Source organism: Pan paniscus, chromosome 3, assembly GCF_029289425.2.
Source record: "Pan paniscus chromosome 3, NHGRI_mPanPan1-v2.0_pri, whole genome shotgun sequence".
NCBI classification, from domain to species: Eukaryota; Metazoa; Chordata; class Mammalia; order Primates; family Hominidae; genus Pan; species Pan paniscus.
The window spans coordinates 133,727,344-133,799,432 of NC_073252.2; the positions used below are offsets into that span (position 1 = coordinate 133,727,344).

At 33.1% G+C, this 72,089-nt stretch overlaps 1 long non-coding RNA gene across 1 annotated transcript; it reads right to left on the reverse strand.

Annotated features, from left to right (window-relative positions):
• Positions 1 to 15,050: 15,050 nt before the first annotated feature.
• Positions 15,051 to 35,852, reverse strand: LOC130541458 (uncharacterized). Its single transcript, XR_008955522.2, has 4 exons — positions 35,730 to 35,852; positions 33,171 to 33,266; positions 15,904 to 15,973; positions 15,051 to 15,250 (listed from the first exon to the last, which is right to left on the reverse strand). It is a non-coding gene; the product is annotated as an uncharacterized LOC130541458 (long non-coding RNA).
• Positions 35,853 to 72,089: the final 36,237 nt, after the last annotated feature.

Here is a 72,089-nt window from a genome sequence, read left to right on the forward strand (position 1 = left end):
TTTTGCATGTATAAATTTGGTTTAAGGGAAAACACAAGAACTCTTTTGAGTCCTTAGAACTGGGTCCTCTCTTATTTTTCCATTATATTTTTCAGCAAATAACAAAATGTTTCTTAGTTTAAGTCAATCTAATTAATGTATTTAAACTAAATTCAAATATCTATTATATTGGATAAGAATATTGACATTGTTTTCCGTTCTCAATTTTAAACTTTTAAGTAAAATGGGTAACTTGCATTTTTTGACATTGCTTTAAATATGCCAAAAGTGATACTGAGAGACAGTATTAGAATATAAATGTTATATAAGAAAAATTGATTTGGAGAAATACGTTGTAATGGAATATTTGTTTTTCTAAGAAAAAGAAGTGGCACTGAAATTAGAACTATAGAGTAATTCTACTTTCTTCTTCTTTCTTTCTAGCATAGATTAATTCTGGTTTTATTAAACTTATCTTTGACAGTTGATTTCTATATGTTTATGTCCAGTTAATGAGTAGACAGAAGATTTCTATTTTGAGTTAGAGCACTGATATTTATACAATTTGGTGATTCTTCTAACCATAATTTATTTATAAAACAGAAGTGAATTTTTTTTCTAACATTATATTTTAAGGGATTCGGAAAAAAATCAATTCATTTAATATTGGCTAATATATTTTCCATATATTATAAAAATAATGCTATGATATTTCCTTTAAATTGCATGAAAAATATAACATATATTTTCCATTACTATATTTATTCATGAAAACATTAATAAAATGACTGGGATGTAATAGAAAAGAAAATGGGTTTGTCTTTGTCTTTAGGTATTTTCTAGATCTAATGAATTTAGTGGTGTGTGCAAGTTTCTGAAATCTCTTGGTCCATTTCTCTTCCTACATAATGGGAGTAGAATTTATATCTTCCATCATGAATTATATATGATGAAACATTAAAAGACATGAGGCAATTGTTGGCACATATTAAACATTGAATCATTGTTAATAACAATACTGGTTGTTAATGGTGCTGTTATACTGCTATCCCTTCTATTTTTTCAACAAAAATGTGCTCTGGACTGGATATAACTGAAATTAATTGATTAAACTGAATTAGTTCAGAATTATGATAAGAGTATATCACAGTTTCTCTGGGTCTCTGTTTCCCTGTGATAAAAGTTGCAAACACATCTTATTCAGAATATTGTGAGAAAGTGCTTAGCATGATGACCTGAAAACCTCAGCACACAGAGAGAAACTCACACATATCAGATGTTTACTTTTTTTATGTTTTAGGAAATTAATGGTCCAAGATTAGAGGAAAAATCTGTCCTTAAGGCTCTTTTATTCTAAGGTTGTTGAATGAGGGTTTGTTGGGGGAAGAAATTCTATACACACACATACACATACACAGACAGCCCCCCACACACAATGCAAAAAAAATTAAAATTATTATTAAAATTGATACTAAATCTTTAGTATCAATTATGTGTAATGTAGAAGATGAAAGGGAAAGAGTGTGTTTGGTCATTATACCATCAGATTAGCAAATTTGATGTTCCCAATATGCCTCTTTCTCTAGATAAGTTCTAGATATTCAGAAATCTTTGGGAAGACATTCAGAGGACTTTGGGAAGTTCTCTGTTATTTTCCCTTTGAATAAAAATGTTGTACCCATTTATCTTTCTCTACTTCTTCTTTAAGGCCAATAACTCTTAGAGTTGCCCTTTTGATGCTATTTTCTACATACTGTAAGCATGCTTCATTGTTTTTTATTATTTTGTTTCCTCTGACTGTGTGTTTTCAGCTAGTCTGTCTGCAAGATTACTAATTCTTTCTTCTGCTTGATCCCTTCTGCTATTAAAGGACTCAGACACTTTCAGTGTGCCAATTGCATTTTTCAACTCCAGAGTTTCTGCTTGATTTGTTTTTAATTATTTCAATCTCTTTGTTAAATTTATCTGATAGAATTCCAGATTTCTTCTCTCTGTTATCTTGAATTTCTTTGAGTTCTCTCAACACAGCTCTTTGGAATTCTCTTTCTCAAAGGTCACGTATTTCTATTTGTCCAGGATTGGTCTCTGGTGCCTTACTTAGTTCATTTGGTGAGGTCATATTTTCCTGGATGGTGTTGGTGCTACTAGAGGTTCTCTGGAGTCTTAGCACTGGAGAGTTAGGTATTTAATGTAGTCTTAACTGTCTTGACTTATTTGTAGTCATCCTTCTTGGAGAGGCTTTCTGGATATTTGAAAAGACTTGTGTGTTGTGATCTAAGCTGTAGCTACTTTAGGGTGCACCCCAAGCCAAGTAATCCTGCAGTTCTTACGGACTTGTAGAGGTACTACCTTGATGGTCTTGGATAAGACCTGAGAGAGGCTGGGCACGGTGGCTCATGCCTGTAATCCTAGCATTTCGGGGGACCAAATCGGGCAGATCACGAGGTCAGGAGATCGAGACAATCCTGGCTAACATGGTGAAACCACGTATCTACCAAAAATACAAAAATAAAATAAAATAAAATAGCCAGGCATGGTGGCGGGCGCCTGCAGTCCCAGCTACTTGGGAGGCTGAGGCGGAAGAATGAGGTGAACCCGGGAGGCGGAGCTTTCAGTGAGCCGAGATTCTGCCACTGCACTCCATCCTGGGTGACAGAGCAAGACTCCGAAGGAAAAAAAAAAAAAATTAGACCTACGTGGCAGAGACTCTTACTTTCTCCCAAACAAGAGAGTCTCTCTCTCTCTCTCTCTCTGTTCTGAGCCACCTAAAGCTGGGGGATAGGGTGACACTAGCGCCCTTGTGGCCACCACCACTATGACCGCGCTGGGTCAGACCTGAAGTCAGTACAGCACTGGGTCTCATCTAAATCCTGCTGTAACCACTCCCTGGTTACTGCCTAGGTTTGCTGAAGGTCCTGGGGCTCTACAGTCAGAAAGGGCAAAGCCAGCCATCCCTATGTCTTTCCTTTCAGGATGGTGAGGTCCCCCAGCCCCCAGGTGCCCCAGGTGGGTCCAGAAGTTCTGTCTAGGAGTCAGGGACTACAGTCAAAAACTTTGGAAGTCTACCTGGTGTTCTATTTTATTTCAGCTGAGCTGGCACTAGAAACAAAAGATGCAGTCCTTCCCACTCTTTCCTCTGCTTTCCAGAGGCAGAGGAGCCTCACTTTGTACCCACTGCAACCTCAGGCCATGAGGAGTTCTGCCAGAATACCACCAATGTTTCTTAAAGGCCCCAAAACTCTTAAGTCAATTTGTTGTGAAGCTGCCAGGCCTGGGCTCATCCTTCAGGGCAGTGGGCTCCCCTCTGGCCCAGGGCAGGTCCAGAAATGCCATTCAAGAGTCATGTCCTGGAATCGGAGCCCCCAAGAGCTCACTTGGTGCCTTACCATTCTGTGATCATATGGATACCTAAGGCGCACGACAAAGTCTTCTTTGCTTTTTCTCTATTTTTCTCAAGCAAAATGAGTTTTGCCCCTTAGCCACCACAGTTAGTAATGTGCTGAGTCTCACTTGAAGTCAGCAAGTTTCATAGGCTCATCCAAGGCCCTTGATGTAATTCCTGCATATCGCCGGTGGTTATTCAGGGCCCAAGGGCTCTTCAGTTAGCAGGTGATAAATGCTGCCAGGGCTGAGTCCTTTCCTTCAAGGCAGTAGGTTCCCTTCTGGCCCAGGGTGTGTCTAGAAATGTCATCTTGGAGCTAGGGCCTCAAGATGCTGACGGGTACCCTATCCTGCTATGGCTGAGCTGGCATCCAAGATGCAAGACAAAGTCCTCGCCACAATTCACTGTCCTCTCCACTCTTCCCTGTCCTCTCCTCAGGTGTAAGGAAGGGGTCTCTTTTAGAGATGCAAGCTATGCAGCCTGGAATCAGGGGAGGGGTGGCTGCCCCAGCTGGTGCCTCAGTGTGTCACGAGCATCCCCCCTCCCCGCCCCCACTGCCACCAATTCCACTGTCCCTGGGCCTAGTTCAGCACTAGGACTTGCCTAACAGTTGCAGTCCTTATGACCTAGACCGCCTTTCAAGTTTACTTGGAGGCACAGAGTGCTGTAGCCCTCACTGGTGAGACACATTTTATTTTTTTTAAAGTGCCTCACAAACTTGTTTGTTTAGGAGTGCTTACCCATTTATATTGTCATAGTATTTTGAGTTTAAATTTAATTATCGTGGATTGTTCTAGGTGTACACTTGTTTCTTTCTTTTTGAAATCTTTGTTTCATTCAGACTATGCCCAAGATTCTAGAAATCAGATTGTTACTTCTTTGAAGTCTCTAATATAAGAATAGTTCCTGCGTTTAAGATAATCAGTGTGTTTACAGTCATCCCTCTTTACAATTCTTTTCCTTGGGTATCTAAATGTTCTGGAAAACAATGACAGACTTTCTTTCTGCCTAGTTTAATAGAAATACACAATTAGATTCCTACTTTCAGTTCAACATAGCCAGTGTAACTTAGAATCAGGGACAGAAAAGTGAAATAATTCAATATTGTTTGCTTTCATCCCGGGGCCTATCATTTTCTGAAGTTGTTCTGAGGGTATAATTTCAGTCACAGTCTCTGTCGTTAGTGATCTTTTTACTATGGATTTTCCTTGTCTATACTGTCTGGTGACATTATGAACATTTTAATAAAAATGTAGAAAGAGGCATATTGGGAACATCAAATTTGCTAACCTGATGGTATAATGACCAAACACACTCTTTCCCTTTCATCTTCTACATTACACATAATTGATACTAAAGATTTTTTTAATGAAATAAATCAGTAACAAAGTTATTTTCTTTCTTTAAAAAATTTAAACCCTTATATTCTCATGAGAGCAAAGGCCTACCTTAGTTTTTAATATTAAGATTCTATTTAAGATTTAATCAGATATTCTTTTCTTATACAATTTTTCATGATGTAAATCTAAGAAGGATGCTTCTAAGCCCCAATCCACTCACAAGAAATGCATTCATCTCAAATGAACAAAGATATCATACAAATGTAAAAGACTGTGTATAAAAAAGGAAAGTGTCAAAAATATACATTATAAAGGGGAGACGATTTTAAATTTCACTAAAATACTAATTCTTTGCCAATTTTATTCTTCAGTCAAATGATTTATAATTAATTTACTGTAACACAGTGCTTCATAATCAATATTTAATACATTATTATAGCAGTACAGCAACTTTTCCAAACAATTAAAGATATATTATTTATAAGTAATTTGAAAATGTATGTATATTTTTAAAATATTAAATTGAGAAATAAAACAACAATATACTTGCTTGCATGATTTTGATTATTATAATTACCTCAGTCTGAAAAATTTCTGTCTCTTGTCTTCTCTTTTAGATATGACTTGGCCAAAAAGAAAACTTGCAACTAGCGTTTTTGAATCACAGGTAGTGCAATGTGGAGGATAGGGACATAGCCTACAGAGTAATGCTGCATGTGTGTATAGTTGACCTCTGTCTCTTCTTATCTGTGAGATTTTTGAGTTACTTTAACTCTCTGTGCCTCAGTTGCCTCAACACAGAATGGTTAAAAATACCCCCTACACTGGGACGACCCTACAAAGATTAAATATCCCAATATATGTAAAGTCCTTACAAATCATGCGGCTTCTTATCTAGGACTCACAATTTTTTAAATGGCCAACATGAACATGGGGCAATTGCATTTTACATTTGTTTCATGTAATATGAACTTATTTAATTCATGTTGGTATAGCAAGGGCAAATTCATCAGGGTATGTAGCCTATAGAACCAAATGGATTAAAAAAAAAAAAAAACTCACACCCAAAGTCTTGTTTTCTGAGTTGATATGCCTAAAAAATAAACTTAAATTATACTTTCTTTTATATTTTTGCCAAAGAAACAGAAATGCTTTGTAATTCTGTGGTGAGTTGAACTCTGGGAGTAAAAATGGGAGATGACCATGAAGAAAGGGAATCTCTATGTTTGAAATATCTAATTTCCAATGAATCTCCAAGCACAATGTTTGATTTCATGTAGAGAATGCGTACACTATGGCTATGTTGAAAAATGTTTACAGAATTAAAATGTTATGAATTCTAAATTTGATGTAAAATGTAGTATCTGTTACTCACCCAAATCATGCATGTTATGGGGAAGAAGTCTGCCTCCAGAGAAGGTTATTTAGTCGGCTTCTTTCTTGTTCTTGCTAACTGCAGCTAATTTTTTCTTTTTTTTTATTATAGTATAAGTTCTAGGGTACATGTGCACAACGTGCAGGTTTGTTACATATGTATACATGTGCCATGTTGGTGTGCTGCACCCATTAACTCGTCATTTACATTAGGTTTAATTAAAGCTTCTGACCATTCCTTGGTTGGCCTGTAGGAAGAAGAATAGGAACTGAGCCAGTTAATTCCTTCCTAGCTGATACTGTCACAAACTGGTGGCACAGCTCTAGTATCAGTACTTGCTGGACTTAGGGAGTATTTCAATTTGTCTCTCGTAGACATGTTTCTGCTGCACAAGCTATTCCACATTGCTGGCATTATTGATCTACTCTTTTTTGATGGAGATAAATGCATCTCTATTTTTGCTGGTCACTCATTAAGTCACCAGCCTGTAGAATCCAGACATACCTCAGCTTCTACCTATTATGATTTGTTCACATTGAGAAGGCTTTATTGGAGAGGTTCTAATATATACTACAATGAATATTTTTGTGTGTTATCACCTACAGCTGTTACATGGGAAAAGCTTCCCATCTTTGCTCTGAATGAAAAGGTACGTACCTCCTAAAGTACAACCCTATTTTGTTCATCTCTTATGATTTTGATTATTATCCATGACTTAGACACACATTTACTTTATCCTACAAGCCTCAATGTATAAGTATTGAGCTTTCAAGTGACTGCTTTCAGAACCTTCCCTTTAGTGTTGAGTATGTATCTTGACAGTGAGAAAGGTAAAATTTCACAGTACTGCTATAGCCAAAAAATTATTCAAATCCTCCCTTCATATACACTCAGTCTATATTATATTATAAAAATAATATTATAAAATTATTATTATTTATTATAAAATAATATTATTTTATTATTTTATAAATTATAAAATAATAAAATATATTTTAAAAATATATTTTTTAAATATATTATAAAAATAATTCAAGATTTTCAGAATAATATGAGAAGTCATCACTTTCTGTCATTTCTGCAATATCCTTATGGCCACACAAGTCAGCCCTCATAATTATGGTGGGAACTTCACAAGGCCCCTGAATACCCGGAAGCAGAAATCACTTGGGGCTGTTTCAGCAGCCGGCCAGCACAGTGTGTCCTCTGGCCACCAATGCTTCCTGTTACCCCTACATGCAAAATACACTCACCCTCCTCCTAGGCCGTGAAATGTGTCATCTTATTAAAATTATCATATCTTATTATCCAAATTAAGTTTTATGAGCAACTTCTCAAGTAGTTTCTCTCATTCTAGGTTCCGTGAGTTAAAGAAACAATTTATCTGTCTCCTATTTACATACACACAGCTAACACAGTGAGGTGGTTCTAGGGTACTGCTACACACATTCCTTTCCAAAGAAGGGTGGCTGTTGGGAAGAACACAAAAATCACCGTTTCTCAGTATTTTTGAAATTATGACAGGCCAATTGAAAATTTTCTTCTTTAAGACTCAGTCATACACTTACCATGGACTGATTCTCCATGATTCTTGTCTCTGCCCTCTGGATTTATGAATTCTTTATTGCAAATACCTCAGCTGAGCATAGCTTACAGCCCACTCAGAAAGTGACTTTGTTTTTACTCTCTTTGTCTCTTTTAGTGAAAACTGGAACAGTTTATGCAAATATAATTATCTTAAAAATGTGTTCATTTATTCCTATTGAACTCTTAAAAAATTAAATTGTATGTTTTTAAAATGCATTCTGAGAACAAACTTCTACAACTTTTGTGTTTTACAAATATCTTCTTCAACTGCATGGCTTGCCTTTGAAATCACGTATATGTATTAATTATATATTTATTTATTTACATACATAATATGCTCAATAATATATTTTATTATATTAATTATATATACACATTTACATATGTGAAATGCATATATTAATCATAATATATATGTGTTTTACTTACTTTTCTTCAATTTTTAATCATGAATAATAATTTTTAAGTTCTATTTACTAAATTTTAATCAGAGGTCAAGCTGATATTTTCTTATATACTCCACAGAGCTTATTTTATTACATAGTGCTTTTAGAACTAAAATGTATTACAGGTCAGTGGTCTTTTTTCCGCATATGCACGCCAGCTCCATAAACAGGACATGTTCCTTGAAGATTACTCTCACCAGGCAAGTCTCAGCAGAGAAAGTGGTGGGAGGGTAATCCTGAAGATTCTACATTCAGCTAGCTTTCAGCAAGTGATTGAGATCCCAATACCTCTATTTTCTATGAATTACTCTTCTGAGGGCCCCCTCACCTGTCTGCCTGTGAGTAGCCTTTACAATATGTTTCCAAAAACCTTACAAAGTCTATGTCAGCGACTCTCAACTTGCAGCTCTCAACTCTTTATCCCCAGTCGTTGCGTAAAGTTTGGGGATAAGAGCTGGAGAGCTACCATTGTGGAAAAACGGCAATTGCAGTAGGAATAAATTCCATTTTCTGTTTACTAATCCCTGAGGGTCTTCTTTAGAACTGGATACACATCATCTATTGGTGGCAGCTGTGGGTCCTGATCTCCATGGCAGAAGTTTGCTAAGCCTCAATTACATGAGTGAAAATGAAGATCTCCCTTGTCCCTGAAGGTTTGTTTATCTGTTGAGTTTTAGATCAGAATACTATGTGATGGCACATATTGAATTCTAATGTATTATCTTTATTGTTTATGTTGAATAATAAATTAATAAAGAAAATATTTTCAGGAAAATAATGCATTGAACTTTTGAAAAAAAAAATTATCTCAAACTGCAAAATTACCTGACACTACTTTCCAACAAAATGAATGATCTACTAAAGTGTAGAATCTGTGATATAGAACTAATCTTCTAAGTGGGTGGGTAGGTAAAAAGAAAAGAATAATTTCTACCAGTATGGCTCTTATTAATGTTTCAGCACTACACACTAAGTTGAAAATTTATTCTTTATTACGTAGAGTCTTCTATTCAAAATCATTCAGTGAATCTTTCAGTTATTAATCGCACATGGGATTTGTTTTTGTGCTATGATAACTCCTCTGGAAATGAAGTTATAACACAGGCTATGTGAAAATTTACAAGGTGCTAATGAGCTTTCTTCAAGCACTACAAATTATTTAAGTAACTTAATGCTGTTGTTATTTTTACAGTGTCAGAGGAGTTTTCACACTAATGTGAAGCAGCCACACAATTTATTTCTCTGTTTTCATACTTCCAAGTATAAATTGAAAACATAAGCATAATGTCAAACAGAATGGCATTAATTTATTTCTTTCAAATGTTTGTATGTTAAAAAGTATTTTTATTCCAGTGAAATATAATACATAATGATATAATTGATTTTCATCTTTAACAGTCTGAAATGTTTAGTACAGTATTGAGGCAGGGAATGTATAATAGAATGTTGATATATTTTAATAAAATATTTAATTTCTATTCATTTCAGTTGGATGCACTATATTATAATTTGATCCAGGTGTATGTTTACACTAAAACCTCTCAGTGATAACTGTGCTCATTCCATCACACTTGAAGGTCAATTTGATTCTTGTCTAATATGGGATGTAAACACTGGATAAGCATAATTCTCTATTATTTTAAGGAACCTCAGAAATGGAAAGCTAAGTCTAATTTGCAGTGGTATGCAGGGCTAAGGATTCTAGAGAAAGACAGAAAATTCCAAAGGATAAGCGAAAGTTGAGTTTTGAGCTCATGTGGGTTTAGCACTAGCTTTGAGCTCTTGAGGAGATTCACTTGTATGGTTGTAAACTTAACAGCTGAGAAAATTGGAAGGGGTGGAAAGGTGGACAAGATTTTTAAGGTCTCATTTAGTAAAGATGTCACCCAGTAGAAATTTTAAAACCTAGACACACTTACTTTCTATTTCTTTAGTTACCTATGGTCAACAGCAGTCCAAAAATATTAAATGGAAAGTTCCAGAAGTAAACAATTCACAAGTTTTATGTTGCACTCCATTCTAAGTACTGTGATGAAATCTCACACTGTCTCACTCATCCCTCCAGGAATGTCAGTCCTCCCTTTCTCTATCATAATCTCAGTGTATTTTCTACCTACCTGTTAGTCACTCAGTTATTAGATCAACTGACATGGTATTGCAGTGTTTATGTTCAAGTAACTCTTATTTTACTTAATAATGTCCTAAAAGTGTATGCATAGTGGTGCTGACAATTCAGATATACCAAAGACAAGCCATAAAAGATTTCCTTTAAGTAAAATGGGTCATATCCCAAGGTTGCTATGATACACAGTAAGAATAATTCTTCTGTTTGTGAAATTGTGAAGAAGAAGAAATAAATTTGTGTTAGTTTTGCTGATTCACCTCAAACTGCAATAGTTATGGCCAAAGTGTATAATAAATTCCTAGTTAAAAACAAAAGGCATGGAAGGAGTGGAAGACATGAAAACAAACATATTACTATTGACAACAATTATGTTCGGTACTATCTGTGGTTTAAGGCATCCTCAGGGGGTCACAAAATTTATCCCTTTTGGATAAGGGAGGGCTACTGTAAAAAAAATAATAATTAGTTTAACACTGATCTTTTCAATGACGTACTTTCTGAAGTGATTTTCTACCTATGTGGCAATATATTTAACCCTTCTGAGAACAAGACTTAAGATCTGCCAGATTCAGGATTTAACTCCAGGTTCAATGCTTACTAACTGCAGGGCCCTGAAAAATTTACTCACAATCTCTAAAATTTAATTTTTTCCCCTTTGAGATGGGAAAAATAATAATGCATATTTCATCAGGTGGTTTTCAAGTTTTAAATGAGTTTAGCTGAGTGCCTGATACAGATTTCAGTTTCACTGAATTTTAATAGTTTATTACTTTTGCTAAATGATATGAATGACCTAAACCAGAATATAATATCATGTGATATAATAATAAGAATTACATAAGATGATAGAAATCATTTATTGAGATTATAATATATGCTTATATAATTAACTCAGTCCTTTAGGTGAGTTTAATCATTTCAATAACTCTAGATAGAGATAATTAAGAGGCTGAGTAACTGGAATAAAGTCTTAAAATTAGGGAAAAATATTGTAAATCTAACCTCTAGTTAATGCGTTGAAGAGTTTTGATCCTTAAAAGTTGTCAGTGTTATCTAACATGCTTATTATTAACAAGAACATGTGCTAAGTCCTACCTTTAATTATCATTTTTAAGTCTTTAAACTACAGCTTCTTTATTTATAAGTAATGTGCATCCAGACCAGGTTTGGAGATGTTGAGCACACTAATTGGCTTCTTATTTTGTTTCGTTTTGTTTTTGTTTCTTCTGAGATGGGGTTTTGCTCTTGTTGCCCAGGCTGGAGTGCAGTGGTGCGATCTTGGCTCGTTGCAACCTCCACCTCCCGGATTCAAGCGATTCTCCTGCCTCAGCCTGCCAGGTAACTGGGATTACAGGAGCCCGCCACCACACCTGGCAATTATTTTCTTTTCTCTCTTTTTTTTTTTTTTTTTTTTTGTAGAGACAGGGTTTCATTATGTTGGCCAGGCTGGTCTGGAACTCCCGACCTCAGATGATCCACCCACCTCAGCCTCCCAAAGTTTTGGGATTACAGGCGTGAGCCAATGCACCTGGCCAGATTCTTATTTTAAATCACGTTGGCAAGCATATGTGCCTTGTGCATTTCAGTTAGGGGTTTGGAAATACACCACAGAGCAACACTTTGCCTTGATATCACTGCTCTGTAAACAGATGGTAAATTCCTTACTGATTTCAATGAAGTGTATTTTTTTTCCCAGAAACTTTGAAAATACTAAACATCCAGAAATTGTAGCCACATATACATGTAATGTTATGAAGAGAGCTATTGCAGGATCTGGTCAGCAGCCCGCAATGCAACGGGGCTGTCTCTTCGTTCCCAGGTAGATCGGCAGGTTGAAAAATAAGACACACAGAAGATAGTGAAAGCTGGGTCCAGGAGGGTCACCACCTTCTGGTCCCATGGTGCCAACAATGCACTGGATATACCAGCATTTATTATTAAGTTTAGTGAGGTTGGGGGTAGGTTAGTGAGGGATTTAGGGTCATTTGATTATGAGGTGAGATGGTCACGTGGGGATGAAGTAATTCTTTAACATAACATTTGTATGTAGAAGTACAGTACATTTGTATGTAAAAATACAATATACAGAGATAAGAATTTCCAATATAGTGTGTGCGTCAGTAATTTCTAACAGAGCCTTAAAACAGAAAAACAATCTTTCCATAACCTGTGATTAGCAAGATATTAATCAGCAGTAACAGTTGCAACAAAAGCTGGTGACAAACAATCCATGGAAACAGGACGTGAAGCTAGACAACCGGCTAGACCAGAAATTCTCAGAAGGGAGTATGCCTTAACCCTAAAGAGGCCTAGAAGAGCCGCAGCAAGATGAGGGCGTTTATAGCCCTATCTTATCCATATGGACAGGCGCCCCCATGCGTCCGTTTATAGGCTCTCCACGTGGGTCGCGTTCCATTCCCAGAGCTATGAACATCTGCTTTTCTGGGATAGGAATCTTGGTGATGTGAAACCTCCCTGACTGCACGTCCATTCATAGGGTCTCTGCAGGGGGAAGCACATCACACACTGTGGGCTCGTTCTGGCAGTCCAACCTGGCATTGTCTTTACACAGTCCTGCATGCAATTTTGTATTTACAATAATCAGGAGCATTTTATCTTTTATTCTATAGCGATAGTTTCAGGGGGTCTCCCTACAGAGTGCAAAATAAATTTTTGATAATATAGGAAGTTTAACTTAGGTAGTTCCTGGACTGATGGATTTATTTTCTCTATGGTTTTCACACTGAATATATAATTGCTTCCTCCATTAGGCTAGGTTTCAATAAAGACACCTCTAATTTATAGTGTACCTTTTAATTGACTTAGTTAACTCTGATTATATAACTGCAAATTGGCCGATGTAAAATTTATTTAAATGGTGTTTCTCAAATTTCAAAATAGAAGCATTTCTGTTTCCTTCAACCATACAATTTAAAATCAAGAAAACATGCAAATGTTAAATTGGGAGGTTGGAGTTTGCCAGTATATTTATTTGATTTTAACAAAAAATATAGCTTTGCATATAAAGTGCATGCATTTCAATTCAATAATGACATAAGTAGGAATAACAGAGATGATTAAAAATGCTACCTCAATTCCATATTCTAAGTATATCTTTATACCTCCAATTAGCTCTATGCTTTTTTATTTCCCATCATCTTTAGTGATAAATGACCATAAAATTTTCACACCATAAAGGAGTTTCAAAATTATAGTTTCAAGTGTTTCTTGCATAGCTTCAAAATATAAAAACCAGAAAATTGAATACAATTTTCCAAACTGCTATGGGTAATGGAAAAAGAAATCCCACCCTGATTTCATTAAGATTAAATGCTGTTTCCACCATACAATAAATTGTCTTTACAATTTGCCAACTAAGTAAAAAAAAATTCTATTATATTCTAATATTAAAGCCACCTCATATGCTATTGTCTTCACAGGGACAATAAAACAATGACATTCTATTTTGTGTTTCTGTTTACTGAAGATAATTGTGTTAAAACAATAGGTAATGATGGATATTTTAGAAGGAGATATAAATCAAACACACAGAGAACTTAATGTGGAAGTATGTATGTTTACATGCACACACTTATCTACATATAGTCATTAAACACTTGGATTTGCAAGGACTACCCAAATAAACATATGTGCCCTTGAAAAAATCATAAGAGGCTGTGAAATAAGCTTTCGTGTAAGAATCAAGTCTATATACTACGCTAGTGCTTATTTAAGATCCATTAATGTGACATCTTAGTTGAAGATCATTTTGTTGTGGAAAAAGATTTCTATTGCGGTCAGAGCCCACGATAGAAGGAAAAAAAAAATACTCAATACTGCAGGGGTTGCAGTTCCTTCTCAAATTCTACCTTATAATGTTCATGATATATTCTTATCTTCATGCACTATGATGTATAGTGTTGCCATTGACTTATAAATTATATCGCCAGACATTTTGGAGAAAGCTTAAATTTATTTTGAACTATTTCAGGAATATAAAATGAATAAAGTATACAAAAAATTCTCCGTCTCCACTATTAACAAATAAAGCTTAAAACAGAGTTGAATCATTCCTACAAACTTTTACTGACTGTATTCTTCTTCCACACAGAGATATTTACATTTCTGAATTTATATTTATTACCCCTTTACATTCTTTATATTTTACTTCATATGTATGCACTCTGAAACATTGTGACTAAACTAGAACTATGTATATGAATATAAATTAATTTTAAAAACATAATTTTTATGAAATATTAAAAGAAATAAGTTGGTGAAAAACTAAGTAGCATATATAACAACCATTACATGAAGTTTTATTCAGTTTTATGTCTACCTATAAACATTGTGTAATTCTCTATGTCTCTAAGTTTCTTCTACATATAGTTTGCTAAACAATACATAAGATTTTCTTAACAAATCTTGACCCCACCAACTTCCACTCACTAGTAGAGTCTTATCAACTTGATTCTATAACCGAGGGACCGTGATCAATCTACCTAATTACTATATTCATTATATCAGATCCCTTGGAAGCAACTAATACTTTCTTTCTGTCTCCTGACATCTGATGTTGCCACGTAACATCTAACAGCTTTATTTATCAAGACATACCTTAGTTCTGAGGGTCTGTTTTTTTTTTTTTTTTCAGTGTCATCATTCATATAAACCATTCATTCTTTTTTTTTAAACTGCTGATATTTTATCACTGTATCACTATCTGGCAGAAACATAGAAGGTCTTTTAAAACTTCATATCACATTACACTGATATAAAATATAGCATATAGAATAATAACTGCTCATCAATAGCATTTGACGTCAGGATCTATTTTAATTAAGACTCACATTTTCTGATACATGTGAAACAAACATACTTCTCTGTTAAATGGACTGCTTAATACTTTTACACAAAGATCTTCATAAAGTGTGAGAGACCATTTAAGTATAATAATAATCTGGGTTGCTGCCATTTTTCTTCCTCTTTTTATCCCAAAAGGCAATCTGTGCAATCCTGTATTATAGAAGGACATAGAGCATAGAGAGAAAAAAAATTAAATTAATTACATATTCTAAGCAAGATTAGAAAGCAGTAATAACCCAAAGAGAAAGATAAAATACCACTGAATAGTGGAATTCTAAAAACCGTAAAGACATTTCCCATTAGAATTAAATTACATAAAAAACAAAGTTACCCCTAGCCCTTATCAAAAGTTCCTGTGTCTTGTGAGAGCAGAAACAATCACATCAGACACATATATTGAGAAAATGTAATGAAGAGCAATGAAACTTAATTGAAGTGCTTTTGGCCATTAGGGTCAGGCCTTCAGTGGATTAGAGGCACATACTATTAGGCACTTCTCTTGCTGTTTCCATTTAATGTCAGTTTAATGTAGGTGCACGCACTGGTCTTCTGCTCCAATTAAATTAGTCGAAGTTATATTTTGAAATGTTCCAATACAGAGTTAACCTTGGGGAAATATACTAATAATATTAGAAGATGATATATTTTAAGAAATATTTTACTAAAAGAAATAATTGCATTATATTAACAATCTGTTATTTCACTGGAATAAATTATATTGGCTTTCAACATGTCTACATTTAAATATTTCATCTGCCTTATTCATCCTGAAGTTACACACACACACACTCAACAAATATCACCTGTTTGTACCTGTATAATGAAGGTTAGATCTTTTCTTCTTTTCTTCAAATATTTTTTCTGTTCTTTGACCTGAAATAAGATTTATTCTCTTGTGAATTTATCTAGTCATTCCAGTTGTAGCAGTTGCCTATTTGAATAGATAGTTTGAGGTCAGAACTTCACACCAGGAGAGCCTCAGAGGACAATGTTTTCTTTCACTGTGTCTCTCCACTGGGACATGACTGTCACCCTCATAAGTAATAAATAAACAAATACCAGATATTGCTAAAATTGTGAATTGAGATATGTAAATAATCAAGTAGAGATTAAATAGCAGAATAAATGTGATGCATATAAATAAATATGTTATTGATTTTCTTCCAAAGATAAAATTGACAAAAGTTATAAAATTAATAGGTGAAATAAAAAGTGGTGAATTATTGGCCTTCTTTCTAATATGTGATTGTAGAAAATCACATAGATATTTAATAATTCCTATTGTTTTCAAATAACTCTGGACATTTATTAACACTCGTATCTTTAAGACTCCCCACACACTCACATATAGAGCAATAGTGCTTTGCTATCAACTCTGAGAAGTTTGAGGTAACTTATGAAGAGCAAATTTCATGAGTTACCAAAAACAACAAAATAAGATGAAGGAATTGATGTTATTCTTCAGATGCCTTAGCCTTTACCCTTGCTGTTCATTTTTATCAAAATCCAGATGTCAAAAACTTTAGTACTCTGCAAGAGAAACTCATAGTTGAAGATGATCTTGACAGACTGTAACATGTGCGTAATATGACTTGTTTATGGTTTAAAAGAATAAATATATAGACTTACTAATACAGGCTAATTGATATTACAAAACACATGAGAAAGCAAAGTCCCTGTGATTTAGAATTAATGAAAATACTATTTATGGATAGTTAGGTTGATTCCCTGTCTTTGGTATTATAAATAGTGCTGCAATGAATATACAGGTGCATGTGTTCTAAAATAGAATAATTTATATTCTACTGGGTATATACCCAGTAACGGGATTGCTGGGTTGAATGCTATTTCTGTCTTTAGGTGTGTGAGGAATTGTCACACTCTATTGTGAGAGCTAAATGATGAGAGCACATGGATACATAGAGGGGAACAACATGCACTGGGGCGGTTCGGAAGGTGGAGGTGGGAGGATGGAGAGGATCAGGAAAAATAACTAATGGGTACTAGGCTTGATAACTGGGTGATTAAATAATCTGTACAACAAAATCATATGAGACAAATTTTCCTACATAACAAACCTGCACTTATACCCTCAACTTAAAGTAAAAGTTAAAATAAATAAGAATAAAATACAAAAAACAATAATGAAAATAATATAGAGATTCCCTAGGAGCTCTAGTTACAGATACAGCACATACAACTCTGTATGTAATTTAAACAAAATAAGAATACAATCACAAAATTCACCACTTGACAAGGACTATTAGGTATAAAAAGACAAATATTAATTTTAATTAAGAACTAAATTTCTAGAAAAATACACTTATTATAGTTTAATATTTTATTTTCAAAGAAATAATTATTATACTGAATGATAAACCTAAAGACACTGGAAATGTTCACCCCAAAAGAAAATGTATAAAGGAGATAGTACAGATAATATTAGGCAACAATGAAATTGGAAAAATAGCATAACATAGGGAAAACAATAAATGCAGTTTGTTCTTTGAAAAAAAATAAGAGAGAAAAATCTCTGGCCAGATTGATCATGAAAAAAACAGGCTCACATAAAAATAATACTAGTAATGATAAAGCAAAGATAACTGCATTTAAAAATGAGAGTACTGTATTATAGTAATAACTTGAGGATTTTGATGAAATACCAGAATTCCTAGAAAAAATAGAACTTGCATCTGAATCACAAAACATCTGAATATCCCTATAAAATTGGAATAATTAAAATATTTCTTATGAAACTACAAGAAAAACACCAGGCCCAGTGATTGCCAACATAAAGGTCTATAAGGCATTCCTAGAGTATATCATTCTAATGATATCCAAATATTTTAAAGTAATATACAAAGGAATATCTTCTATCTCATTCAGTGAAGCCATATCACCTACGTACCAAAAGATGACAGGAATATTATCAGATAGGTATAGTGAATTTCTTCATCAACAAAGCTCCCAATATTTTCCATAAACTATTAATGTCCAACTCTAGCAGTATATTAAATGGTAATTCAACATGAAAAGTTGATTTATCCTGGGAACTGGCAACGGGAGGTGAACAAGCAAAATCTATTAAAAAAATTATTCAGTACATTAACAGAGTGAAGACAATAAAGAGAATACAAGATAGATGGATTCAGAATAAGTATTCTTCAAGTCTGACATGTCTTCATAATATAAAAACCATCTTAAAAAACTAGAAAACAAAGATAATGTCTTTGTCACGCTAAGGATTACCTGCAAATATCTTATTGCATATCATCAATCAATGAGGAAATGTTGGGAAAATTCTTTTAAAATAAGGAATAACACAGGGATCTCCGCAATCAAAGCTTATCTTTCACATTGTCCTGATAATTCTAATAAGCACACTAAAACATACAAAATAAGTTAATTCTATAAAGATTGAAAAAAGTAATAAAAACACATTATTTCCCAAGATATCATGACGGGCTGTCATAGAGAAGCCCCCCCCAAAAAAAATTGCAGGTGCATTATTAGGAAAAATTGACGAGGTATATAGCTATAAAATTCATAAAAAGAAAATAAATTGTGCTTCTATACATGTACTTCCCATCTGTTTCTCAACAGCCAATGATGTGTGTAGCATATAAAAATTACCTTGTCTGTCAAAGATAACTTTTGCCATCTTTATAAGTCTTGCTGTTATATGTCATTGGCCTAATGAACTATATTTTTTTAGATTTTACTAATTGCATGTCACAAAGGGTATTTTGTTTACTTATTTTTAATGATTCCACTTTAAAATTTCATGTGTATTGTAAAAGAATAACTGAAGAGCAGAAGTAAATTTTTGTTATGTTTAGAAACATAAAACATCTTATTAATCATGCTTTAGAAATAACCTATTTATTATTAATGTGTTTATTTTGATTTTATCCCAAATCCTATCATCCTTCTTTTGGCTTGACAAGGATTTAGCCTTGTCATTTACAGTTGGGACAGTTTAGTTTTGAGGATATGCACATTTCACACAAGTCTGAGCTGAAGGAAAATATCCTCAAGCACTTCTGAGAATAAATATTCTGCGTGGTAGATAAATTCATTGTCCAATGGTGTTCATACTCTCTAGTCAGTTTTCAGGTACGTACGTGTGATAGGAAGTTACATATAAAGCCACAAGCTATCTCAGAGGGTTAACACCACATTACAATGGGCATTCTACAACACACAATATATGAACGTAACCCTGAGATGAGCAAAAAATATAAAGAGTCCATGGCTCAGTAGTTTCTGGGGCATACTGCAGCTTTTGCTGAGTAAGGTGTACAGTTCCTACCTGCAGGACTTTGGGAACTTATAGATATGCATGCTATCTTTGGCTGTAGGATGATGGTACGTAGTATAAATTAAGATAATATTAAAGCCATGTAGTGAGCCAACAGAGCACATACAGGAAGGCTGCCAAATATGGAGTCAATAATAAGATAAGAGGATGTGTGCAGTAGCTCATGCCTGTAATCCCAGCACTTTGGGAGGGCAAGGCGGGTGGATCACCTGAGGTCAGGAGTTCCAGACCAGCCTGGCCAACATGGTGAAACCCTGTCTCTACTAAAAATAGAAAAATTAGCCAGGCGTGGTGTCATGCACTTGTAATCCCTGCTACTTAGGAGGCTGAAACAGGAGACTCGCTTGAACCCAGGAGGCAGAAGTTGCAGTGAGCCGAGATGGCACCACTGCACTATAGCTGGGGCAACAGAGCAAGACTCCATCTCAATAAATGAATAGATCAATCAATCAATCAATCAATAAAACAAGATATGAGGCACAGTTCTGAGACATACTGGTATTGTGCATTTTATTCATAAGAAGGAATGAATGCAAGTCAAATTCATTTAAAAGAATAGATTCATCACTTGAGCCACATCATTTTCTAGGTTCAACTGAACTGAGAAAAAAAGGTAGAAGAGTTATTAAGATTTTTCACTCAGTTAGAATTAGATAATCAGAAATGAATTAGTATCGAATGTAAAAAGTTGAGACCGAAAATAAATTGCTTCAGTCATTATCTAAACTAGGGAAAATACATATTTTATAATACCTACTGGTGAGGTTTGTGTTACTCAGGCTATGGAAAGAAAGGGAATAGAGAGGCCAGACTAATGACATAGGTTCTTTTCATATTATTTAAAAAACAATCCCATTTGATATTAGTTTATAGATAGCTATCAGCTCCATCCACTAAAGATGTTTGTAAGAAATAAAAGTAAAATAATAATATCATGAACTCAGAAAAAATAGAGCAGAAGTAGATACATCCTTATCATACAACCATTGAATGTTAAATGTACTCCTTTTAAAACTTCCTATATGGAATGATTTTTGATATTGTACCTATTTCCTATTAGTCTACACTATTAGCTTTTTACATAAAGGGGCTGTTAGAAAACAAGCGTAGAAACAAAGATCAATTTATAATAAGATTTTGAAACTACCCAAAGACCTTTTATTATTTTATTTTATTTTATTTTATTTTATTTTATTTTATTTATTTTTTGAGACAGAGTCTTGCTCTGTCACCCAGGCTGGAGTGCAGTGGCATGATCTTGGCTCACTGCAGCCTCCACCTCAGGGGTTCAAGCGATTCTCCTGCCTCAGCCTCCTAAGACCTTTTATTTTTAACAATGTAGAAGAATAGAAGAGAGGGGCTGCTGTTTTAAATGCCATAAATCACTTTGGGGATTTTATAATGTCTGTGGGAAATGAATTCAATTTAAAGTACTAACATGATCATGGTGGATAAGCTTTCTGATGTGCTGCTGGATTTGGTTTGCCAGTATTTTATTGAGGATTTTTGCATCGATGTTCATCAGGGATATTGGTCTAAAATTCTCTTTTTTTGTTGTGTCTCTGCCAGGCTTTGGTATCAGGATGATGCTGGCCTCAGAAAATGAGTTAAGGAGGATTCCCTCTTTTTCTGTTGATTGGAATAGTTTCAGAAGGAATGGTACCAGCTCCTGCTTGTACCTCTGGTAGAATTCAGCTGTGAATCCGTCTGGTCCTGGACTTTTTTTGATTGGTAAGTAATTAATTATTGCCTCAATTTCAGAGCCTGTTACTGGTCTATTAAGAGATTCAACTTCTTCCTGGTTTAGTCTTGGGAGGGTGTATGTGTTGAAGAATTTATCCATTTCTTCTAGATTTTCTAGTTTATTTGCATAGGGGTGTTTATAGTATTCTCTGATGGTAGTTTGTATTTCTGTGGGATCGGTGGTGATATCCCCTTTATCATTTCTTATTGCATCTATTTGATTCTTCTCTCTTTTCTTCTTTATTAGTCTTGCTAGCAGTCTGTCAATTTTGTTGATCTTTTCAAAAAACCAGCTCCTGGATTCGTTGATTTTTTGAAGGGTTTTTTTCTGTCTCTATCTCCTTCAGTTCTGCTCTGATCTTAGTTATTTCTTGCCTTCTGCTAGCTTTTGAATGTGTTCACTTTTGCTTCTCTAGTTCTTCTAATTGTGATGTTAGGTTGCCAATTTTAGATCTTTCCTGCTTTCTCTTGTGGGCATTTAGTGCTATAAATTTCCCTCTACACACAGTTTTAAATGTGTCTCAGAGATTCTGGTATGTTGTGTCTTTGTTCTCATTGGTTTCAAAGAACATCTTTATTTCTGCCTTCATTTTGTTATGTACCCAGTAGTCATTCAGGAGCAGGTTGTTTAGTTTCCATGTAGTTGAGCTGGGATGCCAGGCTGGTTCAACATACGCAAATCAATAAATGTAATCCAGCATATAAACAGAACCAAAGACAAAAGCCACATGATTATCTCAATAGATGCAGAAAAGGCCTTAACGGGTGAAGCACACCAACATGGCCCATATATACCTATGTAACAAACCTACACATTGTGCACATGTACCTTGGAACTTAAAGTATAATAAAGTATATAAAGTATAATAAAAATATATATAAATTAAAAATAAATAAATAAATAAATGCAGCTTTGTTTGCAATGACAAAAAAAAGTACTAACGTAGAAAAAATTATTTCAAGTCCTCTTATATTTGAAATGAGTAACAGTGTTTATAAACTGTCACTATTTACTATATTTTTATGTTTTTTTGTGTTCACAAATAATTAAAATTCATTTCAAGAGCTTGACATTCATAAAAATATAAATATTTACCATTTAGACCAGTCAATCTCTGTAATAAAACTAGTCAACCAGAGTTCATATTTATTTCTATTGAATGGAAACTAAAAACAGCAATAGAAATAGAAAAATATATCCTTTTTGATAAAGAGATTAAAACTTTAATCTCATCAAGAAAATTTCTTAAACTGATTAGTGAAATAAGGTTTTCTGTTCAGTAATAAATTCTCCTTTCAACTCATAGAAGAAAGTTAAATAATTCACCTGAATAAAGAAAGCACTTCTAAGTTCAAAAAATGTGCTTCATAATAGCTTTCTTTAACTAAAGTGTTGTTCCTTCTAAAAGGGAGAAATATCTGTGATGCATTTTTCTTTCTCAGAGACTTATACTGCATTTTTATTGACAAGAGCATACCGATTTTTCTAAGTATATTTTTTCATTTACCCAAAGGGAATGAATCTATTGTTCTACATTATTCATATTATCAATAACATGTAAATACCATGTTATTTTATTAATCAAGTATGCTTACCTGTGATTCATCTGTTTATTCATTAATTTCATTAATTTACCTATAATTTCCTTGTTGTTAGAGACCTACTTTTTTATTTATTTTTTTCTTGTACTGATTTCAATTTGAGAAGATATAAATATGAAGTTGATTGCTTTAAATATATAAATAGGAGATGTATACATACATAGGTAGTTATAAATATGGGGGATGTCAAATCATCCTCCCATATAAACCATGCTATTGTAGTGAGTGTCTTGACTTCCTGTATTGTTGAAAAAAAAATCTCAAATGACATTTAATTATTACTTTCTACACTTTTTTAAACATATTATTTTGTCATTTTTTGATCTTTTAAAAATATTTTGACTGGACATAGTGGCTCACATCTGTATTCCTAACAATTTGGCTGGCTAAGGCAAGTGGATCCCTTGAGCCACAGGAATTCGAGACCAACCTGGGCAACATGGCAAAACCTCGCCTCAAGAAAATATACAAATATACAGAAACATGTGCACTCCTTTGGTTCTAGCTACTTTGGAGGCTTAGGTAGGAGGATCGCCTGAGCCCAAGAGGTCGAGGCTGCAGTGAGCTGTGATCAGGCCACTGCACTTCAGCCTGGGCAACAGAAGAGACCCTGTCTCCAAAAAAAAACAAAAACAAAAACAAAAACAAAAAAACAAAAAAACTGCATATATGTACAAATATATATATATATATTCTTAACACACAGTCTTCTTAAAAATGGGTTTTCAAATATATGCTTATAATTTAAAATGCATTTGTCCTGTAAATAATATAACCCAAAGTATACTATATACTGAATGCAGACATCAATTATAAATTAACCAGATTTATTTTTTTCATGCTCAACAACTCCACATTCATTCATCCTATAAACCATTTATGCAAAAATATATAATATATATTGAATGCAGCTCTATACATTTTCCTAATTAGTGCATGTTTAATTTATCAGGTTTGAATACAAAGCCTCATGACTTTAATTTTTAAGTAAGTTAAACATGGTTTTTATATTTCCATTAACTTCAACATACAATGATACTATATTTAAAAGTTTATTGAATTTTGTAACAAAATCAATGAGTAATTCACATTTACTTAATTACTTTCTTCAGAAGCAGTAAACTCTTCATTAACTAAGGGGTTATGGTTTATGTAAAACACTATAGATTCATTTCAATTTTTATAAAATGTTAAATAGGTACACATAAAACTTTTACAGAATTTGAGCCACAGTCAATATTTGCTTCACCTAACTTTGTAATTCAGCTCTATGGTAGATAAATTATCTTGCTCAATAATACTCGAAATAAACTGCCGTTACTAAAATCTGTTGAGAACCTACTGGCTTTAAGTATCTAATTCTTTACCTGTTGGGTCTATCTGAAAAAGCAATGTTCATATTGAGTTGAAAACATATTTATCAGACTCCTGATATGTACCTGGAATTATCTACCCTTGACACTGAAGAAAAGTTGCTGAATAAAAAAGACAAATTCTTGTCATATTAGAGACTAGATTTCGAGCAGGGAGAGAAACAAATACACATTCACACTCATACAAATATGGCTCAAAAATACAGCAGCATTCATTCTAATAATGATAAGCACAATAATGCGATAGAGGGAGTGTAACAATAGGTGTTCTATATTCATGTGAGCAAAGGAAGATCTCAGATATGATGGCATTTGAACTAACACCTAAAGGATGAGAAGGAGTCAGGCATAGAAGGAAGGAAAGAAAGAGGAATATGGCAGAAAGAAAAATTAAGTGCACAAGTTCTGAAGCAGAAATGAGTATGATGTATTTGAGAAACTGAAAGAAGACCAGAGTGGCTGGATCATGATGAGAGATAAGAGTTGAATTCAAAGAATTTGGAGAATACAAGCTACAATCAAACTAATCCATGTGTAAATACAATGTTAGAGACCAGCTTTTACAAATACATAGAAACATAAAGAAGTATGTTTCTCAGTAGAAGCAAGGTCTCTTGTGTAGGATAAAGTTAAATGACTTGAACAGGCTAACATTACTAACAAATATACCCCTCAATGTGTAATGTTTCAAGACTATAAACTTATTCTCAATCAAGTATCCAGATCAAGGAATATACAGGTTGGAGGAAGTGCTCAGTTCTATGTAGTAATTCAATAGCAAAATGTCAGTGACAATACAACTTCAATATGTCTCCTGGAAGAATTTCCTAGTCATCAACGTTCATGTGGCAGAGGGAAAGAGCATAGAAGACCATGGGTGGAAAGTTGTTTTATGTGTCTAAAAGCTCATAGGTTACATTCATTTGCCTCTACTTGAATATAACTCAGTTGCATGGCCACTCTCAACTGGAAGGAAGGCTGGGAAATACAATCTAGGGAGAAGTACAAATGATGTTTTAATAGACCCTGCCACAGTGCGGCAGTTCTAAATTTGAGATCATGTCATTCCTGTATTTATTAAAGGGACTTTGCTTCCTTATTGTTTGGGCAGTAGGCAGGACCTGTAATCTACTTCAGTAAATTATATGTAAGTTGTTTTTAGCTGATACTTATAGTTTATGATAGCTAATAAAACAACAGTATTTTAAGTAGTTCTTGTATGACAGCTACATGAATACTATATACTTAGTGATTTAAGACAAAAAAAGAATTACAAGCCTGGTATAGAGAATGATTATTTTATTCATAGAGTATAACAAACAATATGTATCTTGAAATTTGAGTTAGCAAGAAGAAATATTCATACACTAAAATGCCTTCCCTGGAATTTTGATGAAAATCAGACTAACTGTGCATGTACAAAAGAAATATGTACTTAAAGCTTGACCTCTTCATGATCTTCAGCAACTACTTTGAACCACCTATGGTCTAAATTAAAGCGACCATCAACTCTAGAGAAATTTCTAATTATATTTGTGCATTGTCTGAATTTTAATGCATCTGAATGCACCTTCCATCAGCATTTCAGAGTCAGTGCTCTAGCCTGTCATCTGAGAATACACTTTTCTATGTTGTTCGTCAGTCCCCATAAATATATTGAATTGGAGAAATTATCTGTGTTAAATGCTTTAGATGATATGTAATAGAGCCACTCCTCTATGTGATTTTTTGTCTGTCCTTGGAAGCCAAACCACACAGACATAAGCTCACTGAGCTTTACTTTAGCATTCAGCACTTGGTTGTTGTCTAAAGAAGTTAAACTATCCAGCCATTTGAAATCTGTGATTTCATTATCTGCATGAAGACTGCAGAAAAAAGTATCACTCTGTGCTCTTAAGACAGAGCCTCAGGTGAAGATTTAAGTTCATATTGCTTTTAGAAGAGGTATGCAAGGCACAATTCACATCCCCTAAGGAATCAATGTTCTTTCTCTTTCTGATGATAATAATCCCATAAGTGACCACATGGTACTGTTTTCTCTTGCTTGCTTTTAAAAAAATAAGCAAATAATTAGAAACTAATTTATGGCCTATGAATTTGTGGTCTTCGTTTTCTTTGTTATATTTATCTCGTACTTTTTTGAGACTAATGCTTTTTTTTATTTCTATTATAACTTCCTTTGGCATTCTTACTATTATTTGTCTCAATGCTTTCTTAAAAAGATTAAGAGCTGCACAAATAAAAATGTTACAAACTCTAAGTTTTTCTGAGGCAATTGTTGAATGGGGGAGTTCAACAGGATTGCTCAGGGCTCTCATCACTCCACATGTCTATCGGTACTATAGCCTGATTTTATGTTCCTCCAAAATGCATATGTCGAAACTCCAACCCCCAATGTGATGATGTTAGGAGATAGGGCCTTTGGGAGTTGACTAGAGGCCAAGAAAGTAAAGCCTTCATGAATGGGATTAACTCTATATAAAGGGATGTAGAGATCAGAGTTCTGCCCTTCTGCCATGTGAGGACACAGTCAAAAGATGGCCATCTATGAATCAGAAAGAGGGCAATACTGAATTTGCCAGTGCCTTGATCTTGGACTTCCCAGACTCCAGAACAGTGAGAAATATGTATCTGTTGTTTATAAATGACCTAGTTTATGTTATTTTGTTATAGCAACCTGAACTAACACAGTGGACAACAACACTTACTTGGATGGATACTTTATTATTGTTTCTATTCAAACTTATTTGAGGATTTACATGGCAAGTTGTATCTCCATATTGCTCTGCTCTATATGTATTAAAAGAACGCAAAACCATTTCCTGGAGTGGATGAGAGCGCTGTCTCTAATCATAATTTTACTGTTTCATGTCTGTGATGTCCTACCTTGTAATAATGTGCAAATACACGTATATGACTGTTGTCCTTGGGTTTAAGCAAATCTAAATACTTTTCAAACAAAAGAAAGAATAGACAAATTAAGAAAGTCTAGAAAGAACTTTCAATTGTAGAGCCAAAAAGGAGAACCAAAATTGTTTGAAGTAGGTTTCTTTCAGCATTAATGAAATGCAGACTCTTCTGAATTTCTCTTTCTTAAATCATGTCTCCTGTCAAACTCTTAGAGCCACTGAAGTCCTGAAAAAATTCTGGAACTACTGAGCACTGAGTATCTCAAATACCTGCTAAGAAAGCACAGGCTGGGTATTTATGCACCAGGAAGCTTGAAAAGGGGGCAAATGTAACAATATCCATATAATGATTTATATTTTACAAGTTGTTTTTACATAGAATATCTCATTTCATTCAGGGAAAAAAGAAAACAATAAAAATGAATGAATGAACAAAGAAACATTATGAGATGAAGAAAGAAAAGCAGAATTAGTCTTTGGATTTTATATTAATAGTTGTGGAATTTGAATGTCAGAGAGGTTAAATAACTCCTCAGGATTCCATGGTTGAACAACACTATACTAGATCAGTCTGTAGATAGATCGCCTCATTCAAGACCTGTGTATAGTTTTGTAATTAAGCTAATTACTTTTCCAGTTCCCCATGTCTGAACACACATGAAAGATTAAATCTAGCTAGACTTACCCTGATAATTTTAGTAAATAATAGTATCAGAATTGCATTGCAGTTTTAATTTTAGGTCACATTAAAGAAGTCATTTTCTTAAATGTCCCTATATTTTTACTGGAAGATTATAAACATTAATGTTTGGAAGAGTACAGTGCAAAGTTAACTTTCATCTTGGTTTTCAAAGTTGTATTATCTACTATTAGTATCTGCTACTAGTAACTATGTTCCAGGTCTCTTTGCTTGATTTTATCTGTTTGCTTTTCTAGACCAGAAAACAAGAATTTTCATTTTAATATTAAGACAAACTTTCAAGTAATATGTCAAAAGAGAAAATACTCTGGTCTAATGTGCAAAAATAGTACTCTGCAGCAAATTGCTTTATTTTCTTTTTTCATTATATAAAAAAGGAAAAGTAGATTATGTGCTTGAGAAGGAAAAAAGACATTGGAATACTAATATTTGAATGAATAATTTCATCTTGAGGAATATTGCTAGGAAAAATATTAATAAATATTAATTTTCCAATTTTCCTAAAGATTTGTGTGCACGTAATTGTCAATTTGTGAATTATTTATAAATAGCTATAATTTCAAATATTTGGTGATATAATTGTGTCTGGCTGCAGTAAAGTTGCATATAGTACTCTGTGTATCCCTCACTCATCATGAAGCATGTCAAATGCAATGAGCACTAGAGCATAGCTGGCTTGTGGAAACTTCTTTCCCTTTCTATGCTTCACTGCTTTCTGTCTTGACCCAAGAAAGAATACCAGCATTTTAATATCACAATTAAACTATCAAACAATACAAGTTATATCACTAATCAAGTTGAGGGAGAAAAAAGAAACTATTGTTATTTTGCTTTATAATCAAAACTGATATTTTTTAGGAAATTTATGAACCACTTTAGCAATATTCATTAAATTCCATAAAATAATTATTATGAAGTGTAGGAAGCCCCAATTTTAAGTAATATAAAAAGTTTGTATTTCTCAGCAAAACACTTTCACTAAAAGGAAGATCTAAGAATTAAAGATGAATAAGATATAGTTTTAAATTACATTCACTAGACAACACTTAAGATGTCTACATCAAGTGAGAAACATTTGAATTTTCCCTTTTATGACATAAATGCTGTTGGGTAAATATAATTAAAAATAAAATTTACTCCAACCCTAGAAAACCTCTCTGCAAATGTAGAAGTAAAAGAAAACAACTTTTATAACTGAATAGGTATCAAAACAGAATGTGATGTTCACCACAGACAATCTGCTAAGGGAATGCAAAGACAGGAATAAATATTATTATTTTGTATAGTGAAGCAGATCTAATCTATTACATATGTGTTCTCAAGATAAACAATAACTAGTGCTCAAATAAGAGGCCCCGACAGCACCATTTAACACACAAAGGTCATTCTATAATCAACTGGTCATTGAAATGGCCATCTGTGTTTGTTGATAGGCTAATCCAAAATTAATAAATAAATCAACTTTTCACATCCTTCTCATGAGAGAATTTTACATCTTGGAGTGAAGCACCCACTGAGTTAGGCTCCTTCCTTCACAAAAAATTGGGATATAGAGGCACTATCTTTCTTGATGATTACATTTCAAAGAGAAGATTCCCAAGACCTGGAGAAAGATATTTTTGGGTTTTAAACCTGACAGGAAGCTTATTTAACTTTTAAATAGATTTCCATACATTTCAAAAAGACAGAAAAATAACTTAAAACTATAAGTAATATAAAATAAATGCTATAGGAAAGGGGGGAGTCTCTTCTCTTATTTTAAATATAAATAATTAAGCCTCTTATTTTTTATTTGTTAGGTTTTATATTCCACATAGATTATGTATCTATAGAGTGATTAAGTTTTCAATACATTCTACTAAATCATGCCATATGATAAAAAGCTAATTTTTAGGCGACTTTTCTCACAGGCAAATTTTTTTTTGGAAATACGTTATCTAATGTTACTAATAAGTACTATTCGTTATTAGTAACTACCAGCAACTTTAATAACTATTCAAAACTCGGTGACGGTGGGGGAAAGAGGTGTCATGCAGCATATCAGTGGATGTTGCTTTCAGTAGGCAAATGGAAGCATCATAATGAATCTGCCCTTTTATTATTAAATAACATGCTTTCCTCTGAGACCCTTTAGGCTATTATGCTATTTAAATGATCTGATTCCCTCATCATCTTCTTGGACACCTTGCAGTCTGTTTACGTATGTATATATGCATAAGCATTCAGTAATTACTAATGAAGTTCAGTATCTTTTCATTCATTTCTCAGAAAGGAGGAGGGGAGATTTACATTGAGCTGGACTTATCAAGCCCGAACATGATAGACATTCATACTAGTTTTGAAGAGAATAGTTGTTTGCTTTAAATTTATAATTCAGTTACTTTCCAAAAGTTAAGCCTGCAGTGATGTAAGTTTACTATCATAATTAAATTGAATTGACTATGTGCTAAAAATTTTAGATTTTAATGAAAACTTCAGGAAGGTTATGATTCAGGACTTCAGCTTTAAAATATATATTAGTTACAGTTTAAAGATTGAATGACATCTTCATCTATATGTGTTGTGTGTGTGTGTGAAATTAATGTCTGTATATATACATATATAGGTAAAATTACCTATCTATAGGTTAAAAATTATATATATATGGCTAGTCTCTTATCCGTAGGTTATCAATGTCTCTTTAAAACTCACAGTTTATTCAATATAGAAGTTTATCACTTTACAAAAGAGACAATGTATTTGAGGCATTACTTTTTATGATTGTTCCTATGTCCTTCAAACTTTGAAACAGTAACTACTGTTGATTAAATTTCCTGATTTCTAATTTTAGATTACACATAGCGTTGAGATAAAAATCAGATAATTTGTAGCCCCATTGCCTAGAGTCCGAGTTCCAATAATTATTAGCTGTATGACCTTGAGCAAGTTAAGCTCTATGTCTCGGCTTCCTCATCTCTAAAATGAGTATAACAATCATAGTTTCCTCATAGGTAGTTGCAAGAGTTCAGTAAGTTAATACACATAGGAAGGGAAAGTGTAACTACCAAAGGGATTGTGGGACATGATCCTAACCTCTATGTCTAAAGTTCTTTTCTCTCCTTTAAAAAAATAAAAATTAAAAATTAAAAAAGGCCAATCTTTGGTAATTGGTAATCTCATGTTCTTTAATTCTAATTGGCTATGAATTAGAATTCTATTTTCTTCATCTCAAAGACAATACAAAACAAATATTTTTATTGCATATCATGGCTGAAAGTATCTCATAAATTGCAGATATATTGACGGCATATGACAAAAATAACACGATTGCTCTAAGATATCAAAATATAATTTCCTGTATTCTTGACTTAAAATTATAGTTTTAAAATATTTGATTACAGAACACTTTATTTATATGAATTCTTACTCATGCTCCCAATATTTAGGGGAGATAGAAGAGCCCATTCACCCCTTCCAGCCTGTCTTATACACCAACCAAGACTGCCTTTCATGAAGTGCTACAGAACTCACTGGTCTAGTAGAGTTTAAACTAGTGTTTTGGCCACCATCCAGTGCAATAGATCACAAAAGCGTATTACTCCAGTCTAAATGAAACAATATATCTTTGACTAATATATCTTACTTTCCCATTCATATATGCAATTATTGTCAATTAAAATTAATTATTAATTATTAACACAATAAAAGTAAAATACACAAAAAAGTGTGATTTGTATAAAGTGAAATAATTACTTATTATTTATCAGTGTAATCTCTTTTTGGTACTTACAGCTACCAAAAATGGCCGTTGCTTTTATAGTTATTTTAAGAGTACTATCAGTAAGATAAAAGAATCTTATTAATTAGAATTACAAAATGCAAAAGGTCAAGCAATCAGAGACACCATGTTTTGTTGGAATGCAGCAAAGCAGAGGGAGTGCACCATAAACTAAGAAATCAGAATTCTAAAGCTCGGATTTTACCAGGATTTGTTTTGTTATGTTAAACAAATGAAGCAAACTCCATCAATTCACTGACATTTGTTTTAAACAACAAACAGTTCCTGCTCCTTCTTAGATCTCAGCAAAAACTATTTTTAATGTAGTGTATCGGATCCCCAAAACAATTCTTAAAAATATTTTTTTTAAAGGAAAAATACTGCAGATAGGCTCCGACTCACAGATTGCTGTGTTTGGTGTTATTTTTCTGTACTGCATCTAGTATTTACCTGTATCTCTGTTCAGAGTCCTGAGTATCTATTAAGTCAGCAAACTATGACCTTTCTCCTGCTCTCTTGTTTTTCTTACCCTTTTGTATACCTATTTATGACTTTTATTCTAGTCCTCTCTCCTAAGTTTCAACCTAACACTCAAAACCATTAAAGCCCTCTGTTTTTAGGGGATACACTCTGTAATCCTCATTTCCTATTTTTTTTATCACAACCCAATCCAATTAAATACAAGTCTCCCATGATGTATTCTGTCCACTTTGGAAATGTTGTGACTATGCCTCCCTCACTAGAACAAGTCTCTATTAGCTTAGGGGCTTTGGGCATAGCTGAAACCTAAGTTTGTCACACTCATTAAATATTATAATGTGAACTTCTAATGGGTAACTGCTATTGATTTCTCTATTTCTGCCTCTCTTATACCAGGTTTTCTCTTTCTGTTATGACCTGTGTCCTTAAAGCCTCACCAGGCTTCACCATAATCTAAGGTTTAATATAAAATTGTCTAACATGAGTTTATTATGAAGATATATAAACCATTTTGTTAATATTAAATGGTACATAATAACATTTCATTTGACTTTACATGAAATTTCTTAAAATAATACATTCAAATATATTACACAAATGAAGAGAAACATAAAATCTATAGGATGTTTTTCTCATAAAAATCAGTAAAACAGTGATTTCTCATAAAACAGTGATTTCTCATAAAAATCAGTAAAACAGTGATGTTGACCATCTTGTAGCAGCAACAGACAAAATATCCATGTCATAATCAAAAATGTCCTATTCATTTAACTTTCAAGTGACATTACACTTTTGGCAGAAGATAGAGTCTCGGGTAGAGCTTCAGGGTCTGAAAATAATGGCTAACCACTAGATAGATTAAGCAGATATACAGGATGGCAGGCAATGGCTGAATTTCACACATCAGATGTTTTCAGTTGCACTATACACATGAGTGATTTTGCATCACATATACATAGATAGTAATTGCAATTTTCTAATACAAAGGACATAGGCATAAGCTAAACTCTCTTTTTTCCCTAGCATCTTGGGTAGAGATAGAAAATTTCTTAATATTAATGCTAATTTTAACAACTCCTAGCATTGTAAAATGATTTATATCACACAGTAGTAACAGCACAAAGAACAATGAACCAGAAAACAAATTGATCATGGTTTTGTTGTTGCCTTTTAGGCCAAACTCACCTTCCCTTAAGCAATTGCTCAGTGCTCAGTGAACTGAGTTTAAAAATGCTCATCACCTTCTTTCTCCAATCTTGAAGGATCTGGAAGAGACAGCATCTTCAAGGATGAACAGGGTTTAATAGATTTTAAATTGTTCCCAGAATTCAAGAAACAGAGTTTTTCATTTGCTTTGCATGCTGTGACACCCAGGGCATTTATGGAATACATCGTGTGTGTGTGTGTGTGTGTGTGTGTGTGTGTGTGTGTGTGTGTGCATGCGTGCACTCATGTGTCCACTGGGAAGGGGAAAGGTATAATATGAAATATTTGGTAAGGCAAAATGATCAATCCAACAGCTCAGTTCATATCACAGTATGTGCCTTAGTGGCTCGGTTTGACATAATATCTTTATACCTGTTAAATCCTGTAAGACAATCAATTTTAAAAAGTTACAACACAATGTAAATATAATTCAATAAAATCTTGGTTTGTTAACATTCATTGACTATTCAATTACCTAAATAGTCTTTGGAGGATCTTTTTAGAATACTAGATTTTATCCTCCTTGTTCTTTTTGTTTTAACTGTTTCACTTATTTAAGGACCCGTGATCTGAAAATAGATTATTTATTTATGAACAAATGAGACTTGGAGGATGAATTGGAATGTCAGAGGCATAAAAACATTAAATTGCCTAGGATTTTGGCCAGGTGTCTATTCACAGTATATAATCACTAAGCTTGGTAAATACAGAATGAAATAGCAGACGCTGTGAAGAGATTGCATCCCTTCTTGCTCTAAGCCTAAGATCACAACTAAACAAAAGATCTTGTATACCTCATAAATATTGTACCAAAACTTTCTTGACATGGCATTTTCAGAGGTTAGTTAGATACAGGATCTTGAGAAAGAAAGCAAAATTATGAATTTAGAAAACCTCAAAGTACAACAAAGCAAAACTTGGGAAAAATAAATAATCAAACAGCGATTTAGCTAGCAGAACAGTGTTAAACATATTGCAGATTTGCACATACATGTATAGATGTCTGAAATATCTTTGTGTCCAAGAAAAGAAATAACCAAGAGTAGGAATACTATTAGTAATAAGGAATACTAACTATTTCTTTTCTCACTGTCTGTCTGTGTGATCATGGGCAAATAACTTATTTGGACCTCATTTATTTTTACATGTGTTTTAAAACTTACAAAAATGAAAGAATAGTAATACTTGAAGTGAAATATTTCTAAGAACAGACTGCAAAACAGCATTTTTAAAATATATAATACTACCACACACAAATACAAATGTCAAAAATTAGGTGGATTTTGGTTAAATATAAAATATTCAGCTAGTTATTGGTTCATACTAATAAAAGACAGCTCATGACAGAATTATCTTTTTTCTCATTTAGAATTAAATATCCACAGCTGTAGTTACACAAATGCACTAAACTTCTATTTGCAGAGTTTGCATATTATTCAACAAATATTTTAATGCTTAACACCCCATCCTGGTCAAAATCAGAGAGAAAAAATGTTTAAGACAAATGATAGTGCCAGAAGAACATGCAACAGCTGACAAAAGAAAAATGATAACTGCCGTTCCTAATTGCCTGTTAAAAACCAGAAATGTTTAAGTTCATAAGTCAATTTTTCTTTGTGAAACATGGAGTCAACAGTTTGCAACATTAAATTTGGAATATTCTTGTTTGCATTAGTAATAGGGGAACATCCCTTTATTTGGAAAAAGGTTTAATGTATTTTATTTGGAGCCTGATTTATCAACAAGTCACAGAGTCATTTTACAGAATTGTGCTGAAATTAAATGAAATGCATTGAATGAGTACAGCACAGCACTACATTTTGTGAGGTACAAATATAAAATATATTATACTAGACATATAAACATAACGATTCTGAGAAAATAATAATATGTGAACACATGTAACACAGTGTAGGAAAAGGAGCTGTTGATATTAAATTTAGTAGACAAAGAAGATAATATGGCATAATGGATTGGTTGAGAAAAGAACAGAATTGGTAAGAATTGAAAGGTGATATTAAAAAGTAGAAAATAGTGTAATTATGGTAGATTTTTTTCATATGAGAGTATTGGTTGGATAGCTTTTCATGAAAAATGTCTGTAAGAATATACATTAGATTTGGCAAATGTATTAGTTTTCTATAGCTGCAGTAACAGATTACCACAACTTGGATAGTTTACAACAACAGAAATTTGGTCTCTGACAGTTCTGGAGACTAGAACTTCAAAATCATATTGTATTTAGTAGATAAAGAAGATAATATGGCAGAATGGATTGGTTGAGAAAAGAACAGAATTGGTAAGAATAGAAACATGATATTAAAAAGTAGAAAATAGTGTAATTATGGTAGATCTTTCATATGAGAGTATTGATTAGATGGCTTTTCATGAAAAATATCTGTGAGAAAATACATTAGATTTGACAAATGTATTGATTTTCTATAGCTGCAGTAACAGTTTACCACAACTTGGATGGTTTAAAACAACAGAAATTTGTTCTCTCACAGTTCTGGAGACTAGAATTTCAAAATCACATACCAGCAAAATTGGTCCCTACAGAGCTCTGAAGGGGAGTCCGTCCCAAGCTTCTTTTTCTGCTTCTGAGAGTTACCAGTTACCCTTGGCCTTCTTTGGATTATAAATGCGTAAGTGCGAGCTCTGCCTCCGTCCACATGCAGAAATCTTTGCTCTGTGTCTCTGTCTCTTCTCTTTTTATAACAATAGCAGTCATTAAGGGCTTACTCTATGCAATTATTGCTTCATCTTAACTAATTATATTTGCAATGACTCTGTCTCCAAATAAGGTCATATTCAGAGATTCTGGTGGTTAGGACTTTAAGTGTTGAGAAGGGAAATTTTTACCTATAACAGAAAGAAAATATTTTTTATAATAGGGTTGTATAATATCAATATTAGCTTGAAGTTTACAGGAACTCATTAGATGTACAGATTAGGAGAAAAGCAATTTTGAAAGCGGAACTTTGGGATTATTTAATTGTTTGGAGAATTCTACAAAAATACAAATATGAGGTAATTAAAACATATATAGTAGAAATGGAAAGAACATATTAAACCAGTCTCTTGTTAAAGAATGATATACCCTAATAGTACGGCTGCAAAACAAATAAAAATACCAAGAAACTATAAAAAAAAGCATAACATAAAAACATAACTTTGCATCTATCAATGATATGAAAAATAATTTAAAAATTCTCAGAGGCCAAACGGAAAGTAAAAAGAGGCAAAGATTCTAAAACGGTCGTCAAATTCTATTGATTTTAACCTTCAATTTTTGCTACCGTGTAGCAGAAGACAAAGTGTAGAAACTGACTTTATGGGAAATCTGATGGAAGACTCAAAAAACAAAGCTGACACCTGTAAAGACTATTCTCTTAGTATGACTGTGAACTAAAGAATAATAGCAAAATAATAATAGCAAAATTTGATGTGCAAATGTGACTTAAATTATTGATTTTATTTCTTTTCTAAAAACAATATTAAGGCTATGTAATAAATTTAAATCTTTTAAATTATGCATGTTGAAATGCTGATGGTAAACACTTTAAACAAAACAAAAATAGTGTATTTAATTTCTAAATGAGAGGAAGAAAGTAGAAAAAGAAAGCAAAATAATATCAAACAAACCAAAGTTATTACAATGGAAAGAAAAATAATAACATAAAGTAAAATAAAATTTTGAGCCAAAGAAAGTTGTAGAATACATACATTGTGATTTAATTTATATACAATTCCAACTACAAAGCCAAGTAAGATAAAAAGGAATGCACATATATATTCCAACACCACATAAAAAAGAAAGGGAGTGATTAACATAGAATAGGGGTATTACTTCTCTCCTGAACAGAGAAAAGGAAAAAGAATTGGAAAGGAGGCATACAGAGGATCTAATATTGAAAATTAGGAATTTGCATTACCCGCATTTCAAAGAAGATATACAGTTATGTGTTTTATTATTTGTATTTAAAATTAACAAAAATAATTGGTGCATATTCAAAAATTAATAAAATATTTTAAGAGAGAATAAAAAGATTGTAAAATTATACTAAATTTAGAGAGATACCTTTGCCAAAAGTGGAAATTTGTTACAGGATTTGTTCATATACTAACATTCTCAAACGGCGATTTTTGTCCTTCAATGTCACTTTCTGGTTGTTATGATTGTTTCTAGACAGAAAGTTGAGGTTTGATGCAGCAAGCTTGTCCTCTAAAATTGCTTTGCACAGTCTACCAAGAAATCTAATTTTCAGGTGTAGTGAACTCCTCATAGAAGCATATATGTATGCATATATAATCAAATATATAAATATATATTTCCAATCAAATTAGACAAAGACATTGTCTTTAATGATACCATTATTTAGTATGCTTTATGGTTCTTAGAAATTATAGATTTGTCCCCTTAATCTTTGGTAGAGTCTAAAGTAATGTCTTATTAGTGTCTCTTGAAAACTAGTAAGAGACATTGCCATTATTCTTAATCTTTTATATGTTTCATTTAATCTCATTCAATATTATAACTTTATTCAGCTCTTGTAAAATTTAATATAGTTGAAATGAAGGAGACATATACTGAAAGATACATTTTTAGAAAGAATTATGGAAAGTATGTGTATATGTTCTATTCACTGATAAATACATGTTAATATTAAACATATATAAAAATAAAACTACATAAAATAAAGAAACATATTCACTATGAAGTGAATTGAATTACTGCAACTAATACTCAGTTTGATTGACTTGCCTAGAGTAAAAATCTATAGTAAAAAAAAGAAATCTGACAGAACAATTACACAGCTCAATATCAAAGAGAGGAATTTCAATTATTCAAGAATGAACTTTTATTTTTATGGTCCTTTAAAATTTCTTTATACAAACATTTAAAAATACAATCTTTAAATCTATGGATAAATATGTAAATAAGATACTATCATATGTGCTATTCTTTTAGTAGTTTTTTTCCTTTTACTTTCCTTTTTAAAATTTGTGTAAGTAACCTCTTCTCTTACTTTTCATAAAACTGCTACCAGTTGTTAATCCATGTTAGTTCACTAAGATACCTTCTTGTATTTGCCCTTAATTTGTATATCTGAAAATACAGGAAGAATTAAGATCAATTATGACTGTGCAAAAATTGGGTCATCTTACTCATAATTAACTTAATCACAGAAATCTCTCTAAATCAACTGGTATATATCTACCATTGTTGGTTTTGACATTTAAAAAAAACCTGTCTTTAATGATGGGCATTTCTTTGCTTCTTTGTCTCACAGTGTATCTTTTTGGGGTGATCGTGTGTGTTTGTGTGTGCGTTTAAATGAATAAATATATATTTGTTAATATATAGGTACTTTGCAATTTTGAAAGTGATTATCCGTTGTTTAATTGTGGGATCAGAGTTTGTGCTACTTAACCTTGATTTTAGCAAGTTGCTAGTTTTCAAATGACTGTAATAGTTAATGTATATGAATACTCCTTAATCCACCATATATAGGTATTTCTAATTTGGAAAATTCTGGTTTTATATTATGACAGGCCCGATATGTCACTAATGTTCGTGTTGAGAATTTCACTATTGGTTAAATAACTAATCTACTTCTCACTGAAATAATACTAACTTCATAATGCAATCTTTTCACACATTTAAGTTCTATTCATATTTTTTGTGTAGTTTATTTTGTTCTTTTGATCTGCATACCTTTTCCTATGCAGTTTCCATGTCAACTTGTTTTCAGAGGCTTTATGATTTATTCTGTCAATTCATACACAGTAAGTTTTTAAATATTCTCACCAGTTGTTCTGTATTCTAGCACAGCTGTTATGCCCTTTGATTTTAAGATCATTTTATTAAATTTCAAAAGCAACAACTAAGATGGTGCTGAATCTAAAAGTAAAACTTTAATAATGGAGCTTACTTAAGAAATGCCACTATAATAGAGATTATTCATAAAAAGTTACCATAGATGCATAAATAATATTCAGTTATGTCATGTGCAAAAACATCATTAATTGTCATTCTTTGATTAAAGCTCATATATTTTATATAGCTGTTAGTCAAAATGCTATAAGTAATAAACATAGATGACTTCAAAATATATTTCTAATTATCTCTCAAGTGAGATTTAGATAGAATTGATAATTGGATAATGAAAAAATATGCTGTCTGACAGAGATTGGTACTCTACAATTCTCTGTAGGTGATTGAAGAAGGATATACTTGTATTTGAAACAAGAACATTACATGGTATAATTGAAATTGTCAATATTTTTTTCATAAAGAAGTACATATTTCAAAGTTTAGTCATAGAAAATATATGAAATAATATAATTAATAGTGATTTGAAAGAGAACACAAAAATGAAAAAAAATGTATAAAAATGTTATAGTCATTGGTGGTTCCCGGAATATGTTAAGTTTACTCAGTTGAAGGAATAGAATTATACTAAGGGAGTTAAGCTGAATGGGCATGTTCTCTTATTTTTGTGGGAGTGCTGGTGAGATGGTTTGTTGCTACATTTCTTTTTGTCTTCCATCTTCATTCATTTTCTGCTGTACTTTATTCTATTTCTTTGCTTTCCCAGAAAGTCAACAAGATAATTGAGTCAATGCTCATGTTAAAAAATATGTATGGTTATTGAATAATATGATTTCTAATTATGATGTCTCGGTCATCTTTTATTATGCATGACTTAAAACTTTTTTATAATGAACATGCATATTTTCAGTGCATTTAAACCAATATTCTAAAAGTAATTTAGTCACTAAAAATATTCGATCGAACAAAAAAAAAAACCAAAATATCTAAATCGATTGTTTAAAAAATTGCTACAAACAAAGCCATTCTTTATTTCTGGATTTCAGGATTCATTTCTTAGAGTGCCTTGATGTTATGTTTAATAAATAGTTACTCGCCATAATCTAATAGCATTCTATTTATATGATAGTTATTCTATATACTAATGATTTATTCTGTATTGCATAAGTACATCTTGACCGTCAATTTTCTTCCTATGTCTGTCTTGCTGTGCCTCCCTTTTGGTCCCTCAGAGTAGTTTTGTCCATGATTCTGTCCTTGGATTTCTTCTCTTTCCACTCTTAAATTTTTCAGCTCATTTGAAAATGGCCTTAAATATCACCAAATACCACCTACAAGCTCATCACTGCAGTAGTCCCCCATTATGCATGGTGTTACCACCATGGTTTCAATTACGTGTGGTCAACCGAGGTCAGAAAATCAGTAATTACAGTACAATAAGATATTTTGAGAGACCAGATTCACGTAACTTTTGTGACAGTATATTGTTACAAGTGCTCTACTTTATTAGTAGTAATTGTTGCTAATCTCTTATTGTGCCTAATTTGTATATTAAACTTATCATAGGTATGTATGTATAGGAGAAACATGGTTATTATAAAGTTTGGTACTTTCTGTGGTTTCAGGCATCCAACCAGATCTTAGAACACATTCCCCGCAGATAAAGGGGCATACAGCTGTACTTAAGGAGTAATTTCTAGCCAAGAATCTCTCTTCAAGTCACAAATGACCATCAGAAAGGTCCATCAAACGTAAAGATGAAGATTAAATATAATCATCATTTTTACCCTGATACTTCTCCCAGTATGAATGCAAATCAGGTCCACAAAATATTCTTTCTTCTCTAACACTTTTCCCTCTGAAGAGTACTATCCTCCAAGTCATTCGAGTCATAAAACTAGCGCCTTCCTATTTTAATTATTCTCCTAACTTCAATCTCCATCTGTCATTAAATTCTACAGATCTTATCTCCTTTATACTTCCCATATCTAGTCTGCCTATATCCAGTACTCCTATATTATTCAGACAGGTATTTAGTCCTGAGTTATTATCTTCTAAGTATTCTGCATGTCTGCATTCCCACATCATCACAAACTTTTTATACCTGTTCCAGAGTAATTTTCTTCCAACATAGGCATGATTATACCACATCCATGCTTGAAACTTTTTCATGGGCGTTGAGCTAATTTACACCCCTAACAGTGTTTAAGCATTTCCTTTTCTCCACCGCCTTTCCAACATCTGCTATTTTTTGACTTTTTAATAGTAATTGTGCTGACTGATATGAGATGGTATTTAATTGTGGTTTTAATTTGCATTTCTCTGATGATTAGTGCTGTTGAGCACTTTTTTCATATGTTCGTTGGCTGCTTGTATGTCTTCTTTTGAGAAGTGTCTGTTCATATCTTTTGCCCATGGAAAATATTATGGGTCTTTGTCAAAGAACTAAAAATTGATTTACCATTTGACCCAGCAATCACACTACTGGGTTTCGGCCCAGAGGAAATCATTATATCAAAAAGACTCATATGTTTACCACAGCACTATTCACAACAGCGAAGTCATGGAATCAACCTAAGCATCCATCAATTGTGCACTGGATTAAGAAAACGTGTTATTTATACACAACTGAATACTACACAGCCATGAAAAATAATGAAATCAGGTCCTCTTTGCCAATATGGATGGACCTTGAGATTATTATCCTAAGTGAATTAATACAGAAACAGATAATTATATACTGCATGTTATCACTTATAAATGGGATCTAAACAATGGGTACATATGTGCATGAGGATAGAAACTATAGACACTAGGGGACTCCAAAGGGAAGAATGGAGAGAGACGAGTAAGAGTTGAAAAACTTCCTATTGAGTACTATATCCACTATTTTGGTGATTACTTCACTAGAATCTCAAACCCCAGCAAAATGCTTAAAAATCTGATATGTACTCCAAAATGTAATTAAAAAAATTTTTTTTTCATAGCTTCTTCACGTTCTAAATCAGGAACTAGTAAACTATGGTGCATGGGCCAAATCTGGCTTCCAGCAGTTTTTGCAAAGTTTTCCTGGAACCAGCCATGCCCATTCATTTATAATTGTATGTAGCTTCTTTGGTCTATAATGGCAGAGTTGAGTAGCTATGATAGGGACCATGTGGTCTACAAAGCTTAAATATCTGGAACTTTACAGAAAGTTTTGATACCCTGCTTGAAATCCTAAACTCTTAATGTTTGACATCTCCTCCGTATAAATCTGAGTTCTTTTCAATACCTTATGCTATAGCTATCAGAATATACACTGATAATAAATATGTATCAGAACATACACTGATATCACCTGAGGTCAGAAGTTGGAGACCAGCTTGGCCAACATGGCAAAACCCCGTCTCTACTAAAAATACAAAAATTAGCTAGCGTAGTGGCAGGCGCGTGTAATTGCAGCTACTCAGGAGGCTGAGGCAGGAGAATCGCTTGAACCTGGGAGGTGGAGGTTGCAGTGAGCCGAGATCTTGCCACTGCACTCCAGCCTGAATGACACAGCAAAACTCTGTCAAAAAAAAAAAAAAAATTCTACACTTTTCAGGTTGCAACCTAAATCCTCAACTTTTTGATCATTGGGTAATCTTTTAAGATTCAGAACAATTTTTCACCTTATCATTGAAACCTAACCCCAGGGGAAACTAAATTAATTTCTCCTTGCCTTATGCCCTCTTTTCCTCTCTATGCCCTGCACAAGGTTATTTCCCACACATAAAGGGTTCTCCTCTACTTAATTCACGTGGTTCTGTCTTAGCCTCTCTACTACCCTGTGCAGAAGCAGGGGACATGTTTTATGCTTTTTTATTATTCCCAACATATAACCCAGTGCCTATCATAAAGTTAGCACTCAACATATAGTTGCAGCATGCATGTATACATAAGTGAATATCTATATATATTTTGGGAAAAATATTTTTTAGGAACAACAGTAATTAGTATCTATGTTATTGGAAAATTGTTGCTCCCTATCTTTCTTTCCCCATAAAAACTTTTCTTCTTAAAGGAGAAAACTGCAGTCCTGAATCAATTTACTTTCAAGTTCCATTTGATCCCATACTATTTATCTTTGACACTGTTTCCTTCTTTCATACTAATAGGTTACATTGGCTTATAGGAATAAAACTGCATTCCTCTCATTTATTTTTAAAAATATTTTTCTTTCTTTTGAAGTTGATTTCTATTCATTTTTTATTGGACTTAACTTATTCAAATCTTAACTCATTCCAAGAACTTAACATTATTCAAGCTTTATTATAGCCCCGGCACTCCTGTTTCTAAGAGAACACATTAATGATTTGCTGCTAAGAACAAAAGAACAACAAATCTGTAGACATTACTTTAATAGTTGTAGAACAATACTTTAATAGTTCACAATTAATTTTGTTTTCATTGTATATGTCTCTGTGGGAAATATAGAAAGATGCCCTAATACATATTCAGTTCACAACATTTTCTTCCCAGTGTTGTTGGTTAGGTATTTTTTTCCTTAATGATAAAATGAGAAAAGATAGGCTGAGGATAGAAGTAAAGTTATTGTTTAAAACAATAAAATTTTAATGGAATACTGTACAAGCAAAAGGATAAGATCACACATCTGCTCCACTTGCCACTTCTATTATTTATGTAAATTAAACAGGATTTCTTCTATCCCTCACTAAAAATAATCACTGGTGAATGCAAATTTAGGCATACTTATGAACACAGTTTAATTCCCTGTATCCAATTTTGGAAAGAAAAAAGTAACATATACATTAATCAAACTGTTTCATATTCTTAATAGGTAGGTAGGTAGACAAATGCATATTATTTCTTTAAGAATATTTTCCCATATTACAATCATGATTGCATCTGAAGAATCAGACACCATATTTTGGAGAAATATTCAAAGATAAATATTGCAATTAGTTCAAAGATAAAATAATTCTTCAGATTGTATCTGAAGAATCAGACACTATATTTTGGAGAATTAGTTCAAAAATAAATAATGCAATTTATAGGTGGTAAAATATGTACTTAAGGAACCAGTACAGTACAGATGCCAGTTTATCCTGGACTTTACATGCATGTGCACATACACATTTTCAGCAAAATGTTTGCAATAAGATAGACCGGTGTGTATTTTATAGTAATTTATTATAGGTTGGTGAAAAGTAACTGTGGTTCTTGACATTAAAAGTAATTGCAAAAACCACAATTACCTTTGCATCAACCAAATAGGTAGGAAATTAGAAAATACAAGGCTAAAAAAGGTTGATCTGGTTTTTAATCTATTATGCTAAATATCAAATAGTTAAATTCTGCATAACATATAATTAAACAGAGTAAATTATATTGTATTGGTTTTAAAATGCTTCACTGCTGTGTACAAAAGCCTTCATTTTAAAGTAGGTATAAATTGTGGCATCAACAAATGTTTATATTATTCACAGTAAAAATTTAACATTAATTAAATAAGAAAATAGGCCAGGCACAATGACTCATGACTGTAATCCTAGCACTTTGAGAAGCCAAGGTGGGATGATCACTTGAGCGCAGGAGTTCAAGACCAGCCTGGGAAAGGTGGTGAGACCCTGTTTCTACAAAAGTAAAAAAATTAGCCAGGTGTGGTGGTGCATGCCTGTGGTCCCAGCTACTCAGGAGGCTGAAATGGGAGAATTGTTTGAGCCTGGGAGTTTGAGGCTGAAGTGAGCCTGAGCAACAGAGGATCATCCTGTCTCTACTTTTTTTAAAAAAGAAAATTGTAATGAAGAAAGTGCAAGTTTACATTTACGCACTGTCTAATAACAGAAAATTATTTTAAATGTCCTATTACATGGACCTTAATTATATTTAATTATTTGAGACACTAAATTTCACTATGCGTACACATATGCACATGCACACATGACTAACCTTATAACTCTAAGTATACAGGCAAATCAAGTCAGTTTGTTTTAGCTACCTTATTCACAGCAATAAAGCAAAGTGACTAGAGCTATGCATTCACAATTCCTATTTTCATCAACGCATTAGCAATTCCTGTTTGCATTGAAAAGTATTTATCAAAGTAAATTTTTAAAAATATTTCTGGTATTCATTAATTCTGTTACGTATACTGTTTTATATACAGTCAAGCCATACATCCATCCAGCAATCTATATTTATAGCTATATATATCCGACATACCATGTCACGGGTGCTTTTATACTCTCATAAAGGTTAGAATAGATCAGTGAATAAAAACAGGCAAACACATTATTCTCACTGAGCACACTCTTCAGTGAGTGGAGGCAGACTCTAGACAAGATAAATAAGTAAAATATATAGTACATTACATGGATATTAATGTTATGAAAAAAACTGTATTACAAATGGAAGTTAGAGGTGATAGTAGGGCCTTCTCAAGAAGGCCCTTAAGAAGGTAGGGTCTTCTTAAAAAAGACCCCAAGGACACAAAGAATAAATGTGGAGATTTCTGCTGTAAGAATGTTCCTGTCAGAAGGACCAGCACACATTGCTCACTACAAGAGTGGCTACAGGAATAGCAAATAGGCATGCATAACAGAAGTGGAGTGGAATGAGTGAAGTAAAGGAGAGAAGGTAAGGGAGGTGGTTAGGGGAGAAAACTGGGCAAGAAACTCCAAGATTTGATTCTGAATTGTTCTTTTGTAGAGGTTGAAATAAACTTTATTTTTATAGCAATAAAATATAATTTATATTGTAAATAAAATTCTGCGTTTTTTTTTTTGTAGAAACTCTCTCTATTGCAGTCCTACATCACTTAGTATTTTGGTCCTGTCTTCCATTTACGCTAGTGCAGTGGTGTGTTATTTGCTGGTTTTCCTCCTTTCAGTGGGGAAACTAACTAATATGTATGTTTTCAGAGACTGTATTCTACAAGAAATATCCTTTTGGGAGATTTTGAGGAAGGAAGTGCCATCCTCACTGTAAGGAGTGAGTTCTTAGCCTGTTAGTTCCTGGGAGAGCTGATTATTTAAAAAACTCTGATACCTCCTTTCTCTCTGTCTCACTTTCTTCTTCTCTTGCTATGTGATCCCTGCTCCCCTTTGCCTTCCACCATGAGTGGGGAGCTTTCTGAAGCCCTCACCAGAATCAGATGCTGACACCATGCTTCTCGTACGATCTGCAGCACTGGTAACAAAACAAAGTTCTTTTCTTTATAAATTACCTACCCTCAGTGTTTTATTTATAGCAACACAAATAGGCTAAAATAACAAATTGGTACTGATGAATGGGGCATTGCTATCCCTAGCATCAGTGTCAAATCCAGAAAAATGTATTTCCTGAAAATACCAGATAGATACCAGAAAATGTATAAAGACATTTGGAATTAAGTAATGGACAGAAGTTGGAAGAATTCAGAAGGCTCAGAAGAAGATAGGAAGACAAGGGAAAGTTTGGAATTTTTTGAGGCTGGTTAAGTGGTTGTGACCAAAATGCTGATAGATATATAGATAGTAAAAGCCACGCTGATGAGGTCTCAAATGGAAATGAGAAACGTACAGGGAACTGAAAAAAAGAAGTCATTCTTGTTCTGCCTCAGCAAAGAACGTGGCTGCTTTGTGTACATGTCCTAAGGCTTTGTGAAAGGCCAAACTTAAGAATGATGATTTAGGTTATCTGGTGGAAGAAATTTCTAAATGCTAAAGCATACAAAATGTGGCCTGGCTACTTCTAACAATCTATGACCAGACATGGGAGCAAAGGAATGATATAAAGTTGGATCTTGTAATTAAAAAGAAAACAGAGTGTATAAATCAGGGAAATTTGAAACCTGGTCATGTGGTAAAGGAGGAAAAAGCATTTTCAGGACAGGAATCCAAGGGGACTTGGAAGCAACAACTTGCTAGAGAAATCATTATGACTAAAAGCAAGTCAGGTGTTAATAGTCAAGGTAATGGGGAAAAATCCCTGAGGGCACATCAGAAATGTTTAAGGGAGCCCCTCTCAACACAGAGCAGAGGCCCAGAAGAATAGAATGGTCTAGGGAGGAGGCAAGCCCAGGTTGCCTGTGCTAACTCAGAGTGCTGCTCCCCACCAAACCCCTGACCAGGCTGCTCTGGATCTAGGCTCAGCTCAAAGGGTCCTAGGTACTGCTTGGATAATTACTTTGTGGGGGCACACGCCATAAGCCTTGGCAGCTCCCATGTGGGATTAAGTTTTAGGTGCCTAGAATGCAAGAATGGTAGAAGCTTGGCCATTTCCACCTAGATTTCAGAGGATATACAGAAAAACATGGGTGCCCAGACAGAAGCCTGCCGTAGGGACAGAGCTTCTGCAGAGAGGCTTTACTAAGGCAGTACTGAGGTGAAATGTGGGGTTGGTGGCTCCACAAACAGTTCCCACTGGGAGACTGCCTAAAAGAGTTGTGAGAATGGAGCCACATCCCTCCAGACCCCAGAAAGTTAGAGCCTCGAGCAGCATGCACACCTTTAGCCTGGAAAAGCTGCAGGCAATTGCCTCAAACCCTAAGAATAGCCACACGGCCTACATGCAGCAGAGCTGGGGAGACAGAATTGCCTGAGGCCTTGGAGCCCACCTGTTACACCAGTGTGCCTAGGATGCCTGACATGGAGTCAAGGGAAATCATTTTGGAGCTTATATTTAATGTCTGCCCTGCTAGGTTGTGCATGTGGCCTCTTACCCTTTTTATTTGTTTGACTTCTCCCTTTTGAATGGGAATGTTTACCCTCTGCCTCTACCACCATTGTATGTTGGAAGTAAATAACTTGTTTTTGAACTTATAGGCACAGAGCTGGAAGGAACTTGCCTTGACTCTCAAGGCTTTTGACTTTGGATCTTTGAGTTGGTGCTGAAATAAGACTTTTGGGGACGATTGAGGAAGAGTGATTGTATTTTTGCAATGTGAGAAGGATATAAGCTTTTGGGGTGAAATGATATAGTTTGGATGTGTGTCTCCTGAAATCCTCATGTAGAAATTGGATCACAAAGATTGGAGGTAGGTTCTGATGGGAGGTGTTTGGGTCCTCAGGGTGGATCCCTCATGAATAGCCTTGTGTCATCTCTATAATAAGTTCTCACTCTATTTATTCCTGCAAGAACTGATTATTAAAAAGACCCTGGCACCTCCCTTCTGTCTCTTGCTTCATTCTGCTCTCACTATGTGATGTCAGCTCCTCTTCACCTTCCATCATGAGTGGAAGCTTCCTGAGGTCCTCACCAGAAACAGAAGACAGTGCCGTGCTTCTTGTACAACCTGAAAAACCATAAACTGAATAAGTCTCTTTTCTTTATATGTTACGCAGCCTCAGGTTTTCCTTTAGAGCAATGCAGACTACTACAAATTTACACCCACCATCTCTTTTTAACTGTTGGCCCTGTGGACTCCTAAGCCCAGCATCAGACACACACACACAAAAACAGACTTACCAACCTCCACAAATGCTTATGGCCTAAGCCTTGACTGAAAACCTAAGCAAATATTCAAATTCATAAAATGACAGATATGGATAAATTGAAATATAATTACTTTACTTTGAAAAGTGAATAAATGATTGATATTTTCCCCATGTGCAATTGGTTAAACTTTCAAAAAACAGAAGCATACTATGCACAAATGTTCCCAGGGCAGAGAGAAAATATTATTTTATATCAGCACATTAAAATGCCAGTATATTATCTACTAAAATACTGAAATATTTCCATGTCCACTCATAAAAATAATATTACATTTATTAATTACCTCCACATGGTTATAGAAATCAGACATACATTGCCATTTCAAGAAATACATTTTTCTGGATTTGACACTGAAGTTAGGGATTCTACTGCAGCTATTTTATTTGCTTCAGTTTTCTGGCATTGCCACTAGATTTAGTCTTCCAGAGGAAAGGGAAACTTCCAAGTTAAGTTAAAAGGAATATGTTGTGTAAATCTTTGAGAGAAATGCCTAAGGGGAAAGCTTGACTTAGTTCAGATTGCCTCTGCAGAATGTGTTGGGGTCTATGGTGACAGACAAATGTTTTCATGATAGCCTACTCCCAATGATTTGTGATATTTGAAAAAAAAATCCCCTAAGTATAGGCAGTGCTTTCTATCCATTTTCAAAAGTTATCACGAACAAGCATCAACTTGAGACCTTGTTTACAAACCTCTGCAAGTAACAGTGGATCCACCCCTTCCATCCTCTTATCACAGGTACCATAGTTACATTTGTGTACACATATAATTTGTATAATCACATTATCTTATGTATATGTATATATATATCCAAATATACATTTGTCAAAGTAATTAATAGACAAAAATCTGAAAACTTCACATGCAGAAACATAAAAATTTAGTGAAATTTGTGTCTATAAAATAACATAGTTAAGTATTTGGGAGGTATAGCTTTCTAAATATCTATTTATCTGTTTATACCTATCCATTTACCATTTATCCTTCTATCAATTTATTCATCCACCTATTTCTCCTTTTATGTACTTATCTATCATTTTAGCTGTTTTGCTGCATTATAATAGCTTAAACAGAAAATCACGGAAGACATTCATTGGCTTTCCTGCCATTATTTACTATTTGTTCAAATGTTTATTCTTTCAATAATGAGTTATGCAGAAGAGAAGTTAAAAAATAAAAAAATGGACTGCAAATAGAAAGTAAACATTTAGCTATTTTTAAATGAAATTTTGTGACAAATGATAGATTCACAATAGAGTAAATCATTCAGTGACTAGAATATTTATCTTAAATTGTACCATTATTTTTCATATTTATGGCTATTGTTAGCAAAATCGTTTTGGTCTGAATCATCATAAAGTGATTTACTTTATGCCATCTTTGCCCCAAGCCCTAAGGAGTAATGATATCTTTTAAATAAGCAAGAACTACAATAATTCTTAAAAGCAATATACAATGTTTCTCTTGAAACAGATAGAGTAGAATTAAAATTCTACATGGGTTTTTGCCCAAGTTTGTCATTTATATAAATTTCTAGCTCTTCTACTATTATTACTATATATTTGTCTATAAGAAAGCACACTTTAAAATCCCACACAAGCCATTGAAACAAGAGGCATTAAATCTGTACTTCATAATTCATGTATGTAGTAATGTTATCAGTAAACATACTGTGTTTAACGAAGACACGTAGCTAACTCTATCATAAACCTATGTCGTTGTGAAATAACTACCAGCCATTTGGTCAGTTATGAGTCTTGTTTAGAACATAAATGTAAAGAACAGATATATTTACCAAATAAAAATAAAATCTCTGCTTTGGATCAAGTGAAAGTTAATTAATCTAAGATTCTAATTCAATCCAATAGTTAATATGCAACAAAATTTTTACCTCATCTCTCTCAAAACGTATTATATTTTTATATGTGAATAGTTAATGTAATTCCACTTCTCATTATTAAAGAAACTTGGAAAAATTATTGCATTTTAAATGCACTGTGAAATGCAATCACATTTAACCTTCATTTAAAAGTGTAAATATATAATTTCCTGTTAATATAGAACAGAAGAACTCTGAAAAATTAATCAAAACATTCTGACTTAATTTCTTAGGGTGTCAACACAAATTAACATAAAATATTTGCTCAATAATTCCGTAAGGCAAATAATAACAAAGCTCCTAGTAGAAATAAGCAGAAGAGGATGAGAAACAGTAGCATATAATTTTAGGACACACTGTATTACAACAGTGATGTGAAAGTTTATAATTGATTAATGGACATTGTACCATAGACCAAATCTGTTAAGCTCTTATTTATTCTGTTACCATACTCTGGTTTATAAGCTGGAATATTTAAACACTATTTCAATTTTAGAGGAAAATAGTGGCTAGCTAATAATCAATTATACATTTTGTTTTGCATTATATTTTTTGACCAGGGATGTGGTCTTTGATGACATATATTTGAGGTTCCTGTGGCAGAGACCCTGTGGTATTTCCCTGCATGCTGTTTGTCAGTCCAGGTAGTCTGTTAAAACAGTTGATTTCTTCTTTGCTTAACAGCAACAAAAAAGGCTCTTTTAAAGATTAATTTTATAATGTCATGAAAAATATTTTTAAAATATGCTATTTGTAATATCAATATAGTTGCTTAGAGATTAATGTACTTGTCATTGAAATAGCCTGAAATATTTTTATTAATTTTCCAATGCTCTAAAAAGATATTATAGAAATGTTTTCTTTGTAGCATGTCTAATGTTTTGGAACAGTTATTGGATTACTTTAGAAAGCTATTTGTTAATGCTAAGAAAGAGAAGCATTTTGATTAGATATGTTGAAGCTTGTTTGGAAAGACAAGTGATAAGGCAATAATTTCATTTTATTGTTACTCTTTCTTTTGAAATGTTTTGAATTTATAAGAGCATAACAAAATAACGCAGATTTTTTTTTCATGAAATTAAGTGTTCTTTACTGCTGCCTTCGTGAGGTGGAGGTGTAACAAATCTATTCTTTTCTTAGAATAAACATATATAGGCCAGGCATGGTGGCTCATGCCTGTAATCCCAGCACTTTGGGAGGCTGAGGCGGGCGGATCACGAGGTCAGGAGTTTGAGACCAGCCTGACCAATATGATGAAACCCCGTCTCTACTACAAATACAAAAATTAGCCGGGCATGGTGGCAGGCACCTGTAATCCCAGCTAGTAGAATTAGCAAATATGGACTCTGCAAATAATGAGGATTGACAACACAATATTAGAACATCATAAATAATGGAGGTTTCGCTTCTTTTGAAAGCAGAGTACGATGAGGGAGTTCATGAGTTCCCAGGAAAGGTGTAGTTGTTATTTTAAATGGGTAAATCAGGGCATCCCGGAGAAAATGAAATTTCAGTAAAGGTCTGGAGCAGGTAAGGAGGGTGGGTATTTGTTATCTAGTGTGTAACATTCCAAGAAAAATGAGTAAAAATCGCCAATATGTGAAGCTAGAAGCATTCCTGAAATATTAGCCCAAGAGCAAGGAGGTCATAGGGCCTGGAAGGGCAGAGAGAGAGAGAGAGGAGTTGCAGAGGAGGTCAGAGAAGTAATATGAAGAATCAGTTCCTGTGGGTTTTTTGTGCCCCACTAAAGATTTCTGCTTATATGTTAAATACAACAATAAGTCATTGCACAAGGACTGACTTACATTTTAAATCAGCCTCTCTGGGTGTTCTGCGGTGAAAAAACAAAAGGAGGAGGGAGGTATGATGGTCAAAGGAAAAAAGCAAAAAAACCTGTATACATTAGGCATTCTTTGTGGTGTGTGGAGAGTAGGGGCAAGAGGTCAGATTCATATTCATATTCATATTCATCTCAGTGGAAGTATTGAGAACTAGTAACGCTCTGAATATAGTTTTAAGGTATTGAACGTAGGACATGAGAAAAAAAATAAAAAGAGAATAGGAAAAGAAGAGCAACCAGTCAAGGTGACTGAGAAGGACTACTAGTGAGGTAGAAAAAAAATGAGGAGAGAGTGGTGTTTAGTACCCAAAAGAAGTAGTGCGTCAAGATTGAGCATGTTAAGCTTTGTCAAAGGCTACTAATAAATAAATTATATTGAGAAGGGAACATTTTGACACTTAATTTGACAGCATAGAAATTATTGTAGTATTTATGTGGAACTCTAGGAGGGAAATCTTGGTTGAACTGGATTTAAGAGAGAATGGAAAGTGAGAATTTGAAGGTGGTTAGCCTAAAGTATTTCTTAAGAGATTTGCAAAAAAAATGGAAACAGCTTTGGTATATAGTGATTCAAGAAAAAAATGTGTTTAAAAAATTGTAAGATAGGAAAATAACTATGTTTTTATGATGATGAAAAATCATTTTTTTATGTGGGGGAGAGCCAAAAGTATTCCCGGGCCATGTACGTAAGTAGTCAAAAGATGAAAGAAGAGAAGGTAAACTCAAAGAAAACAAAGTATTGAATTTAGGCAGAATCATGATAGTATTACATCTATAGCAACATCAAGAATACAGTCAGTATTTGCAAATACTGGCAAGTAAGAAAAATGTGCTTGTGAGAATATGTATATACTTTTTTAAAAACTTTTAAGTTCAAGGGTACAAGTACAGGTTTCTTATGTAGGTAAATGTGTGTCATGGGATTTTGTTGTACAGAGTAGTTAATCACCCAGGTATTAGGCCTAGTACTTATTCGTTGTTTTTCCTGATGCTCTTTCTCTTCCCACTCTCCACCCATCAAAAGGACCCAGTGTGTATTGTACCCCTCTATGCATCCATGTGTTCTCACCATTTACCTTTCACTTATAAGTGGGAAAATACCATATTTGATTTTCTGTTCCTGTGTTACTTGCCAAGGATAATGACCTCCATATCCATCCATGTCCCTATGTCCCTGCCAACAAACAAAACAAAACAAACAAACAAACAAAAATTCATTTTTCTTAATGGCTGCATAGTTTTCCATGGCCTTCTTTTGAGAAGTGCCTGTTTATTTCCTTTGCCCACATTTTAATGGAGTTGTTTGTTTTTCACTTGTTTGTCTAAGTTTCTCATATTTGCCCACATTTTAATGGAGTTGTTTGTTTTTTACTTGTTTGTCTAAGTTCCTCGTAGATGCTGGATATTAGACATTTGTTGGATGCCTATTTTGTGAAAAATTATCTCATCTGTAGATTATCTGTTTACTAATTTGATAGTTTCTTTTGCTGTGCAGAATCTTTTTAGTTTAATTATATCTCAATTGTCCATTTTTACTTTTGTTGAAATTGCTTTTGGCATCTTTGTCATAAACTTTTTGCTAATAGCTATGTTCTGAATGGAATTGCCTAGGTTATCTTCCAGGGTTTTTATAGTTTTGGGTTTCCCATTTAAGTCTTTAATCCATATTGAGTTAATTTTTGTATATAGTGTAAGGAAGTGGTTCAGTTTCCATCTTCTGCATATGGTAAAATAGTTATCCCAGCACCATTTATTAAATAGGTAATCATTTTCCAATTGCTTGTTTTTGTGAGGTTTGTCAAAGATCAGATGGTTGTAGGTGTGTGGTCTTATTTCTGAGTTCTCTATTCTGTTCCATTGGTCTATGTGTCTGTTCTTGTACTTGTACCATACTGTTTTGGTTACTGTAGCCTTGTAGTGTAGTTTGAAGTCAGGTAATGTGATGCCTCTGGCTTTATTATTTTTGCTAAGATTGCCTTGGCTATATGGACTCTTTCTTGATTCCATATGAATTATAAAATAGTTTTTCTACTTATGTGAAGAATGTCAATGGTAGCTTAATGGGAATAGTATTGAATCTATGAATTGCTTTGGGCTCTACAGCCATTTTGTTGATATTGATTCTTTTTTTTTTTCATGAGTATGCAATGTTTTTCCATTTGTTTGTGTCATTTCTGATTTCTTTGAGGAGCGGTTTGTAGCTCTTCTTGTAGAGATCTTTCACCTTCCTGGTTAGCTGTATTCCTAGGTATTTTGTTTCTTTCTGTGGAAATTTGAATGAGAGTTTATTTGTGATTTGACTCTTGGCTTGACTATTCTTGGTGTATAGGAATGCTAGCGACTTTTGCACATTGATTTTTTATCCTAAGATATTGCTGAAGTTGCTTATCAGCTTAAGAAGCTTTTTGGCTGAGACAATGGGGTTTTCTTGATATAGGTTTATGTCATCTGCAAATAGGGATAGTTTGGCTTCTTCTCTTCCTATTTGAATGCCTCTGTTTTTCTTTTGCCTGATTGCCCTGGCCACAACTTCCAATACTATGTTGAATAGGATTGTTGAGAGAAGGCATTCTTGTCTTGTGCCAGTTTTCAAGGGGAATGCTTCCAGCTTTTGCCCATTCAGTATGATATTGGCTGTGGGTTTGTCATATATGGCTCTTAATATTTTGAGGTATGTTCCTTCAATACCTAGTTTATTGAGAGTTTTTAGCATGAAAGGATATTGAATTTTATCAAAAGCCTTTTGTGCATCTATTCAGATAATCATGTGGGTTTTGTTTTTAGTTTTGTTTATGTGATGAATCACATTTATTGATTTGCAAATATTGAACCAACTTTGCTTCCTAGAGATGAAGCCTACTTGATCATGGTGGATAAGCTTTTTTGATGTGCTGCTGGATTCAGTTTGCCAGTAGTTTGTTGAGGATTTTTGCATCAATGTTCATCAAGGATATTGACCTGAAGTTTTGTTTGTTGTATCTCTGCCATTTTTTAGTATCAGGATGATGACTTCATAGAATGAGTTAGGGATGAATCTCTCCTTTTCACATTTTTGGATTACTTTCTGAAGGAATTATACCAGCTCTTCTTTGTGCATCTGGTAAAAGTCAGCCATGAATCCATCTGATCCTGTCATTTTCTGATTGGTAGGCTATTTATTGCTGCCTCAACTTCGGCACTGTTTATTGGTCTGTTCAGGTATTGAATTTCTTCCTGGTTCAGTCTTGGGAGGGTGTATGTGTATCTATGTATCTATTTCTTCTAGATTTTCTAGTTTATGTGCATAAAGTTGTTTATAATATCCTCGATAGTTGTTTGTATTTCTGTGGGATTGTGGTAATATCCCCCTTATGGTTTCTGATTGTGCTTATATGAATCTTGTCTCTTGCCTGCTTTATTAGTCTAGAGAGTGGTGTACCTATTTTATTAATTTTTTTTCAAAACAAAAAACGGCTCCTGAATTTGTTGACCTTTTGAATGTTTTTTCATATATCCATCTCCTTGAGTTTAGCTCTGATTTTGGTTATTTATTGTCTTCTGCTAGCTTTGGAATGTGTTTGCTCTTGGTTCTCTAGTTCTTTTAGTTGTGATGTTAGGTTGTTAAATTGAGATCTTTCTAACTTTTTGATGTGAGCATTTAGTGCTATAAATTTCCATCTTAACCCTGGATTAACTGTGTTGCAGGGATTCTGGTACGTTATATCTTTGTCCTCATTAGTTTCAAAAAACTTCTTGATTTCTACCTTAATTTCATTATTTCCCCAAAAGTCATTCAGAAGCAGGTTATTCAATTTCCATGTAATTACATGGTTTTGAGTTAATTTCTTAGTCTTGAGTTCTAATTTGATTATGCTGAGGTTTGGGAGACTGTTATTTCAGTTATTTTGCATTTGCTCAGGAGTGTTTTACTTCTATTTATCTGATTGATTTTAGAGTGCCATATGGCAATGAAAGGAATGTGTATTCTATTGTTTTGGGGTGAAGAGTTCTGCAGGTATCTATCAGGTTCATTTGATCCAGTACTGAATACAGGTCCTGAATATCTTTGTTAATTTTCTGTGTTGATGATCAGTCTAATATTGTCTGTGGGTTAAAGTCTCCCACTATCATTGTGTGGGAGTCTGTCTCTTTGAAGATCTCTAAAAACTTGTTTTATGAATCTGGTTGCTCCTGTGTTGAGTGCATATATATTTAGGATAGTCAGCTCTTCTGGTTGAATTGACTTCTTTAGTGCCCCTTTTTTTTGTCTTATTTCATCTTTGTTAGTTTAAAAACTGTTATGTCAGAAACTAGGGTTGCAACCTTTGCTTTTTTCTGCTTTTCATTCACATGGTAGATTTTCCTCCATCACTTTATTTTGAGCCTATGTGTGTCATTGCAAGTGAGATGCAGCCCTTGAAGACAGCATACCAATGGGTTTTGGTTCTTTACCCAGCTTGCCATGCTGTGATATTTTTACTGGGGCATTTAACTCATTTACATTTAAGGTTAGTATTGATGTGTGTAGATTTAATCTTCTCATCATGATGTTAGCTAGTTATATTGCAGACTTGTTTATGTCATTGCTTTATAACGTTACTAGTTTGTGTATTTCAGTGTATTTTTGTGGTGGCTGGTAATCGTCTTTCCTTTCCATATTTAGTGCTTTCTTCAGAAGCTCTGTTGGTAACAAATTATCTCAGTATTTACTTCTCTGAAAAGGATCTCTGAATCATTTTGAATATTGTTTTCCCAAATTAAATTGTAACTGATAGACACAATTATGTGTTTTTTTCTAGTCATTTGTGTTCATAAATTTGCATGTGTGGAATAGGTGATGTGTTTAATTTGAGTTTTAGTTTTGCTAATAAGTAACACAAAACAGAACATCAAGGGACAGTGTTATATTTATTAAACGTTAAGCATCCAAGAATTCATGATGATCTCATCCAAGATATCATTTCTTTAAATTTGCCTGACACACACACACATAAACTTTCTGCTAACCAGGGAGGTTTTATCACCTTATTAAAAGATTCAGTGATGCAGTAGCTTTCCAACTGATGGTCTACCTTTTATGTCTCAACGTGCCCCTAGTTGATATTAATTTATTCTACACATTGCCAGCAGATTAATCTTTATGATACACTATTTCACAAATAATATATTTTATAATTACAAAACCATGCATGTCTCCTTTGTGAGAAATCACAGAATAACATAAAAGCTTCGTTTATTACTCTTAACATTAGAGAAAACCAATTAACCTCCTTTTTGCATTTTTTTCTGTTAATTTCATGGAAATTATTACGTGTCAGTGACAGAAAATATTTTAATACTGTTTAAGTAGTGATAACTGTTAGTTAACAATCACAAACAATTTATTTGATCTTGCCCAATTAAAATATTTTAGTCATTTTATGGTTTAATATTTTTTGAAAATATTTGTAATTTCTGTAGTTAAAGTCCTTTATTAGATTCCATTTTATTTCCCAAAGATCCACATAAGCTACTGATGAGAAATCAATTTATTTCTCTAGTAATGACTCATGCCTAAGCTCAAAATTTATATATTTTACTTAGTTTTACTTCCTGCTTGATTTTTCACTTGGATATTGAATAGGAAATTCAAGCATAATATCTCCAAACATCTTGTTTCAACTCTACCGTGTCCCTGTCACAACCTACTCCCTGTGTCTTTTGCATTGCAGTAAATTGTACCATTATTCACCTAGATGTTCATTCTCAAACACGATAATGTTTGATTTTACTCTTTCTACCTCACCAATACACCATCAAATACCGTCTGTTCTACCTTCATGCAGCCTCAACAATACAATCTCCCATTTCAGAGTTCTACTCAATTCCTTATCTGGAGTTATGCTTTCAAATATCAAACCCTCTTACAGTTTCTCATCTCTCTTACAATGAGGTTTAAACTCCTACAATGCCCTGTACAAACTGTCTTCTCAAGACCTTTCCAAATTAATCTCTCATTTACCTTCCCATTATCATACACTTCATGTTAGATAGGCTTGCTACTTTTCACTCCATAAGAATGCTAAGCCAGTTCTGCCTTACCTAGGAACTTTACTCTTGGATTTTTTCACCAGAGAAACATTTCCCTCAGATCTTATCACAGTGTCACATCAGTATTTTTCAAATGGTAGTTCCTGAGAGATGTCATTAGTAACTTTCCTATGTAAAATAGTCATCAACCTTGTGAGCCTCTCTCACTTCATTCTGCTTTTTGTCTCTTCCTTTTTTTCTAATCTACACTTAACCATCAGATCTCATACTTCTATCTAGATGTACAGATTATCTCACCTTCAATTTAACACACACACACACACACACACACACACACACACACATACTTTGTTGTAGTTATTTCTATTCATTTCTAGCCTCTCCATCTCATAACTTTATGACTACAGGATGATTTGTTTTTTTGTTCACTGTTCTATCATCAGTGCCTAAATCGAGTTCTTCTTAATATGATAAATGTTTAATAAGTATTGGTTGAAAGAAAGAAGAAAATATGCAAGGAGAGAAGAAAGGAAGGGAAAAAAGAAGAAAGACATTGCAAAATCTGAATCCCAAGGTATGATAATTTTTTAAATGCCACTTAATTTTAATATCCTTCTTTGACAAAGCTGGAACAACAAAAAATATGACTTCTTTGCTCAGTTATCATAGGAAGTGTTATGCAAAAAAAAGGAGTATCATAGTAAGGAAAATGCCATTCAATGAGGCATCTGGAAATTTGTATGAGCATTTTGTTGTCACATGTGGATGGTATTTAACATATATGTATGAGGACTGTTAGATATTCTGCACTGTGGAAAAATAGATCTTTGTCATGTACATATTTTGAATGATCTGATATGTATTTATATATGATAAAACCTAGAACTAATCTTTTGTACATAAATAAAATGTTTTTGGAACCACATTTTGCATGCCTATAATTTTCTAATAATATTAAAACTGTATAAATACAGAAAATAATTTTTTGTGGGGGCATATGATAAAAAACTGTTCAGTATTCCCCCAAACTTATATCAGCAAAGGCAATGCCACTCTTGATATTCACCTACCACTATCAGTGGCAATTGTCTGTTTAATATGTTGCAAAGGTTTGTGTCTTGTCCCAAAGGTATGATTATTAAAGGACATATTATTTTTTAACTTAAATTTGCTTTTATGTTTCCTAATACAGTTAGGGCATTATTTCTTTTTGTAGCTGCCTATGAAGTTGGGTTACAGTTTCTCTGTTTATCATTGCATGATAACAATTCATTACAATATGTGAGAAGTTGGTTTGAAATGATTGAGAATGAATGGTCTAACATTTAGCTTGTTCATATATGTATTTTATATAGGCATTTTATTGCTATTTTCATCAGCTACATCTAATATCACTACTACTTTGTAAAGTAAAATAAAATAATAACAACTAACTGCTGTCTTTTTCTAAGGGTCTTCTGCCAATCACTTTATGTTTATTTTTCCATTAATCCTCTGAACAAAGTGAAGTGGAAAGAAATGATGTCTTATGCAAATATCACAAAGCTAGTTATCATAAGACATGACTTGATCTCTTGTCGATGTCCTTCTTTTCAGACATGAACTTTGTATTTTTATGCTCCATAGCACATTCTAAAGGGTATTATGCAAGTTATTCCAAAAAAAAAAAAACCTCCAGTTTCCTTTCATGGAAAAAAACTGGGAGTATGGACAATGTTATGACTCAGACTGAAACAACACCTCAAAGCCATTTTAAGTGGAGACTTGTCCATGTTCCAGCTCTTGGAGATATTTGGTCTGAGTCACCTGTTTTCTCTGGTGGCATTCCCGTGACTGCCTGTCTGGCAGTTGTTCCTACCATGGTTTCACCAGAGAGCAAGCCCTGTGTCATATGCTTCATACAGAAGATGCTCACATTTGTAATACTTTTGACAATAGTAAACCCCAGTCAAGAAAGAAAACTCTGTTAAATGGTATATTGCTTACTTAATGTGAACTCTTTCAATCTATGTGTAAAATTCAAATAATTCAGTAAATGAGTCATTCTTTAAATTAAGCCTTCAATCGATTAAAATTGTTTTTCAATTGAAAGGAATCCTAGTTTGAATTAAATGTGTGACATAATGTCAAGACAGTGTTTAAATTTCTTGAATAAAAAAATGGTAAACTCACACTGAATTTGGAATTTGATTTTCAAAACTGATTTAAAACAACTGTTATCTACTTGTAGCTAAGCATTTTAAATGGTTTGAAATATTATTTTTTAAAATCAGACTAGGTATCTAAATTACAAATTTAAAATTATTTTGTTCAAAATATCAATGAAAAGAAACTAATTTTGTATTAGTTAGATATATGCTAACATTAAAAAAGTATACAACTGAATTTCTTCAGGTAAAACAGGAAAATTCAATCCCTAATTTTTATCAATCTTTTGACTTGGAAATGTGACAGTAATTGTAAATCTTGTTGACATGATTTCCCCATGTTCTGGCAAATATTTGAGCTTGTATTTAAACAGCCAACACTCATTATCTGTTACTCTGGTTTCCTTTTCATTTTGGGGAATATATTCTTATTTCTTGTGTTGCAGGGTCATTCTAACTAATAGGTTTGTATTACCAAGTATGAAGAAGGTGACTACATAGATGATGTTGATAGCATGCCATCATTTTTATATTTATAAAAAGCAATTTTTTAAAGGTAAGAATTCTTAAGTATTATAGGATTAGCAGTAACAGGAATAGATAGTGTCTGTCATAGCTTAAGCTGAGCAAGGGAACCCATTTCTGCTTTCTTTTTACATTTGTTTAGCTTTAGCAGTAACAAAGCACTATTTGTCTAACAGATCCTCACTAGGTAAGAGGCTGCATCCAGCCTATGATATCAGCATTTTCACTTTAAAATTTATTTGATTGATAACACAGTATCCCAGATGTTGTCTGATATATCTTAGCTCAGTGACTAATATTTATTTTGAAATGCAGGGCACAATAAATCAGAAAAAAATTAAATCCATTTATTTTCTATTAAAGCTATTCAAAATAATACTTCTAATTGAATGATGACAATAGGATTGAGGGAACAAAAGAAAGATAAAATGTTCTATAATCCTTCTGACCAGGTTTGGCTGCAGATGACCTCTTGTTCTTTCTCTGATTTCTCATTGTTCCACGAGAGCCTGGACAGAACAGAACAAGAATTCTTTAGTCTCTCTCGTGAAGCATTAATAATGCCTCTTATCTCTTATGACATTGACCTATAAATAAATGGGAGTTAAAGACTACACAGCACAAGATCAAAAGTATATTTTATGTAGTGACAGCCTAACCATCAGATACATTAAAATATTGAATATATACCAATCCTAGGTCAGTAAGCAATTTCTGGTATGGAATAATAATAAAACTCTCAATATGTGAGATATGAGTGGGAATTATTGATTAGGCTCAATTAAAAATTAGTGTTCAAGACATAAATTTTTTTAGATTTATATTAAATGTCCCTCTCTATTTCTTGTACAATGGCTTGTCTTGAAGTTTATTTTATCTGATATTAATATAGCAACACTAGTTTGCTTATGATTAATGTTTGCATGGGATACATTTTAATATTTTACTTGTGATTCATTCATGTCTTTACATTTGAAGTGCATCTTATTGAAAGGAATAATTTTGTATGGTTTATCATTTTTTGTTTTCAGAGTTTGGGCTGGCAATTTGGAACAATCTGTACATTTTAATTGAACTGTACCTTCAATTTATATTTGATGTAATGCAGTTGTATTTATATTTAAAATTTTCCATCCATATCTATTGATTCATTTTTTAATTTTCCCATTTTGTATTTATCATTTTTATTCTTTTTCTTGAATTGATCAACTATTTTTTTAATATTCCACTTAAGTTCCATTAATGGACTTTCTGCCATATCATTCTGTATCTATTGTATGCTTGCTGTTGGGATTATTTTATGTTTGTTTACCTCAGTATAGGGTCAATATTTTAACACTTTATGCAAAATGTATGAATTTTATAATATTCGTATTTAATTTACCTCAAATTTGTTGTACCATGGACATATATTTTGCATCTACATGTGTTAAAACATAATCATACAAGGTTACATTTTTATATTAAATTATAACTTGTATATTAAGGTAATTAAGAGAAGAATAAAAAGTAAGTCTTTTGCATTTATTCAATGTATTTATCTAGTCTCAGCCTCTCTTTTGGTCAGCTCCATTTGGAGTCTGAAAATTTCTTACAGCAGTTTTTGTGGTACAGATCTTTTGATGATAAATTGTTTTAGCTTTCATTTTCTGAAAAGATTTTTAATTCACCTTGCTTTTTCAAAGCATTTTGACTGGATATGGAATTTTTGTTTCTTTTCTTTCATTTGTTTCCTTGTTCACTTTTCCTATAAGCACCTTAAAGATGTTGGCCCATTCCTTCTGTGCTTGCACTGATATTTTCTGATTCTTGGGAATTCCACCATTATTTGTGTCATTTCTATTTTACTCTGACTGCTTTCAAGATTTATATTTAGTTGTCAGCAATTTAATTACAATATGTCTAGGTGTGATTCTCTTTGCATTTGGCCTGCTAAAGGGTTCCTGTACATCTTGAATCTGTGAATTTGTATTTTTCTTCTTCTTTGGGACATCTTTGCCATTACTTCCTCAAATACACATGCACGCATGCGCATGCACACACACATACACACATATAGTCCCCTGTCACATTCTCTCTTTCCTAAGAATCTAATTACACGTATTCTGAACCAACTGGATACAGGCATCAAATTTACTTTTTTTCCAATCTGTTTTGCTGCCTGTTTTGTTGCCTGTACTTCATATTTTATAGTTTTTATTGATTGATTAATTGATTTTTAGAAACAAGGTCTTGCTCTGTCTCCCAACCTGGAGTGCAGCGGCATAATCATAGTTCACTGCAGCTTCTGACTCCTGGGCCCAAGTGGTTCTCCCGCCTCAGCCTTTCAAATAGCTAGAACTATAGGTATGCACCAGCACACCCAGCTAAGTTCTTTAAATTCGTTTTGAGATTAGGGTCTCACAATGCTGCCCAGACTCATCTCAAGTTCCTGGACTCAAGAGATCCTCTCTCCTCAGCTGTCCAAAGCGCTGATATTACAGGTGTGAGCCACTTCACCCAATTGTATACCTTCTATTGCTTTGTCTACGAGGTCGCTGAATCTTTCTTTGCCATCTTTAATCTTCTGTTAGTTACATCCAATAAATTTTTATTTTAACTTCTTAGAACTTCCATTTTGTTTTTTAGTAGTTCTATTTTTAGTTTTACTTATTAAGATTTGCTTTTCTTAAAGTGTTTGCACATATTTCAAACAACTGCTTTAAAACTCTGCCTACTAATTTCTATCTCTGGTTTATCTTGGATTATTTATTTATTTATTAATTTTCCTTCAGTCATATTTTCCTACTCCATCACATATTTAGTCATTTTTATGTATTACTAGACACTTCGGATGGTATACTGTGCAGGCTCTCATCCCAGATTAGCCAAGACTTTGAGGAAAGTTTATACCTAGGTATGGATATCTTTCATTAATTTTTTGAGCTAATATGTTAAAAATAAGGTTGATTAGACTTTAAAATATGGTTTTCAAGAAATTATATTACAATAATTTTATGAAATTTTTTCTTTAAATACAGAAAATGCCTATATAAGTGTAAGTATATATGCATATATTTGCACATATATAACCTTTATAGTAATTAATATTTTATAGCATTATGTTCAATGTTGATCATGGTAACAATACTTGAATAAAATCAATCGCTGAAATGTAATTCTTTTCCATTTTTGTATAAAATTACTTATCAGTGTAAGTAGTGCTGGGAAAACTGGATATCCATGTGTAGAAGAATAAAATTATACCCACACCTATTATCCTATACAAAAATCAACTTAAAGTAGAAGAAACACACAAATGTAAGACTCAAAGGAGTTGAACAATGAGAACACATGAACACAGAGAGGGGAATATCACACACTAGGGCCTGTCAGGGGCTGGGGGGCTAAGGGAGGAATAGCATTAGGAGAAATAGCTAATGTAGATAGCAGGTTGATGGGTGCAGTAAGCCACCATGGCACATGTATACCAATGTAACAAACCTGCACGTTCTGCACATGCACCCCATAACTTAAAGTATAATTTAAAAAAAACCTTAGAATAAAACATATGGGAAATTTTTCAGGCATTCATATAGGAAAATATTTTATAAGACTTCAAAAGCACAGACAACAAAAGCAAAAAAAGAAAAAATACGACTTTATATCAAACTAAAAAGCTTCTGCATAAAAAAGAAACAACAGAGTGAGAAGACAATTTACAGAATGGGAGAAATATTTGCAAACTATTCATTCAACGGGTGTTTAATATTCACAATATCCAATGAACTCAAACATCTCAACACTAAAAAAAAACTGATTAAAAAATGGACAAGTTATCTAAACAGACAATCTCAAAAGAAGAAAACGAAAGTGTTGTGGGCATTCTCCAAAAGACAAAAATATAAAATGCTGGAGAGGACGCAGATAAAAGGGAACCCTTATATACTAGTGGTTTGAATGTAAACTAGTACAGCCACTATGGAAAACAGTATGAAGATTCCTCAAAAAACTAAAAAAAGAATGACCATATGAGCCAGCAATTCCAACTACTGGGCATTTATCCAAATGAAAAATAAGATCAGTATGTTGAACATCTGCATCCCCATGTTCACTGCAGAACTATTCACAGTAGTGAGTTAACCTATAGGTGTCCAAAAACAGATAAATTGATGAGGAGAATGGGATCTATACACAATATCACATTGTGTGATATACACAATGGGATACTATTTGGCCATAAAAAGATTAAAAGAATGAAAATCTGTCATTCATAACAACATGGATGTAACTGGAGGGCATTATATGAGTGAAATAAGCCAGGAATAAAAAGTTAAACACTGCAGATTCTCTCACTCCTATGTGGAAGCTAAAAAAGTCGGTCTCACAGAAATTAAAAAGTAGAACAGAGGAAGGGTGTGGGAAGGGAGGAATAGGGAGAGATTTATTAAGGGGTATATAATTATAGCTAGATGGGGGAAAATTTCTAGTGTTCTATACCACCGTAGGATGACTATAGTTGACAATGTGTTATACAGTTTCAGATAACTAGAAGGAGGATGTTGAATGTTCCCAACACAAAGAAACGATAAAGGTTGGAGATGCTGGCTATGCTAATTACCTGGAAAATAGTATACATCACTAACTGCTGTTAGTGGTCTAGTCACTCACTATACAGTAATACAAAATTACTAATAGTAATTAGTTCTTCAATTAATATTAGTGATCTAATCATTTATATATATCAAAACATATATTCCATTAATATGAACAATTATTACATGTCAATTAAAAAAATTTAAATGCCACCGTACTTACTTTTCCTATAGTCTAAGGTGAAAGCATAACATTTTCTTCTACCTATAATTAGATATTAGTACTAATTCTCATAAAACCTGCTAAGCTTCCTGGGAAAGTCCCATTTAGACCTCTAAACTACAGAAACTTGAACACATTTCGGCAACCATGGTAATGTGAAGGAGTGATCCCTTCACATTTATGATATTCATTAGAATCTCTATGATTTGTGCAGATCATATTTAAAGCAGAAAAAAAGTGCTGTGGAGTTTTACGTGTTAATAAACACTATAAGCTTCTTTTCCATACAAGATCTCTTTCCTATTTTTCTTCACATTTCCCTTAATGTGTTTCCCCTTCTGCTGTTAAATTAATTTATGTTTATAAAAGTTAATCTACTTTCTTTTTTTTTTTTTGCTTTTTTGCCTCTAAAATAAGTGTGAAATTATTTTGAGTTTCTCTAAAGGTTGTTTGTTATGAGATAGAGTAAGGCAAAATACAAAGAGATGAAAGAAGACAAAGCCTTTGCTTTAGAAGTAATGAGATGTCGAAACCACTGAAAGACTCAAAAGTAAAGGACTCACTGTCACTTTTTGTTCTGGTGGCTCCTATGTGTACAGAACCAGCTTAATGCTGCCCACAGGTAATCCAGAGAACATGGGTTGAAACTAATCCACTTTTATATTTTGAAAGTATTTACAATGTTCATTTTTGTTACTTTCTGGCTTAAGATAAAGAAAATAATTTTTAAAAATAAAATTTCAAGGTACCCAGAGAAGACATACTCTATTTTAAATGCCACAGAAGCAAGACATTTCAGAATTTTTTTACAAAGTAAAGAGAGCTGTGTAACAATAACAAACACAAATAATGACAAACATTAAATAATAATAATAGTAATAAAGATAATTAGTAATCAGACTGATGTAAACAGGTGTTTTATGAAAGAAACTCCCCATCAAATTATTGATGAATAAGACAATAAAAAGCTGAAAAGTTAGGCAAATCACCAATTTCTAATGGAAATGTACCAGCTCATGAAATTAAAACAAACTAACCAACCAAAGCCAATTAATAAAGTCTATTAAGATTTGTTTCAGGCAGATGATTTCAATGATTTTTATAAACTCATGATACATATGTAATCTTTCTCACTCCCCAAATATGGAACAACTTCTAATGCTCTGATTCCTACATTCAGACATCATTCCTAGTTCTATGCACTTGAATTTATAAGCTTTTTTTGAGAAGTCTATTAGACATTAATATTTATTTATTTTATTTTGTTTTCTGTTAAAAACTTTATATCTATGGCATTAGACTCTTCATATGCTATGATAAAGTTGAGCAAATGAGAATTTGAAAATTGAATTTTGTTTAGTGTGAATTTATTTCTCATCTTGGTTATTTAAAGTATAAAATAATCAAAATTTATCTTATATATACTTTTCTAATATAGACAATCATCTTAAACAATATAAAATAACAGATATCTATAAATGGATAACATAAAATATAGACAAAGATTTCCCAAAGTACTGAATAAACTCATTCTCAATATTCATCTGAAAATTGACATTAACTTTTGCATTTTGGCCACTACTCATCTTCACACCCATTTCTGGAAATCCCTCTCATATGCTCTTTATTTCCCCTGTGGTTTGATAAGAACATAGTGAATGTAGAGCATACTTGGATTCCACGAGAATATGGTTGAATCATAAATATCTCTATAGCAGAATCCATTTAAAAACATATAAATGAGTAGTTGGTTTGGGGTATGTTCAATGTTTTATGTGAACTATTTCCCTAAATATTAATTACTTGTAGTAATGCTTTCTTGGAAAACCAAATGCTACAAATAAATATTGTAAATCAGAATTAGTGCCAATATTAGAATGTTATATACAGTAACTATTATATATAATTTATTTTAGGTAATACAAAGTACATATGGTAATAATATATTGTAAATATTCAAAATATGCTTAGATCCCCTTATTATTATTCTCCACTATGTTTTAGAGTATTTTAAATTCATAATCTAAAAAATTAATAATCTATTTTTCTTACATCAGAAGTTTTATGAAACTTATAAATTGTAGAATAAACACTATCAGGATTTTTAACTGACTTTCTTATATTACATACGAGTGCTCTTTACTATGTCTTGGCCTGAATTATTTTATATTTTATATTTGTAGGATGTGGGATGATTTTTACTTCCATAATTGCTTTTAAAATTATTTTTTAATCTGACCTTTGATGCATTTTTACAGAAAGCATGGCAAACATAATTTGATTTGTTTCTTCAAGTTGTTGATGCAAGACTAAGAACAATCAAATAATGTGGTTAATAAAATTACTACAATGATTTTTAAATAATTATTTGAAATATGCATTCAACGTTTAAAAATATAATTAAAAAATTGAGTTGAGTATCTTTGCTGATGCTTTTTAGAATAATAATATAATGGACTATTTTTCATTTATTCATTTATAAATTAAGAGTACAAAATTTAGTAAGAATTTGTTGAAAATAGGTTATATGGAAAGCTTTGAGAGATATAACTTTTGGAGGTTGAAAATTACTTTAGTCACAATATTAATTCAACATAAGTAAAATTAACAATTATATTTAAAATGTGATAGTTATTTAAAAAACTCACAATTATAACTTATTGTGCCTTAGCAGTTACTGGTGTAAGTAATGAATTTTTTGTCAACTAAAACACATCTAGGAACATCTACTGATGAAAAGCTGGAATATTAAAGGTTCAATATAACTAAACTGTCACCTGAAAAATTTTAAAACATCTAAAATTTATTAATATCTTCTTCCTTCCAAACAGTAATGAGATTGCCAACTTTTATCAGTATTTTAGTGACATTTTGGTATTTATATTTCCTAATTTGTCATAGTTACTATTACTGTTTACAGTCAGCACTTGTTTATTATATAATCAGAATAGAGTTTCAGTATTAACCATTATATAATTTGAAGATAAATAATCTTTTGAAAAAGTCTATGATTTCAATATGTTGGGTCTCATAAAAGTGATACTAAAAATCTAATGCTTTACAATCTTTTTCTGTCTTAGTAATCTAAACTAAAGTATCTGTAGCTAACATAGTACCAATCATGGCAACATATGTAATAAGAATATTTTCTTGGGCTTTAACTTACATATGTGTGAATTATAGAATTAGTTACAGGCAAGGGTGACTGACTCTGTCTTAAATCAGACTGCTAACATTTACAGTCACAGCCACAAGATAAAAAATACAACTAGCACTAACTGGAGCACTTCCAATAATGGCCTTTTTGACGAGGATTTATTACTGTGGTGCTAAGGCCCTGTTCAGAAGTCCTGTTCTGGGGTGTTGTGTGCTAACCAGTGAAAATATTCATTGTGTATTATATATACTGTGTGTACTTGCACACACACTGTGTGTATGTAAATACATAGCACATGTACCTAGGAAAATATAAGAAAGATAATATAGATTTCACTCAGACCCACCATACCCTAGTCCATATATTTTAAAACTTGAATTTGTCTATTGCAAATTTTCTATTTTTGAATTAGTTAGCTCTTTCATTGTCATTAAGGTCTAAATAGAAACAGGCAGGTGAACTGTTCTTATGACCCATTCCTTATTTGCATATTTTTTCCTGAATTAATTTAAAACTCAGCTCCAATTTTTTTTTTATTGAGTTATTAGTCAATATACGTTGCAATTCATTCAAAGTCTTCTAAATATAGTTCTCTCTTGCTTGGCCTCCACATCCACTTTGAACCTTGCCAACCCTGTTTTAGACTCAGGACGCTGACATAATGTGGGCTGTATCAACAGGAATCCAAGACCCTCTGACTTCTAGTTGAGTCCCACCAATGATTAGCCCCAGTAGGAAATCTAAAGGGTGAAGGAGAGATAGGTCAGGAAAATTATCCTCAGGCTCCCTCTTAATAAGATCACAACAGTTGGCTGTGTTCCTTTACTGAAGATAACTAATCCTCAAAGCTATATTTTTTCTTGTTTCTATAACCTCAACCTTCCTTTATTGTTTAAAACTTTCAGCTAGTGCAAGAATCTGCACTAACACTTGAATTTTCTTACACCTTATTCACACCTTTATAATTTATTCTTACATAAATAAAACCTCTTCAAATTATCTTAACTGAAATGTGCTATGTGTCTCCATTTGGGATGTAGATTGATACATTTTCAGTCATAGAATACATACTTTGTATAGTATGTACATAAGGATACATCAATGTGCTTGAAATCTAAGACAATATTAATGGAGATCTAATAACTTTGTCAAAACCGACAGTTGATAATGTGTTAACACCTACTGCAATATAGTTATTCAGTTTTCAGGAGAATTCACGGGGCAAAGCACAGAATACTGTGAAAATAACTTGAACATATTACTAATAGACAAATTTTTTTCAAATTATTACTTAAAATTAATTACATAATTTATATTATGGAACAATTTATCAAATGTTAGAAGATCATCTTCTGTGGTCAAGATTTCTATTTAAGCCCATATAAATGCATTTAAAAATCAGTATAAAAATTAAGTACTTTTATTAATTACTGTGTTCCCTATGTTCAAAGAAATAATGAGGTTGTACTACTTCAAAATTTTTGTTTAATTGCTTTTTAAATAATAAGATTAGATTTAGATGTTACCTCAGAAGATAGATCAGCATGAAAAGAATTTTAAAAATAAGTGTTTAAAATACATTTTATTTCATCTTCATGAAATATGTCACAGTCATAATAAAATTGAATTAATAACACCTGGATGGAAAACTGAATTAAGTACAGAAATACTAGCTATTTCAGTTGAAATTTGAGTATGTTATTTCCTTTACTTTTCATTTTGTTGTGTTTTCCAAACTGGGACCTAAGTACTAATTTATCAATTTCCCTCTCCAGTTCCACATTGTTAATCACTCAGTGTGTGAAGTGTAGGTTTACAGGATCTGGGCATTTGGCTCAATTGGTGGGTGTATTTCTCTAATGAAGCCAAAGATCTATGCCCAGTCCCAATAGAAGCCACTTTGTTTCACATAGGAACAGTAACTGCATAATGTATCTTTAAACTCAATACTAACTGGAAAAAATCAAACTATTCATATGCAAGCTTACTTTCATATTTTTGCTTGAGGAAATAGTCTCTACTTCATTATTAAATAAAATAATAATAATATCAATACTGCTACTACTGATGAAGCATTTTAGCTTATCATTTGCTGAATACAGCACTTCATCTTAAGCTCTCTCATGTAGAAGGTGCTCATTTTCCATATCTCACAAAATTGGGGGTCAAGGAGATTATATAGGAACCTCCACTATCCCTGCTGCTGTGATTCTATTTCCAAATTATAACTTCTCCATTTTTATGTGAAATCACCTGTGAATTACAGGCTCTTAGCATTGTGTTATATATCATATTATTTTCAATTTCTAACAGTGAATTTTGAAGCATTCAATTTACACAAAAAAATTAAAAACATTAAAAAGAACATGTATACAAGTTTTATTTGTATCCTATGTATTTTACCAAACTTCTGTTCAATTTCTGTGTATTTTCTCTCTCACACACACATACACACATTTGAGGGTAAATTCTAAGTGAGCTGCTCCTTTACCTGTGAATGATTTTGTATATAATTGTGTGTGTGTTTATTAAAAGGACATTCTTTCTGCCAGGAGCAGTGGCTCACACCTGTAATCCCAGCACTTTGGGAGGCCGAGGTGGGCGGATCATGAGGTCAGGAGATCGAGACCATCCTGGCTAACACGGTGAAACCCCGTCTCTACTAAAAATACAGAAAATTAGCTGGGCATGGTGGCGGGTGCCTGTAGTCTCAGCTACTCGGGAGTTTGAGGCAGGAGAATGGCGTGAACCCGGCAGGCCGAGCTTGCAGTGAGCTGAGATCGCACCACTGCACTCCAGCCTGGGCGACAGAGTGAAACTCCGTCAAAAAAAAAAAAAAGGACATTATTTCAAATAACCACGGTTTAATGACAGATATCACAAAATCACATTGATAAAGTACTATTTATATAATGCATAGATTATTTTTTAATTTTACCAGTATTTCCCACTGGCGCTCTTTTTTTTTTTTTTTTTCTAGTCTAGAATTCAATTCAGGTTGTCATCATTTGTCATTCTTTTAAGGCCTCTTTAAGATGATATAATTTTTCAATCTTTGTTTTTTCATGACCTTGGTATTTTTACTGACATCTCCTTAACTCTTTCTCATTCATTAAATTACTGAGCACTGGCCTTACATCTGCCTTTTCCACGCTGACATCAAGCTAGGTAACTTAAACAGAACCTGACATTATCTCTAATACTATTCACCTTCTGCTTATTTCAGCTCTCCTTTATCATGGCTAC